This window comes from Chionomys nivalis, chromosome 8, assembly GCF_950005125.1.
Source record: "Chionomys nivalis chromosome 8, mChiNiv1.1, whole genome shotgun sequence".
NCBI lineage: Eukaryota > Metazoa > Chordata > Mammalia > Rodentia > Cricetidae > Chionomys > Chionomys nivalis.
Window position 1 is genome coordinate 55363876 of NC_080093.1, and position 70522 is coordinate 55434397.

A 70522-nucleotide genomic window follows, 5' to 3' on the forward strand; every position below is an offset into this window, starting at 1 on the left:
GCTACCCAAAGGAGATCAAAGGCTAAGGCAGTTGGGGATGGCTGGATCTATAGGGCAAGAGGAGATAGGAGGTCCTGGGTGGGACCTGGTCTACATGGTCCCTGGTTGCTAGTACTCAGGGTGGGTGTTATCTTGGAGCTGGGACAGCATAGAGGTGCTATGGCTCAGCACTGTGGGGTCTGAGAGTCCTGTGCAACCAGAATGGAGTGACTCTTTAACTTTTCAGTCCCTATGCTAGCTGAGCTAGAGAAGATAGTGCAGGACTTGGGATTAAGATCCATCCACATATAGCCTGAAAACAGCCCTGACATAGCTCAGGCCTTCTGCCTGAGAGAAATATGCCTGCAGGAACTAAGGGCAACACTCTGCAAAGGAGAGGGAAGGTACATCACCAGGCCTCTGAACCCTTGTTACCAGTCCAGCAGAGACCAGAATATACAACATGTAATAGAGGGCAAACCAATTAAATGGAGCATGACCCAGGACTGTAAAACAGTGTGGTTATTCAATGAGAGAACCTTAGAAATCTGAGAATGGGGTCTCAGAATGTGTGTTCTCTGGAGTCCTGACCTGTCCAGTTCAGTGACTGGATCATGAGGTCTGAGGATTGGATTCCCAAAGTGATTCCCAGGTTTCTTTTTGAAATGCAGTCCCATCAGTGCTCTGTGCAATGTATCACTGGTATGTACAGAATTTGTCATTGAGCTGTCCTGAGTGGGGAGAGCCAAGTGGAATGCAGTGAGCAAAAAGGGTACCCTATTGTAGCAGAAACAAAGGGTCACAGGTGGGGACTGTGCAGCAGAAGTATGTTCCTCCAGTTTCTGAGGCCAGAAGTCTAAAACGAGGGCCACAATCCCTTCTGAAGCTCCAGAGAGGGCCCTTTCTACCTTTTCCAGCTCTTGGCATTATTTGGTTTCTGGCCACATCTCCCCAGTCTATTTTTTATTTAGACTCTTGTGGTCACCACCCTCTTTATGTGTTTCTGTCTCTTATGCTCACTGGACAAGGACTTTTCTGCTCCTTTATGATCTCATCCTAACAAGGGTACACCTCTTTCCAAGTAAGGCCTATCTGCAGGCACACAGGTTGGACTTGAGCATATCTTTAGTGGGCATATGGGTAGGGAGGCGACAGAGACAAACTTATGTCCAGTTACTGACACCAGAACTTGTTCTGAATAAAAGATAAAAGTTGTTGACCAGTTTCCTGTCCTTCCTTCTCTGTAATGCCCCTAGACTGCTCTAGAATGTGTTTGTTAGGGAAGACTCCTCTATAAATGGACTTTAATCCTTGCTTTTGATGTACATCTTGAAAGTTAGAAACAGTCTCCTACTGATGGAAAGGCTGCCACAGAAATAAAAGAATTTTTTCCTTTGGAGACCAGCCTCTGATGTCTGCTTTGTCCCCATGTAAGCGTGCTTCCAGGAAGTGAGGACACTTCCCAAGAGGAAGCTACTGCAGAACTGCAGCCAGGTTCATCCCTATTTGTTCTCTGAAGGGGCTCAGGCCCATGGGACTAGTGGAGCTAGGTCTTCCCAAAACCTGTGACAGGCCCTGCAGTTCTTTGTGTTGCCCTGTCTGTCTGGCCAGATGTACCCGAATACTGCTTAGAACGCTGCTCTTTTGTTACTGCTGCTCACACTTTGTGCCTTTTCAGTCTCTAGTATCTGCCCTAGGCTTATATTCAAGGTCACAGTTGCTGTCTGTGTTTTTGTCAGACTGAACTGTCCACTGATAGCTGTAGCAGTGTGGGCTTGAGGTTTGTTTTGTTTTCTGAGCTATAATTTGTTACTATCTTGTTTTGTCACTCAGTGACTGCAGATTGGCCATCCCTTCAGTCTGAATTGTGTGCTTTTTGATGTTTCACAAGCTGTGTGAGCTTCCTGACTTTGACACAGGAAACCTCTGGCTGTTTTGTGCATTTCCTTCCTCCATGCTGGAATTAGCCACTTCTCCTTGAACCCAGGCTTCCACTAATAGAATCAGTTCTAGAAAAGTTCTTGAGTTGTTTTTTGTTTTGTATTTATCTTAATCATTGGGAGGGTTAATAAGCATTCTGCTTCACTGAAACTTGATGCCCAGCTTTGGTTCTTATCATTCCTATATGTTTGTGATGACAGAGCCATCCTATCATTACTTGGGGTGTCCTATATAGAGACTGACAGGGGCTGCCATCTGGTTTATGTAGCTACTTTCAGGGTATCTCAGGCCACAGAAGTGGGAGCAGCAGTTCACCCAGTGCATTTTTATTCCTGTTGCTCTCTGGCTTCTCAAAAGTGAGGTCAAGTCACATGCTACTTCTTGTTTCACATTAGCGCCAATTGCTGTCCTGCAGAGTTTGTTCTCTTGGGAAAGACTCACACCCTTGACTATTCAGGGTGCTAAGTACATGCACACAGACCATGCATGAAAAAGGACTGCACTCAAGGACCTGATGCTGAGGTGAAATAAGTCTGTGAGCAATAGAAGAGGAATGAGGAGTCTCACCAGTTAGCCTGTTCTCATTGTCCATTGGTCCTCCCCTGTCATAAGCCCAGGGGGCAGTGTATAGCCAGTAGGTACCAGATGCCTCTGCATATCAGGAGACATAGACTTTGTTCTCTGTGTCTGAGGTTCCAGATTGAGCTAAAGCTGAAGGCTGAGGATCAAAGGTTAGCTGTGTGTTTATGAATCCACTAATTTGAGAACTTAGAAATGTCCCATGCTATGCAGCCTGCTCCTGAGCCCATGTAGTCAGCAGGAGAAGCCTCAGGGATCTTTGGCTGTTGGTGTCAGTTCTGGCCTGTTGCTGTGAGGCCATTGTGGGGCCCAGGCTGTCTGTGCTGTCAACAGTTCTTCTTGAATGGAAAGCTCCCTTGATTTTGTTTTCTGAGTGGCATTCTATTTATTGGTGAAGAGACTCTTGTTTCACTGAATTGTGCCTGCCCACTGTCTCCATAATGTGTGCTTTGTAGCTAAATGTTCTTCTATTGGAAATGAATTGTTCCTACACCATCAATTTGTGTCCATGAAGAAGAGGAAGGATCTTGTCACATCACAAGATAATGCCATTGATTGGCCCTTATTGAACAAGGTGCTTTAGAGTGGGGCTATGGGTTCATTTTCATATGTATGGCTTCTCCCTATACCCACTTGAACCTACAAGGACATTCTTTGGGACCCAAGGCTGCAGGGCTCCTGTCCATCTTTTACCTACAAAGTTGGCTAGTCACTCCACATCTACTCTCACAAATTCAAGGAAGTTTTGATAAACTGGTCCACACTTAGTCATGGTGACAGGTCAAACTTGGATTGGGACTCTGGTATCCACTCTGGAGGAAGAAAGATACCAGGGTTAGTCTTACTTCTTTGTATGTATTGACCTGCTCCTCAGGGAGCTGATTTATAATAGCAGATGGCTGTAGACAGCTTCCCTATGCTGACCCCATGCAGTTGGTCTATAAGTTCCCAGTCCTTTCTTCCCTGTACCCAGCTAGGCTGAAAAAAATGTTGGAACAATCTGAACAGAACCCCAAGGGAACTGCTGTTTATATTTTTGGTTGTGAGCCATCTCTCCAGTGCTACCTGGGCTGTTTGTAGTCATGTACTTTCCTTGTGTAGTGGCTGTGTTTGTGCACAGGCACTTATCCATCCAATTGAGGTTGTTTGAGTCCTTTTAGGAACAGACTGCTGTCTTAGACCTGGGCCAGGCAACATACAGTCTACTATCCTCAGTGAAGGTGGCATTCTGTCCCCTTCTTTGTTATCACTGAAAGGCTGAGCAGCATGGCATTATGCTAACAACTTGTGAGATATGTGGTTGCAACCTACCCAGGTCAATCAGGACAAAGGCACAAAGGTAAAGGCCTGGCCCACAGGGTACTTAGGAAACCTTCTGTTTCTCAGTTTGTGCCCCTTCATCTAGCACAGGGTGCAGGGATCCATGTAGCATCAGTACTGAACCCTCTGCCAGCAGCCTTTCGTTGCTCACATGGCAAAAGAATTAGCTCCCCTGGCACCTTAGGCTGCTGAAAACTGATGCACTTTCTGATATGTATATTGTCTTCATTGTGAAAAGCTAACAGCCTTTCTGAAATGTAAATGTTTAGTGCCTACTGTATGTAGCTTTACTGTAAACAGAGACTGTGCTTATGTTTCCCGGCTGCCCAGACCCGAATAATCACACAGAAATTATATTAGTTGTAACACTGCTTGGCCAATAGCTTAGTTGTATTCCTAGCTAGCTCTTATATCTTGAATTAACCCATTTCTGTTAATCTATGTATCATCACAAGGCTGTGACCTACTGGTAAGGTTCTGGTGCATTCTGGCATCCTCCTTTGGCAGCTACATGGCGTCTCTCTGACTCCACCTACTCTCTCTGTATCTCTGTTCTGATTTTCCACCTGGCTTTACTCTGCTAAGCCATTGGCCCAAACAGCTTTATTCATCAACTAATAAAAGCAGCATATATACAGAAGGACACCCCATATCACTTTATCTTACCAATGCATGCATGGTTACTGTAATGTCTTTGCTAGGTTGTAAATGTAAATTAGAATGTTGACGGAAGCAGACTTTGGAGTGTGGGGTGAAACAAGCAATAATACTTTGCTGTTCCCATTCTTAGTAAGGACTCCTGTCTATGGGGAGTCTTCTAAGTTCTTGAAGTAGCACATATGGCTACCAAATTGTCATTTTGCTCCTGTAACTTTTGATTGGAAAGATCCAACTTAAATTTTTGTTCAGAAAGAAAATATATCAGGCGAGGAGACCTCAGTGGTAAGGAGGATGGCACAGCCCATCTGCCACAGGCCTTCTTGTTGGGTCTGTTTCCAAGTCAGACTCAAGGTAGCCTTTCCCTTTGAGGCAAGTCAAATGTATTGTTTCTTCCTTCGGCACTGCAGCTTTGTAACCCCACTATTTTTGGTTTTATTGGGAACAGGGTTTCTCTCTAGCCCTGGCTGTCCTGGAACGTACCCTGTAGGCCAGGCTGGCCATGATCTTAGAGATTCACCTGCTACCTCTCAACCGCTACAATTAAAGACATGCATCACCACACCCAGCTGACCCCCTCTTTTTAACCAAACTTCATCTTTTGTTTTCAGGAATGCCTGCAGTCTGTAGCCCTGGTATGGTTCCTGTGGCCATACCCCCACCAACTGTGGCTCCTCAGCCCCGCTGTAATGAGGAGGACCTCAAGGCTATCCAGGACATGTTTCCTAACATGGACAGGGAAGTAATCCGCTCTGTGCTTGAAGCCCAGAGAGGGAACAAGGATGCTGCCATCAATTCCTTGCTTCAAATGGGTGAAGAGTCCTAGACCCACCTGTGCCCCGTGGCTCACACCACTGACCCTTGGACTTGCCCATCCAAGGCTCCCCAGGGTCACCATCCCCAAAAGATTCCAATGAAAGACCATCCACGTACCCCTTCCTTGGACATCTGTGCTGCCCCTTCCTACCTATTTTGGGGATGCATGTGGATTTTTGGTTCTAGGCAGGCAGTCCTCTTCATTGTTGGTGGGGAACAGCTCCCTCCTTGTCTCTAGTTGGGTGATGGTGGCATGGCCCTGTTACTGCACAGACCAGTGGTCCTGTTGTTTGGGGACCTGCATTTCCCTTTCTCACCCTGTTCTGGAAAGCATTCTTAAAGCAGCTCCCCCTGCCAGGACATTAGAGTTTGTACAGCATCCTTCTGAGTTGATGGATGTCATGAAGTTATTCAGTCTTAACTGGGATGGTTGTTGATGGTGCACTAGGTTCATGTGCACTTATTTGCAGGTTATTTTTAGAACTTTCAAGCTAAAAGCTCCTTCCTTACTCTGGTGTTGTATGTGAACCTGGGCCCTCACCTAGTCCTGGGCCAATGAGATACACTTCCCAGCCATATCTAGCAGGTCTGACCTCTTGTCTAGATCACCTGTCACTGTCTGGCTAGGCTTCAGCCACAGAAATCCAACTTGAATATAGAAGGTGTCCAGACCTGGTGCTTAGCTAGACAGAACCCACCTAGGCCCTCACTGCTAGAGTCTGCTTTCCACCTCATTCTGTTTAGTACCAGCACTATGGAGTTACTCCAGGGGCTGATCTTGTTGATAGGCTTTTATCATACAGCCCAGAGTCAAGTGAAGGAGAGAGATGGGCAGGTGTGGCACTGTGTTTACTACTAAAAGGCATTCAGGCAGCATGACACTACTGACCTGCAGCAGACTTCGTTGACCCATACTGTAGCTCTGCTTGAGTGATAGAAATCCCATGCTTCAATTAAACCTTCATGGAGGTAGAGGTGCCTGTACCTGTCTAGTGGACATCGTGTATTGTATTTTGTTGCAAAGCGTTGGGCCCATGACCTGGCTATAGATCAATTTAGGGACAGAATGGGTGACGCCTGGTCCTAAGATTCAGAACCTTGAAAACTTTCTCAAAATCGATACACTGTACAGGTAACATTAAGAAGCTAGCAAGCATTATCATGTTTATGGTGTTACAGTTTTGCCTTACATTGCAGTTGCTTCTTGTTTTTCCAAGAGTTTGTACCCTGCCTTTGGATATGTGATCCACCAATATGGGCATGAAGTAACTTGTAGCAGTTGGGACTTTTTGTGAAAGACTTAAAATAAGAAAGTTAGTGCTTCGGTTTGGGTCTTTCCCCCTCTAAAAACACAGATTAAGTTTTAATGTCAGCTAAAATATACTACTTTCTGTCATCCATGGGGGTGCTTTTTGTCAAATGTATTGTTCATAAGTATTTATTTTTGTAAGCCTAAAGGCAATATGTGGTGATAGCGCCGGATGGTGGTAACAAGCACTTTTCTTTAGTTGTAGGTTTTTAAACCTTTCTTTTTATCTGCAAAATGGAGAAGAAAGACCAATGTTTGTTAAATAAATTGAACCACTCACTTTAACACAGCCAGGCACTGGAAGTCTCCATTCTAGACTGTTGTGTGACCTTGTGCTTGAGAAACAGATGCCCTCTTGTAGTCTGGATGAGTCAAGCAGGCAGGACCTCCTTAACTGGTCCACTTGGTGTTACCAGCAGACTTGAGACTCTGCAGAGCAGGAATCTCAGCGCCTGTCTCTAGGTCTCAGGTGTGGGTATGTGCATCAGCTTCTGTCTTAAGGAGATATGGGCTGAGCAAGGGCTACTTTGTTCATGTGAGGTTCTGGGGGGAGCATCAGCATTTGCCGCCAAGCCCTGAGCACTCAGAGGCAGCATTCACTAACTTGTGTTTGCTCAGACGGGGCAAAGTGATGGTTTTAAGACAGATTTAAGGCTTGAGCTGAACAAAGACTCTTCCCTTTGTCATGAACATTTTATTTTTTTAATAGATTGAAGAAAGATCACATTTTATAAAACCTGAATGAGACCTCACTCTAATAGGTTTTGTGCTGTCTTGTCTTGGACTTTCATGTGACAGAGCCCATCTAGTGCAAGGGAAGAAACAGTGCTGGCAGGACCTGTCTCGGAGCCTAGACATCAGAGCGTGGCTTGCTTGGCCTTTCATCCCATCCTGAGTCTTCTTGAAATAAAAAGTTGTTACAGCTGGAAGGAGTAACTCTGAGGCAGAGGCCATAACAGTGTAGACAGGCTTCTGGGTGGGGACCAGGCTCTCACTGGGTGACACTGCTGCTCTTGCCAAGTTTCAATATTCAAGGTGGTAGCAAAGTTTCACAAGGTGATCACTGGAGCCCCTGCCCTCAAATCAGCTCTTAAGGGTGAGTATGGGTCTGGGTGTGGCACAGGCTGTTTTCTTCTCTGGACATGCTGGTTGACTGAAGTTGTAACCTGCTGCACGTCTGTGGTCTGACATGGCCACTGGCTTTCATCTCACCATGTGAATGACGCCTACCCGGTTGAGAGAAGTGTTGTGTAACTGGGTTCTGCCCTTCCCCTCCCAGGTCACTCTTTACAGATACTGGTGTCATCTGAAACACTGTCTGGAGGTTGGTGGGAATGGTTCTCAGAACTCTGTGTCTGTGGTTATCTTGGGGATGGGGTTCAAGTCCAGATTTTTCTTTGATTATATGATATATTTTTACTTCCTTCTTATTTAATAAGTGGTCTATATAAAATAGAAAAATAAAGTCCTATAAGGAAATGTTTACCATTTTTGTTCCTGAGTGTTTTTTAACAAAAATCACTTTATACTAGTACAGGGAACCAGTAAACTCCCTTGTTCATGACCCACTACAGGGTTGTGCTGAGCAGCACTGAGGGTGATTGAGAAGACAAGCCTGAGGCTCAATGTGAACCAGGTGCTCAGTTTGAGTGTTTCCAGTAAGAAGCAGGGCTCTGCAGGGAGTGGCAGCAAGCGAGTACTTTGGTTGTTATTAGCTCCTCTGTGAAAGTATCATTTCCCGACTTAATATACTTCTAACCTTTCTTCTCCAGGCCATTTTGGCCCACCATTTCTCAGAGAGTCGATTGTATCTCCGCACATAGTTATCAATACTCATGTGATAGTCTTCTCAAGCTCTCTTTAATCTCTGAAGGCAAGTAGGGTACATACAGCTTCCTACCCCTCTTCTCACTGGGCCAGGTAAGGAGGTGCTGATGGAGTTGCATGGTCGTTATAGCTGTAGGTTATGTGCTGGGGCAGCAGCTGGTATAAACCTCTTCCCTGCACTCTTTGAAGTAGGTAAGTGAATAGGGAAAGCACCTCCACGGGGGAGGCCACCCAGGTGGTGAGTGTCTCTGCTGTATTAGCGAGGGTCTCCCACCTCACCCTGAAAGCAGCACTCTGCGAAGTGTGATCTTCAGGCTTTGATTCTGTACTCCAGACAGCTGACAGAAGTTGTGTGTCAGGACTGGATATGATGCTGATAGGGGACATTTATTCTTAAAAGCTTTTCTATGACAAATGACACGTTCCTAAGTGCTCATCAGGGTAGAGTGAAAATTGCATTAGATTTCAGCAGGCAATTAGGGTTTGGCCTCTGTTTGCTGCTTTTCCTCGAGATGAGCCACTGTGCTGGGCATGTGTGATGGACACAGGTCTGAAGTCCCAGGTAAAGGTGTTTGATAACAGGTCCTGCAGCCAGGACGGGGCCTTGGCTCAAGAATGGGACTGTTGTCAAGCTAGGATGTTAGAAAAGTAAGAGCCTCATCCTCAGGTCAAGCTAGGGAAAAGACAACCTGATAGGACAAAAAGTCAAGGAATGATTAACAGAATTCATGATTTAGCTTCTTCCTACTGTCTTAGGTTGTGGTCTACAGTCATTTAGTCCAGAATCTGTCTGGGGTATATAGAAATAAAAGTGTTTCTTCTGGAGAAGCAGAGGTTGGTGCAGGCCTACCAGCATTCAACACTGACCACACGTGAGTGCAGTGGGAAGTTAGAAGCACTAAGAAGCAAGCTGTCAGCTGGGATCAGCAGAAGCAACAATGCTTCCAAATCCCTGATGAAGTATGTATGCTGGATTTTTTTTTTTAAGGTTTTAAAAACAGGATTAAAAACATTGCAAGCAAAAATCAACAGACTACTAAAAGCACCAAACAATGCCAAAAAAAAAAATGAGTTGAATATTGAGAGTTAAAAACCAAGCCTCAGGGTGAATTTCTAATATAGGTTGGTCAAGACTGAATGATGAGCTGGAAAATGGAGCCACAGAGAGGAAGCGCTGTGTGAGTAGATTAGAAACTAGTGGAGGAGACCCTGCCCTTCATGGAGTCTCAGGGTTTAGAGAAGGAGGCAGCGTGTCAAAAGGACAGTGAGAACTGACAAGATGCAAGGATTGTTGAGAAGCCCGAAGCAGGGGAGGGGAGGACTTGTGTGAACAGCACAAAACATTTTATTTAACACAGTATTTAATGTCTGGCAAAAGTAATGTGAAAGATGGGATTCCCTAGAGGCAAAGCAGAAGAGATGACTAGCCCAAGTGTGAGCTAGCATGTTACATTTTAAGAGCGGCTCCTGAAATGGTAAGATCCTTACATTGCCGTTTCAGGGCTCTGCAATGATTCAGATGTGTGTGTCTACACCATCATGCCTCTTAGAGATAGAGGACTAAAGGGTCAGTCTTAGTCACATGCTCCCTCTGGGCTTTGTAGGATCAGAAAGATGAGTTATGTAAAACAGGTGAGGGTCACCTGCATCTGAGTTTTCTATCCTAGGGGTGGCCCTACTTTGAGCTTTATTCTCCAGGTTCCAACATTTTAACCATGGGCTCTCAGTTATAGTCTATATAGGGATCCTAGCATCTTGACTCTGGATTTTAAGCTTTTGTTAACTTCAGTCCCAATGTAGACTTGATTTACCTACTTTGGATTCTGCTTGCCTGTCAGCTGTAGTAGTTCTTATTAAACAGGCCAAATGGCCATGGGTGCACACCAGCTGCTGAGCATCCAGAGTCATGGAAAATGATCACAGTTCTGTCATGGGGTGGACAGAAACAGACCTAATACCTGATTCTACAAAGGCCTACCTAGCATGGGCACAGTGGTATGCCACATGATCCCAGTGTCAGCAATGGCCTGACAGTCTTGATCTCGTATTCTCGCCCATGCATACACTAGAACACTCACATACCAACCTGGAGGGTAGGCTGGAGACCCAACACCTTGTGGTATCTCTAAAGATGATTCTCAGGGGAGTCTTGCCTCTCCTTCAGATATGTGTCCATATCAGCCTGAGGCTTGCCAATGGATAAGACTTAGAGCTTTCCACTAAGGAGGTTGGCCTCAATCTCTGCTGTCTGGTTGGTGCTTGGTTCTGAGTACATGACCTTGTCAACTTGTTCTTGAAAATTATATGATCCAGGGCCAGTCACCACAGATTCTGCTCGCCACACCCCTGAGATGCCCCTGGACCCAGAACTTATCAGGGCCTCTGGAAGAGGTTTGCTGTTCATTTCTCTGCTAGCTAAGAGTCCTATTGTCCCTACTGTTTCAAGAACCCAATCTTACAATGTCTCTTCAAAGACCATCCCATGTAGGACAGCCCATCTACATGTTCTTTACTGCTTTCTTGAGCAAAACATCCTCCAAGACCTGATGGAGAAGAGGTCTCTCCCCTCACCATCCATAAAGCAGTACTGGGGTCTCTAGGAGCTAGCCGCATGCCAAGTCAGTGCTGAGTGCATTTGTTGTATTAGCAAACTCCCGTTTCCACCGTGCTATACCGCCACCAGCCCTCCAGGCCGAGGAACTTAAATGAGGCTCACTGAGGCCTATTACTTTGTCCTACTTTCTCTCAGTCCTAGATTAGACTCTTAGGTCTGGCCTCTTGACCTGAGACTCTGGGCCAGCACTTAGAACTGTCTTGTCCTGAATATAAGTAGTGACATATTTAACCCCATAGGGAGACCTGTGTGTTTTATACCATGATACTGCCTGTGTCCTCATATTCCATCCTGTCCTGACTCAGCACAGGTGACTATCTCAAGATGGAGCACCTGAGACCGTTGTTGTCATCTGACTGGGAGGGATCCAGATTCTTCCCAGAATTCCAGTGCCACCACCTGTTCTCTAGGACAATCCCCAGAAGCACACCCAGACAAGGGACTCAGGCTGGTGAGGCTTTTTTGTTGTTGTTTTATTTTGTTTTGGATTTTTGAGACAGTTTCTCTGCGTAACAATTTTCACTGTCTTGGAACTCACTTTGTAGACCGTGCTGGCCACGAACTCATGGAGATCCACCTGCCTTTGCTTTCCAAGTGCTAGGATTAAAGGTGTGTGCCACTATTGCCCAGCCATTAAGGATGCTCTCCCAGTAGAAGTTAGTGAGAGACAGTGATGGGGGCCATCTAGCCAAGTTGCCACTTCAGAGAAAGGCTCTGTTCGGCCAGGTCAGCAGGGACATAGTTTGTCCATTTGCAGATCATGGTAAGAGCCCATTCCAGCCAGTCCTTGGCTTAAGGACCCCTTGGGGATGAGTTCTAGGCACTTTCAGCTCAGCATGTGGGGGCAGAGTCCCCTAAGGAAGTTCCTCCCAGGTGTGAGCAAGGAAATAAAATTCAGGGACCAGGTAGTGTATTTCTAGTATGGGAACTTAGGACACATGGCTCTCTGTCAGGGTCCTTACCAGGCTGCCTTGCTGTTAGCTATCTTGGGGCACATGGCTTCAACTGGGGACTATTGCATGAAGTCACTGCATGAAGCCATTTGAAGTCACTTTACATGCTATGTATTTGGTGACATAGGTACATTTGTTGGTGTGGGTTTTCAAATATTCCTTGGCTTTGCTTTGGTATTGGTTTTGTTGAGTATTGATCATGTAAACTGTTCAATTCAAAGTCAAAGTGTAAAGATGGATCCACAGAGATTGAATTCTCGTCACCCACCCCCATAGGGCTTACCTGCTATACGTACCCATCTCAGTGTCCTTCCTTGATACAGTGTATACTGAGTATCAGCAATCTACACAGATTCAGCCTCTTTCCCTTCTCCTGCATATTTTGCTTAAATTCCCAGAAGACCCCAGCTGCCATCCAGACATCCTCTTTTCAGCTGCAAACCATACTGCTATAGTGTCTCTTCCTGGGAACTTTGCTGTTGTTCTCAATGTGGCTGTGACATGTTTATCTTAGGGACAGATCCCTAGGTGATGCAATAATAAGCCCAGGATAGACCTGGGATGTGCAGACTCTCCAGGTTCTGTGACTCCCCGGTAGGCCCTAGTAGCCTGGCTGTCATCTGAATTTCTCTGACCTGGAGCAAGACTGAGCAGGCTCTGTACATTCGAGGAACATTTGTTGCTTTCCTCTGAGTCTCTTCTCTGTCCTCAGCTTCTTTTTCTCTATTGTTTCCACATTTTTATTCACAGTTAGGAAAGCATTTTCTTTCTTTCTTTCTTTCTTTCTTTCTTTCTTTCTTTCTTTCTTTCTGTTTGTTTTTAGAACTTGAGTGGAGTTTATTAGAGGTAAGGGGAATTGGAAGGTGATGCACCCTTAATAAAAACCCAGGGTCAGAAATTGGGGTTCAACCTGAAGATCCGAAAAACAAAACAGCCAGCCATTGGCTCTTACCTCGACCTCAGTCTGAAATGGCGATCCTGCCTCCCGGAATCTCAGAATGAGACTGTGTCTGAGAGCTGTCTCCTCCCATCTTATAATTGTCTCTAGGGCTAGAATCAAAGGTGTGCACCACTGGGATTAAAGGCATGTATCACCTGATTTCTATGGCAACTAGGGTGGCTACTGGGATTAAAGGTGTCTGTCCTTGTGACTAAAGGGATTAAAGATGTGTGCTACCATAACCTGGTCTATAAAGCCGACCAATGGGACTGTTTTACTCTCAGATCATCAGTCAGTCTTTATTTATTGAAATGCTACTACAGGAAGGGAATAGAAAATGAGAGAGAGAGAAAGCCAGAGAGAGAAAAGAAAAGAGACAGGAAAAGTCCCGCCTGCCCCTTCAGAGGAACGGTGAGAAAGCCTTTTTTTCAGGTTTTAAGGAAACTTACCCATGTTTTCTCCTAATGCATATATAGTCTTTAAGTTCTTTTACCTCTGTCTTGAGTTTTCTGAGTTACTATTATTCTATTGCTCTGAAAAGACACTGACCAAGGTAGCTTATAAAAGGAAGCATTTAATTGGGAGCTGTTTCAGAAGTAGTTCATGACATTATGGTGGAGATGTGGTAGCAGTCAAGCCAGCCAGCAGGCTTGATGTGACAGCTGTAGCTGATTTGCAGGCAGGAGGCAGAGAGAAAGAGAGCCTGGGCCTGACATGGACTTTTGAAATCTCAAAGCCTACCCTCAGTATCATATCTCCTACAACAAAGTGGTAAACCCTTTGTAAACAACCAGGAACCAAACATTCAAATATATGAGCCTATGGGGGCCATCCTAATTCAGACTTCCACAGTTTCAGTCAATGCCTGTTCCTCAGAGGATGTGTGATTCAGCAGCAGAGTGCTTGTCTAGCATGCATGAGTCTGTCCATTCATTACCCACAGCAAAAATGACAGTGAACAGATAAATATGTAGACTAGATCCAGATGTCATTTCTTGGTCACTGTCCGGTTAGCTACAAATCTCCTTTGCCTTAGCCTCCATGCTATTGTACTCTAAATCTTTGCACATACAGGGACTGCATCTTTTCCCCTATCCATGTTTTGTCTACAGGAGACTGACCACTTTAATCTTCTTTCTTACAATCACTTTTCTTTTCACCCTTCTGGCTAGGTTATTATTGTTGGGACTCATGTACACACTTCATAGTAGGTAGGGTTAGACTTTAGGAAAAGCATGGTAACATTGTGCTAGAATTTATGCAGTCAACATGTTAGGAGGCAAGCCCTCCTCTGCTGCAGCCAGTCTTCTGTTTAATAAGCTCACGTATGCTCTGAGCACCATTGTTGCTGTCTAGGCTTAATCGTACTTTCATTTTGCTGTCTTGGAGAATTTTAAACCCATCTTCTCCTAAATGTTTACCCTTGGGGTAGATGAAAACACAGGGTTCTGTTGGCAGTATCTGCACCTGCTCTCTGCCCTCATCCCAAAGTCTCTCTGACTTTTCTGTTGATTCTTTAAAAGTTTTCACAACCCATGAGCTGAACCTAGAGGTGGTATCCATTCCTCACCAGTGGTCACCATTTTGGTTCTCTCTATAAAGGACATAATGATGATTTCATTCCAAGCACATCAAGGTGGGATGAGATCACCAGGAGAGAGCAAAAGACTTAATTGATAATTGTCTCATTGCTCTGACCAAATACTTGACAAGAAATAACTTAAGGCCATCATGGAGGGGAGGCATACGTGAGCATGAGGAAGCTGACCACATGAATCTAGTCACAAGCAGACAGCAGGTGTGGCTGGAAAGCCAGTGCCTTACTTTGAAAAATCTACCTCTTAAAGATTCCACAACCTTCCAAACAGTGCTAACAGCTGGGGATCGAGTATTTGAACACACAAGTCTATAGAGAACATTTTGAGTCTGTAGGGAATATTTCACATTTAAACTACAACAGGATCATAGAAGACTTAGGCAGGTATGGGGCAGGAGTAGTCACTTCCAAAGGGACATCAGAGAGCATGAAGTCACATTGCATCACAGCATGGCTAAAGGACTACCATGTCACTGTGTGCCTCAGACTCCAGGACAGCTGAAATACCAGAGAAAAAGAGTCCCACCTGGCTTCTAAGGTTCAGGGCAGGCTCAGCAAAGTGGCAATCCAGACTCTGCTGAACAGTGGAGGAGCTGGGAAGAAGGTTCCAGGAGGCAGGGCACAGCCAACCTGATATTGTGGAGATATAGAAAGCTGGATGTCACTGGATCCAGGACATCGGCAGCAAGTTGGTGGAAGAATAAACAGAATGCCAAAGCACAGCAGAGAGCTAGGATGGCTCTTCTGGGAACACCCTGTGAGTGCAGGCAGAGTAGGGTCCTGTGCTAGGGATGGGGTGCTGGGTCCATGTTTCTGTTCTCTGACAGCTATACCCCATTCTATACCCCATATTTGTCCTACACCTATTTAGGTAATGCCACTTCCCCCGTGACCCAAGTTCCTTGTCTCTTCATCTTAGTGACTGACAGAGAGATGGGAGTTGTCCTCTGACCTCCACATGTGCACAATGGCATGCTCATGCCCATACTTACATACACACCATTCACTCAGACACAATATTAACAAATGAAAGATAAAACTAACTAAATGGGGGATGAGAGATGGCTCAGTTAGTAGAATGCTTGCCACATAAGCATGAGGATTTGAGGTGAATCCTCAGAACCCACATAACAGCAGGACTTGGTAGTGTAGTGTGTAATTTTAATATCAGTACTGGGGAGGTAGACACAGGCAGGTTCCTGGGACTCACTGACCAGCCATCTCAGTCTGCTTGGTGAGATCCAGGCTACTGAGGGACTGTCTCAAAAAGGCAGTGCCCAGCTTCCTGACAGTCCTCTTGTGGGTGCGTGGCAATCTCTTCTCATGGCCTTTGAACTTGTTCACTTGTGCCTGTAGGGCCACTCAGAGCTCCTTCTTCAAGCTTCTCCTTCCTGCCTAGCTTTATATGGTGATTTGACTGAGAGTGGTTCCCAGAGGCCCATAAGTTTGAATGCTTGGTCCCCAGTTGGTAAACCATTTGAAAATGATTAGGAGGTGTGGTCCTGTTGGACTGGGCTTTGAGGTTTCAAAAGCCTGTGCCAGGCCCCAGGTTTCTTCTCTGCCTACTGCCATTGGATCAGGATGTAAAGCTCTCAGTTACTGCTCCAACATAGCAGTCTGCCTGTCTGCTTCCTGTCTTGATGATGATGGACCAACTCTGAAACTATAAGCAAGCCTCCAATTAAATGCTCTTTTGTAAGAGCTGCCTTGGTCATGGTGTCTCTTCACAGCAATAGCACAGTGACGAAGACACTTCCCTCTCCTTCCCAAGCATCCTCCCTGTCTCTGGTGGAGGAGACCTTACCCAGCCATGCTTGTGAGCTCACAAGTATGTAGTAGTGTGTTCCACCTACTATCTACTTTGTTCCCTCTGCAGGGCCTTGGACAGGTCCCCCAGATACGCAAGGCAGAGTTGCCAAGTGCCCTTTCCTGGAGTGATTAGCTCCTGCTTAGCAGGTTAGGCCCTTGAGACTCCCTTGGGTGCTTAGGAGATCACTTGTAAGATCAGGCAGAAGGTCAACATGACTCTTTTTATTTTTTCATTCTTGGTGCATGTGTATGTGCAGGGGGGTGTTGTGTACATGTGTGTGCCAATACATATGCATGTGGAGGTTAGTGGTCAACCCTAGGTGTTGTCCCTCAGGTGCTACCCACCTTGAATTTTGAGGCAGGGTCTCAGTGGCCTGGACCTCACCAAGTAGACTGGACTGGCTGGCCAGTGAGTTCCAGGAACCTGTCTCCACTTCGCCAGTACTTGTAGTTGGAGGCCGCTTGTTGGTTCCCAGCTGCTCAGCCCCGAAATAATCACACGGAAACTACATTATTTAAATCACTGCTTGGCCCATTAGCTCTAGCTTCTTATTGGCTAACTCTTACATATTAATTTAACCCATCTCCATTAATCTGTGTATCGTCACATGGTTGTGGCTTACCAGGTAAAGTTCTGGTGTCTGTCTCTAGAGGGGCTCCATGGCTTCTTTCTGACTCCATCTTCTTCCTCCCAGCATTCAGTTTAGTTTTCCCCATCTACCTCTGTTCTATCCTATCAGGCCAAGTCAGTTTTCTTTATTCATTAATGGTAATCACAGCATACAGAGGGGAATCCCACAGCAAGTACTGATACTAAAGACACACATTACCAAATCCTGCTGTTATGTGGGTTCTGGGGATTCAGCTCAAATCCTCATACTTATGTGGCAAGCATTCTACCAACTGAGTCATCTCCCCAGTCCATCATTTAATTAGTTTTAACTTGCTTTTGTTAATATTGTGAATAGTGTATATGCAAGTGTGGGCATGTGCATGTCGTTGTGTGTATGCCATCATGTGCATGTGGAGGTCAGAAGGCAACTTTGAGAGTCAGTTCTCTCCTGCTACCTTTATGTAAGTTCCAGGGATTGAATTTAGGTAGCCAGGCCTGTGTAACAAGTGCCTTTACCTGTTGAGCTATGCCCCAGCTCCTCACTTTGAATGATCCCCAGTGTGGGGAGACTCTCACTCAAGTCTCGGGATAACACGACCCCCCCAGTAACTCACGAGAGACCGTCACGAGAGACACGAGGCTTTAATCGATGAGATGAGACGAGAACCAGTGCACTGGGGCCGAGACTCAGAAACCACGCAGGGGAAGAGTTCGACCCCGAGTGACCGGGAGAACCGATTTTTAAGGGAAGAAACCACAGCCCAGTGATCCGGAATTGGCAGGAAGTGTGTCACAGAAAATTCTGAAAATACCAGTGAAGATCACTAGGGGGCAACTCCCTGCCTCTCAGGACCACTCCCAAGGTCATAATCAGCTAGTTCCTAAAACACAGTACAGTTTCACAGGGGGGAAACTCCGTTTCTCAAGATCACAATCTAACTTTATCTTCAGCTAAATCCTAGACTTTTCCTTCTTGGATTTTTGGCTATTTTCTTCCTGCTGGGGGTGGGGGGAGGGAACCTGGATTTATCCAGGGCTTTCTTTGGGGATACCCAGAGTTATCCAGGTCTTTCAACTTACGTTTTTAAATTTCTTATTATTTTATGTATATGGGTGTTTTGCCTATATGTGTGTACGCCTGTGTACTATGTGCATGCCTAATGCCCATGGAGGTCAGAGGAGGGTGTCAGATCCACAGGAACAAGTTAGAAATGGTTGTGAACCGCTGTGTAGTTGCTAGGAACTGAACCTGGGTCCTCTGGAATAATAGCAAATGCTCTTGACTACCGAGCCTTCTCTCTGGTCCCTCATTTATACTTCGCAGACAACTCATGAGCATCCTTTTGAACTGTAGACTTGTAGTGTGTTATCTATGGGAACAGGACCCTGCAGCTAAGATCTATTTAAAAGCTGCGGAGTGCAACTAAGACCCTAAGCAGTACTGGAAAAGGTGCTGGAACAGGCCTTCCTCTGTAATCAGATTGATGACGACCTTAATTGTCATCATAGAACCTTCAGCCAGCAGCTGATAGAAGCACATGCAGAGATCCACAACTAAGCGCTGGGTTGAGCTCCTAGAGTCCAGTCATAGAGAGAGGAGTGATAATATTAGCAAAGGGGTTAAGACCTTGATGGTGATACCCACAGAAACAACTGACCTGAGCTAGTTGGAGCTCACTGACTCTGGACTGACAGTGGGGGAACCTGCATAGGACCAAACTGGGCCCTCTGAATGTTGGTGACAGTTGTGTGGCTGGAGCAATCTGTGGGACCACTGGCAGTGGGACCGGGATTTATGCCTAGTGCTTGAACTGGCTTTTTGGAGCCCATTCTCTTTGGAGGGATTCTTTGCTCAGCCTAGATATTGGAGGGAGGGTGCTTGGTCTTAACCTCAAACTGACTAGACTTTGTTGACTAGACTTTGTTGACTTCCCATGGGAAGCCTTTCCCTCTCTGAGGAGTGGATGGGGGATGGGGTGGGGGAAAAGTGGGGGAAGTGAGAGGAGGGGAGGGAGTGTTTTTGTTTTTTTTTTTTAAAGTTGCTTGGTGGAAATGTGGAAGCAGAAAGGATTTCCCTACATGTGACAGTTTTCCCCAGGCTGAGCTTTCTTCCTTGTGATTATAACCCCAGCAAGAACATTCCAGTACTCATCTCTAGGCAGCCTTTTCTCTCTCTCTCTCTCTCTCTCTCTCTCTCTCTCTCTCTCTCTCTCTCCCCTCTCTCTCTGTCTCTTTATATTGTGGGGGGGGGTCTCACTATATAGCCCAGGTTAGCCTCCTCATACATTACAGGTATGTGCCACCTCACCCAGTTCCCTTTCAGTTCTTTCCTTTGGGGAAGCTTCAGCTATATTGCCAATAATCTGAAATCGTTTCTTTGAAAGCACCCTGTCTTACTTGCAAATCTGAGTGCCTGGTGCTTGATCTCTTTTTGTTTACTGAACTCTGCCTCACTTGGGGACCCAGAGGCTTGGTGATTTAAGAGCTAAGTGTACATTCCTACAAGGAAGGGTGTTGGGCCTCCTGATGTGGACCCCTGGGCTGCCCTGTCATTGTTGGTATATTGCTAATGTCTTTTTCTTTCACAGGGATGTCTACTTTCAGCTTAATCCACTTAGTTTAGTGGTTTAGTCAGTCTGTGGGGAAGAGATGTCCACTCTCCCATCTAGGAGACAGAAACCCTTTTAGAATATATTTGAAGTGCACCCAGAGCTGTGGTTTCCTCATTGTGATTCTCCATGGGTCCAGGTCAACCCTAGTATTTTCAGAGTGGACTCTTAAGTTTGCTACCCTGGCTGTAGCAGGTCTTGCTTCCTGATAAAGCTCTTTGTCTCTTTGTGCCTGTTTCCTGACAGGTAAAGAGGACCACACTGTATATATGGCCGTAGTCAGGAGCCTCCCCAGACATAGAAGACCTCCACATTTTAGAGTGTCTCTGTTGAGTGATGCTCTTGACTTCAGTGATGATGCTTGAAATGACTGAGGTTGAAGAAACAATACTTTGATGTGATTTCATGAGGACAGGGACTGGAATTTTCTGTCCTAGAAGCCACACGATGAGATCAAAGGTGAACTTGGAGAAAGAAGCTGGCCCCAGTAGCCTTCTGCTGTCCCACAACACACCTGTTACTTTGTCAGTCTCTGGACCATGTTTCTCCAGGGGGCTGCCTGCCCGGCGGACTTCAGCAAGTGCATGTGAAAGGCAGGTTCACTAGCCAGACCCTGGACGCAAACACCAGGCACAGGAGCCCTGCCATACTGAGTCTGTTGGCATCCACTTCTGGAGAGCAGGGTAGCCAAGCTATGGCAGGACCTCTCTACTTACTTCTCCAGAGGCTTTTGGGACCATAGCTAGCCACTATGTTCTTATCTTCCTAGGTCATAGCCCCACCATTGACCACATTCTGTACATTTGAAGGTCATTTTTATCTTTCCTGCACAGTCAAGCCAGGATATTCTCTGTCTCACACCACATGTAGGATTCCTCTTGACATGCTTCCTTCCTGCCTACGTCTAGAACCCAAGCCATAGAGTTCCACATTTCCCTGGCCCCTGTGGCTCCCTGCCATGCTTATAGAATGTTCCCCATTTTGGACAGAGGGAGGGAAAGAAAGGCACCAAGGATAGCCACTTGTATGGTAAACCAATAATCCACAGGTATCTTGAATATAGTGCACGTGAGGAGGCAGAACAGGACCTGGGGTCCCAGCACCACTGCAGCCACAGCCCCTTGGGGTCTGAGCAATGCAGAGCAACCTTCTTTTCTGTCCATTGCAGCCACCACACACTGATGGGTGCTAGGATGGCCTCCTTAGTCAGCAGGCTCTTCTGTCTGTCTAGGATGCCCTGATGCTGCCCCTGGGTTCTGTGGCAGCTACACTGGTTTGTGGTTCCCTGGCTGGCCTTGCTCTCAGTGTCCAGTGCCTCTTCCCTATTCCTCTTAGCCAGTCTCTCCTCCATCATGTTCCTGTTGATAGCTCTAGCTTCATCCCTGGCAACTCCAAACCATAAGCAGGGAGCCATGTAGAGTGGGCAGGAAAAGACACCAGGAGGAGACACATAGTACCAGGGTTTATTACAGCTTCGGACTGGGTGAGCACAGGCCCCTTTCCAACCCCAGATCCCAGGGTCCCTCCAGCAGGCAGCTATCTTGCCTGACACAGCTCTCTGTTAGCTTGTCTTTCTTGGATAGTCCTATCCGCCTGTGTGCACTTGAGATGACTGGCAAAGGGCTTCTTTATGTGATGAAGGGCATACAACCTTGCTGTGGGGAGTCGTATAGCCACAGGCTTTTTGTTTTTCTCCAAGACATCTATATGTCACCACAGAGGATGAGCCAAGACAGCCAAGAGGGTCTCCAAGGGCCAAATTCTCCCCTGGCACCCTCCTCAAGTGGATCTTAATTGTCCCATCACCCTCCATGATGCTGGTTTCACAAGTGGCAGGCAGAGGGTGGAACAGAGACAGTGGGAGCCACAGAGGGTCCTTGTGGGCCACATGGAGCATGTGTGCCTAATGTTCTCATTGTCAGTTGTGCAGGTTCTGCTCCAGGTGGAGGGACATGAGGGGTTGGGGGATGCAATTGCCTTCCAGCACTGAGCTTTAGGGAGTGTTCATGGATGCCATGGGCAGGGAACTGCAAGCCAGGGCACAGCTGCACTCATCGACGTGGGTATAGGTGTGCTGGATGACTGTACCGTTGGGACACTGCATGGCCACAGCTACGTCATGGACCTTGCTCTCCTGACAGCAGGTGCACTGATGCTCCATGGCCTGGACCTCCAAGGAGTACCTGTGGACATGGGAGGTCAGCGTTTCCCATCCATGGTCCTCTTGGCAGTATAGTGATTCGTGGTCCTCTGTGGGTTCTTGAAAGCTGCCTGACTATCCACCATGACTACTTTCTTGAACACACAGCCTTGCTCTTCCTGGGCTTTTTTAAAAACCACCTTCATCTTTCATCACCTCCCATGATTCTCCTTTCTTTCCATCCTGCTGACCCTGTTGAGACTCTTCCTCTGGACAGTCATCTTAAGTCCCGGAGCCATCCTGGTACCCTTCCTCCTGCCTTCTCTAACCACAGATTCTTTAACCTTCCTGGCCACTCCTGCTCACAGCTGACTGCAGCCTGGGGCCATCTGGGGACTACAGAGGGATCTGATGCTATCTGTTTCCCTAGACACTTTCAGATTCCTGGACATAAGTCCAAGGCGGAAACCCAATTCTGTACAGCTAAGCAAGGTTTGCCCCTGATGTGACTGGGAGGTGGGCCATTTATTTTATGCAGACAGGTATGTGTGACCTCTGGACACCAAGAAGGAGACAGTCTCTGTAAGGCCCAAGGTGACAAGTTAACACCTGGTTCTTCTACACTCTTGGGGAGGTAAGGCCCCCACTCACTTGGACGTTCCAGAGCAGGAACCCTCGCAGAAGGTGACATTGACTGCCATCTCTGTTTCACAGCCCTTATGCCGCAGGATGGTTGTGCTTACACGCACTTGACATGTACTTGAGTCTGCAAAGAAGACAGGCCATTGCAGGGACCATAGACCCTAACTCAGAGACCCTGGACCTGGTAAGGCTGGCCCTCTGTGATGGTTAATATTGACTGTCAACTCAACAGGATCTAGAGTCTCTTAAAAGACAAAGTTCTGAGAGCTTGTTTAGATTAAACTAACTTCTGAGGAAAGACCCACCCTGAATGTGGGCAGGACCTCCCATGGGCTAGGGTGTCAGACTGACTGAAAAGGAGAAAGTGTGCTGAGCCCTAGCTTTTATCCCTGTCTGCTTCTTGGCTGCAGACATATATGACCATCTGCTTCTGTTGCTGCCATGTCTCCCCACCATGGTGGGACTGTACACTCTAACCATGAGGCAAAGAAAGCCTGCCTTTCTTAAACTGGTTTTGTCTGGTATTTTGTCACACTCTCACAGCAGTGAGAGAAGTAACTGATACACCTTTCCTGGGTGACCAGCCTAGGACTTTGGTGGGATCTGCCACTCATGGGAGAAACTTGGATTGCTTTTGGTGGGAACTGGATGGAGCTGGAGGACTAGATGTGAGTTATCTTCAACTTACCTTCTTTTTCACAGGAGTAACAGCAACCTATTTTCCTTAGGGTTCCCTGCAGGGCCAAGAACAGAGCAGAATGAGATTGGGACAGAGCCAGCATATGGGGTAGAAGCCATGGAGATACAGACTTCTTGGGTCAGAACCTTCCAGGGGCATGACAAGGGTGGACCACCCAAAGGCAGTGCCTCCCCAGTACATACCCTACAGTTGGACACATCAGGGCAGGACATGGGGAGTGGAGTCAGTACATGGATTCCATTCTCAGCCTTACAGAGGTACACTGTGCAGTTGTCAACATGGCTGTTCACCCAGGTTTCATTGGACTGAAATCAAAACACACAATAGAGGTCCAGACAGGAACCCAGTTGTGGATGAGACCTGCTCAGGGGAGGATCTCTTACACCCTCTCCAATTACCTGCACTGTCTGGCCCTCTGGTGTGAAACAAGCATCCTGTACACACTCCCCACAGCACTGCCCTGGCACCAGTGTGTACTTGAAGCCCTGTGGGGACAGGAGAGGTAGTCAGGTCTCTCATTCATCCCAGCCACCCTTCTGAGTATACTTTAGGGGCCCTCCTTGGCAGGAACTCCTAAGAGGTTATGTCTTTGTTCTGTGTTATACCTGCTTCCCAGGTCTTACAGCTTAGCTCACCCTGCTTCTTAGCCTCTCTGTCTACTGTAGTGGTTCTTAACCTTCCTAAGACTGTGACCCTTTAATACAGTTTTTCATGTTATGGTGGCCCCCAACCACACAATTATTTTGTTGTTACTTCAAAACTGTAATTGTGCAACTGTAATGAATTGTAATGTAAATATCTGACATGCAGAGCATCTGATATGTGACCCCTTGTGAAAGGGTCATTCAACCCCAATGGAGCCATGACCCACAGGTTGAAAACTGCTGGTCTACTGGTACCATACTGGATCTCTTTCTAGTCAGCTCATCAATCTGCAGGACCTGTCCTCCAGTCATCATCATCCTCCTACTCTTCCCTTTAGAAAAAAACAAGACCTCAAAATTATAGTGAATTGGAGGACTCTCAATGATGGACTGCCATGGATAGTCTCTCAAGATGTCTGCTGGGCCACAGACTCACCTGGGGGCAGAAGGTGGTACAAAGGATCTCTCTACACTCTACTTTTGGTTCTTGATTGCCCACAGAGAAGCAGGTGCATGTTTGGCAGGGAACATCCCCTGGGAAGTTTGCACCAACCTAGAGCGGATGAGGAGAGCAGCTCTAAGAGAAGGTGGGGGCAGGGGTGAGCACATATCAGGTCGACTCAGCTGGGTCCAGACATGTCCCATGAGCCCAGTTCTTTTCCCCACAGTGTAATTGTTCCCATAGTTGAACACAGGTATTCAGTGGGTGGGGACAGCAGTAAGCTGGGAGACTCAGAAGCTGACCACTCAGATGTAGCAGATGTGGTGACCCCTCGTTCCACAGCTCCTGCATGCACACAGATGTGCACACTTGTGCACATGCACACATACACACACACACACACACATGCAATGGCCTTATGTCCTATGTCTTAAGGGCCCAGACCCTCTCTCCAGATCTACCTTTATGGCAAGGATGCCAAAGCAAGGATTAGGAACTGGGGGACATGGGCTTCCCACCCACCTCGGCCTACCCCTGCTATTCACCCTGCCTGGGCTGAGCCCTTACCCCATAGAGGGTATCATTGTGTGTGCACATCATGGGTCCTGAAATGAAAGGGGGTTGATTACACATCTGGACAGTGGGGCAGAAACCCTGGCTCCTCCCCATCCCTGAACTCCCCTGCAGCCAGTCTCAGTGCACCCTTCCCTGCGCTTCGTCCCATTCCTACTCACTGCAGATGGAGCTGGGGCAGCAGCTTCCCTCCTCGTAGATGCGGATCAGCTCGTGCCCTGGCTCACACTTGGACAGACTCTTGGGGCAGGTGGTTGTATTGCAGACTGTAGAGAAATGGCCATGTCAGAATGCTGCCCATTTTGTCATCCCCACCACCACCACCATCTTCTCCCTTTCGGGAAATACTAGCTTCTAGTGTCATTTTTCTTTGGGACCTAGTAGGCTTCATGGCTTTTCTGGGTTTCATAAGGTTCCCTCACTCTTTCATCTCCTTGGTCCTTACCAGGTCTCTGCTCTGTTAGGTCAAACCAGAGGTCACCAGTGGTACTTTTAGGTCAAAAGCTGAAGCATCTTGAGCCATCCCCCACCTGATTGGTCCAGCAGCTAAGCTAGAGTATATTTCTCCTATGTCCCAATAGGTGCTCACCACAGACTGTCTCGGAGCAGCATGGATTGTCAGCCTTGGGCCTGGTCATAGTCACAAAGCCAGCTTTTGTGCACTGTGGGAGCTCCTGGCTCTCACACTGCACTGGCTCACACTGTACCGACACAGAGCTGGGGTCGCACACGCAGGACTGGCAGTTGCTGATCCAGTGTTCTCCTGGCTGAAACAGGCCAAGTCAAGATCTCTGAAGGCTCTGAGGTTCTAAAGTCCCTGGCCTCTCTGCCTGAACTCAACTCCAAGTCCTTGTTTGCCCTCAGCAGGTCAGCCCTCTGCTGTCCAGGGTGAGAGCAGGAAGGAAGCCCAGGAGCCCCACATCAGCCTCCTGGGCTATGAGGAGTCAGCCACCCTCCCTCCTTCCTCCCTCCTCTTCTTGAGCTCAAGTGGGGGCAGAGGAGCAGCACCACTCACAAACTTGGGTAGTCCATCTGGTCCCACGCAGGCTAGAAAAAAAACAAGAAAACTGTTACTGGACATGCTGGGTTCGAGGCCAGGCAGAAGGGGATCATAGGCTGAGAGAACTGTGCTTAGTCCTGGCCACCTGTACCCCAAGCCAAGACCTATGTCTTCTCCCAGGATGGAGCAGAAGGCCCTAGAGAATTCTGAGGGTGTCAGGTCCCTGAAGCGGTGGTGAAGTTGGATGTTGAGGGTCTAGCACTTGGCAAAGGAAGGCAGCTTCTCTGGCCAGCTTCAAGCAGCAGAGTTTAGACAGAATGGTGGCAGGCTTACAAAAGGCCTTTAGACGTCTGTTCCAGGCTCCTCTCACATACTAGTCAGGTAGAAGAGGGTCTGCAGATGTCTGGGATCTTGGCCTGGCCTGGAAGGTGAGGACCCTATGGGGGACGGGTGGGACAAGGCTTGTCCCATGGTAGGTGAATGGCACTTACGACACTCCTGCACACAGATGTCCATGCGGGAGTTGAAGAGGAGCTGATTCTCAGGGCAGAAGCAGCCCTCTGCCTGCATCTCAGTTGAAACACTCAGGGTCCTAGTGTGAGGAGGGGCAAGCAGCAGAGTGAGGATCAGAAATGAGGTGATACCTCCAAGATCCAGTTGTGGGGGTCCCAGAGCTTAGACCCTTCAGACATGGAAGGCCAGCTGCTAAACTATTACTTAGATTGTACTCACCTAGAGCTGCAGGATGCTGGATGCAGGGGTCCACACGGCCTGTATTCCTTAGTGGGTGGACAGGAGAGGTCTGTGGGTGCAGAGAGCATCATCAGACAGGTTTGGAAGAACCAAAGAGACTGGAGGCCTGACAAATTGGATACCCCCTACTTACCACATAGCCCTTCAGTGGCATTGCGCCAATTGACGCACACACCCCGGGCCCGGCAGAGTGTTGCGTAGGCCTCCAGGCTTTGACAGAGCATGTCAGTGACATTGGCGTTGCAGTGGTCATTGACACAGGAACTGAAGAAGGTATCTGGAGGGATGAGCCTGTGGCACTCAGCGAAGACCCTATGACAGTGAGTGGTCAGGGCTGGGAGCTCAGAGCCCAGCAGGGAGGTTAGCCAAGGGGACTACTGCCCAGGCCCACCACCCCAAAGGCTGACTCACTGGCTCAGCATCAGCTCACAGAGGGGTGCAATGGGACATGGGGTAGAGGTGGATGTGCTGGATACTGGGGGATGGGAAGTGGTGCTCGGGGGAGGGCTAGGCTGAGCAAAGCAGCTGTTGTTGCTGTTCCTGGGAACCAGCCAGTCTTTGGCCATGTCCTGGCAGTTGGAAGCTATGGTACCATCTGGCCGGCGGCAATCATCTGTCTGGCTGTTGGTGCAGGTACCTGGTGAATAGGGTAGAGGTTACAATCAGTTTCTCGCTGTTTTCCATAGACTCATTCCTTACCCCGACTTAGGGATGCAGAATGAGCCTGGCCATGCCTACTCACCACACTGGCCCTCAGTATTGTTGCTGAAGTATCTGTAGGGTAACCATATCTGGAAGATGTGTCCATCAAAGGTGATGCTGGTGCCAATGGTGGAAATGTTGACACTCATTGTGGTGGTGCCGCTCAAGGACACTGTCACACCATTCTTAGTGTAGCCTGAGTTTATCAACATTTGGTCCCACATGACCTAGGGATGTCCAGAGGGAAACAGTAACTAGGGAGCCAACTAGGCAGCAGTGGATGCTACTTTGCCAAACACTAAGGACATTCCTATTCCTAATCTAGAGCCAGGCATTTATTCTTTGCCTAGGAAAGCTCCTACAGGTCATATCTGCAGAGGGGAGAATACTCTTGGTCCTGAGGGCTTTTCATCTTTGCCTGTGTTGCCCCATGCTTGCAGTGTGGCCTTGGGGCTCTGCCTGCCAGAAGACTCACCAGGCTCTCCTCCTTCCCACTGCCAGTGGTGGTGATGGTGAGGACAATCTCCATAGAGTTGTAGTTCACACTGAGGGCACGGGGACAGAAGGTGGCATTGGTGGTAACCCCACAGTAGTAGCTGTGAGCAAGGATGCTCAGGTTGCCATGGTGAGGGTGGATCTCTCTCATGAGCACCGAGGTACAGTTGTCCAGGAAAGTATAGGAGGTGCCATCAAATGTCAGGTAGTGTGACCGCCCCCATCCACTGCAGAAGCCTATGGGAGACTACAGTTGAAGGCTCCCTTCCCAGCCCTGTTACCCAGCACCACCTCTGGATGGTTCCTTCAGGGGAACACAGTTGCTTCATCTACAAAGTAGCTATCTCCCAAACCATATCTACCTTGGGAATTGTGAATATGATGTTGGTCTTAAAATGGAATAATCCCAAATTACCTGGGTGTTCCTTGAACCTGATGATAGTGTACTTAGAAATGGCAGGAGACAGACATGGAGCAGAAGGCCATAAGAAGGTGGAGGCAGAATAGAGTGATGAAGCCACAAGCCAAGGACTCTTTAGCCCTTAACTGGCAAAGTCAAGAAGGATTCTCCATAGAGATGCCTTGCCTGTCTTGATCTGACTCTAGCTCAGGGCTGTGAGACCCTGAGTTTGCTGTTCTAAGTTCCAAGTTTGAGTCATTTAACACTCAGTAATAGAAGTTGTCATCAGGACCACAAGAAAAAGCCCATTGTGGCTTTTTGCACCCTACCCCTTCCTAGTCACACAGCCCCTTCCTCTGCCCCATCCATGTTGCCAACCTCCCTGTGCACACAATGCTGTTTGAGACTGACACACTAAGATCAGATGCCTCAATCCTGTCCCATCTTGCTGGACTGTCCCGCGCCTGCCCTCTGCTCACATTCGCACTCATAGTGGAAGTGGCAAGGCTCCTGGTCCCACACTTTGATGGGCGAGTGCTTGTTGACACAGGTGACATTGTCCACAGGCTCTGGCTCTTCGAGGATGATTTGGTTATTTCCCTGGCACCTAGCCACTGTGCAGTTCTCCAGGGTCCAGGACTCATTCACCTGAGGCAGAAGATATGCAGGGTGTTCACCGTGAGGTCATGGGGAGACCCAAGCTCTGTCCTTTCTGGACCCCCATGTCCCTACAGATATGAATCACATAAGGCAACCAGCTTCTGCTGATGAAGACCCCAGATCCAGTGCACCTCTCTCAACAGGAGCCACTGGAAGATGGGTCACTGAGATAGGCTACATGGTTGAGGTGGTGCTTTAGGTGAGCATTAGCCATGACTCAACCCAAATACAGTTGTCCCTGAGAACCCATATCCACACCACATCAGAGGGAGGCGGAGGGAGAAGGGAGGCTCACCTGCCGGGGAGGGCTGGCATTATCACAGCCAGGAAGTGGGGTAGACAAAGGCACATGGGTAGAGGGCACTGGAGGTGAAGAGGAGGGACAGGCACCCTGGAAGCGGTCAAGCTCACAGTTTTGGTTGCAGGTGGCGTAGAATTGGCAGCCAGCTCCATCAGTCTTATTGTAGATGACATCTCCTATGGAAGGGAAAAAAGACACAGAAAGACATAGCCACACCCTATCTGAAGAGGCGGGGTAGCATCAGGGGGAGACATAGAGGCAGCCTGCCTGAGGGAGAAGGTTGTCCAGAGAGGGCATAGACTGAACTTTACATGCACGAAAGGGCTCATAGCTCCCAAGGCTGACAGACCCAGGGGACAAGGGACATGAGGTAGGGAAAACATGGATTTTTCTACTCACCAGGTAAGAAGAGCTGTCCAAATGCCCGGCAGAAACAGGGTGACGGGGAAACTGATTGACTGGAAAAGACAGTAGACCTAACGGTACTGAGGCCCAAGGGAGAAACAGTAGACATGCTGAAGGTCACCTGACTGCTGGGGGAAAGTTCAGGGGTGTGGGTGGTCTCTGTGGTGGAGGAGGGGACCGCAGTAGGGCCCGTGGCTCCAAGTGAAGTTGCGGTGGTCAGAACTGGAGAGGTGGGAGTGGACACTAGGGAAGAGGAGTGGGGCACAGTGGAGCTCGTGGCCACAGGGGAAGAGATCATGGTGTTCGAGACTGGGGAAGTGTGAGTGGACAACAGGGTAGAGGTGGAAGGAACAGTGGAAGGGGTGGCCATGGGTGGGGTGGTGCAGTGGGTGGTGTTGTCACAGCAGAGGAGGCGCACATGGTAGTTGTCACAATATTGCAAAGGCCCCGATTGGTTGATATTCTTGCATATCAGCCCAAATCGCACATCACACTGGACCACCTGCTCTAGAGTTTCCAGGGGCCTGTCTGGCTCCTTCTCAGAGCGGCACTGGATGTCCTTGGGCTGCTCACAGAACACAAAGCCAACCTCACGTAGCACTGCATAGACCTCAAAGTCCCCACCTCTGGGGCCAGGGTTAGGGAAGTCTGCATCAAACCAGTCTGTCCATGTGCATCGAGGTGCACAGCCCGAGTCAGTAAGTGTGGTCCATGTGGATACTTGGGTACTTGGCACTGGGGAGCTGAAGGGATGCTTGGTCTGAAAGGTGGACTCAGTGCTTGAGGCCACTGTGGTTGTGAAAGGGACCAGAGGAGTGTGGGTAGACCAGGGCAGTGCTGACGTTCTGGTGCTGGAAGAGGTACTAGGACAGTGACTATAGTCATCACAGCAAAGCACACGGATGCGGTAGTTGAGGCATACACTAAAGGGCCCCGGCTGGTCCAGGTTCCTGCACACCAGACCAAGGTTCAAACTGCAGTTGATCACCTGACTCGACTCCTGCTCAGGCACATGGGGCTGGTCAACAACATCACATTCTAAGTCCAGGGGCTTTTCACATATAGCAATTCCAGCTGCTCTAATGTTGGCATAGGTCTCAAATTCTCCTCCAGAACTCCCAGGGATGGGTGAACTATGGTCCAGCCAATCTGACCAGGTGCATTGAGGTTTGCAGCCCGTGGAACTGGAGAGTGGAGTAGAGATGACTGTAGTCCTAGTGCTCGGCAGAGAGGAGGACTGATTCTCTTCGGAAGTAGTAGTGGGTGTGGAAGTAGCTGAAGCGTGGCTGAGGGTACTAGGAGAAACCCAAGAAGTGTTTATGGCAGTACTAGAGAGTCTGGCAGTGGTGGCAGTGTGTGGTGTCGGGGGTGAGGCCGCAGTGGTGGTTGGTCCCTGGCAGTGGCTCACACTGCAGCACAGCACCCGGATCATGTAATTGTAGCACATCACAAAATCACCTTTCTGGTCCCTGTTGCGACATACCAGACCGAAGTTGACATCACACGTCACTTCCTGACCCAACATGTCCAAACTCATGTCAGGGTAGTTCTGGGCCACACACTGGATGCCCTGAGGCTGTTCACAGATATCTGCCCCAGTGGCCCTGATTCTCTCATATGTCTCAATGTCTTCTCCCTCGCCGTCAGACGTGGGGTAGTCTGTGTCAAGCCACCGTGTCCACTGACATTGGGGTTGGCAGGTGGTAGAGGTCACAGGCGTGTTGACTGTGTGTGTGACTGTGCTGGCTGCTGAAGTGGACGTGGTCGGTGTCCTGAGTGGTTCTGTGGTGCTGGCTGAAGGAGCTCCAGTGAGCTCTGGGGTAGTCTTGGAATGTGTAATTGCTCTGCTCATGGAGGCTGCCGTGGCTGAGCTCATGCTGGTGCTTCCAGGAGGGGAATAGGATGGTCCAGGGGTGGTCAGAGAGGTAGAGAAGGTTGTCCCTCTGGCCAGGGAAGTCCTTGAGGTTGTTGCTGAGAATGCGTTGGTGGCATGGGGACTGCTAGGAGGTAGGGAGTGTCCTTGAGAGGTGGACCTTGTTGTCACCACTGACAGGGTACCCGAGGATTCTGGGCTCCTGAGATGCTGAGTAGTCTTTGAGGTGGCTGTCAGAGAAGTGCTGGGTGGGGATGACACACTTGCAGTCAGGATCCCAGAGGTGGGCATCTCTGAGCCCTGGATGCTGGTGGTGGAGCCTGAAGGAGACCAGGTCTCAACTGGACTGGTGTTGGGATAAGGCTTGGAGGACAGGGTCTGGGTAGCAGTGGTGGCAGTTTGTGGTGTGGGGGGTGAGCCCGCAGTGGTGGTCGGTCCCTGGCAATGGCTCACACTGCAGCACAGCACCCGGATCATGTAGTTGTAGCACATCCCAAAATCACCTTTCTGGTCCCTGTTGCGGCACACCAGACCGAAGTTGACATCACACGTCACTTCCTGACCCAACATGTCCAAACTCATGTCAGGGTAGTTCTGGGCCACACACTGGATGCCCTGAGGCTGTTCACAGATATCTGCCCCAGTGGCCCTGATTCTCTCATATGTCTCAATGTCTTCTCCCTCGCCGTCAGACGTGGGGTAGTCTGTGTCAAGCCACCGTGTCCACTGACATTGGGGTTGGCAGGTGGTAGAGGTCACAGGTGTGTTGACTGTGTGTGTGACTGTGCTGGCTGCTGAAGTGGACGTGGTCGGTGTCCTGAGTGGTTCTGTGGTGCTGGCTGAAGGAGCTCCAGTGAGCTCTGGGGTAGTCTTGGAATGTGTAATTGCTCTGCTCATGGAGGCTGCCGTGGCTGAGCTCATGCTGGTGCTTCCAGGAGGGGAATAGGATGGTCCAGGGGTGGTCAGAGAGGTAGAGAAGGTTGTCCCTCTGGCCAGGGAAGTCCTTGAGGTTGTTGCTGAGAATGCGTTGGTGGCATGGGGACTGCTAGGAGGTAGGGAGTGTCCTTGAGAGGTGGACCTTGTTGTCACCACTGACAGGGTACCCGAGGATTCTGGGCTCCTGGGATACTGAGTAGTCTTTGAGGTGGCTGTCAGAGAAGTGCTGGGTGGGGATGACACACTTGCAGTCAGGATCCCAGAGGTGGGCATCTCTGAGCCCTGGATGCTGGTGGTGGAGCCTGAAGGAGACCAGGTCTCAACTGGACTGGTGTTGGGATAAGGCTTGGAGGACAGGGTCTGGGTAGCAGTGGTGGCAGTTTGTGGTGTGGGGGGTGAGCCCGCAGTGGTGGTCGGTCCCTGGCAATGGCTCACACTGCAGCACAGCACCCGGATCATGTAGTTGTAGCACATCCCAAAATCACCTTTCTGGTCCCTGTTGCGGCACACCAGACCGAAGTTGACATCACACGTCACTTCCTGACCCAACATGTCCAAACTCATGTCAGGGTAGTTCTGGGCCACACACTGGATGCCCTGAGGCTGTTCACAGATATCTGCCCCAGTGGCCCTGATTCTCTCATATGTTTCAATGTCTTCTCCCTCGCCGTCAGACGTGGGGTAGTCTGTGTCAAGCCACCGTGTCCACTGACATTGGGGTTGGCAGGTGGTAGAGGTCACAGGGCTACTGACTGAGTGTGTGGAAGGTATGGATCCTGTATGGATAATAGTGGTCGTCAGCCTGTCTGAAGTCTTGGAAGATGTGGTAGCTTTGATGGAGTGTCTTTGTCTTGTTGATGAACTGGTTGCCATGGTGGGGACCCCATTACTTGCTTTAGTCTTGTTTGTGGTAGATGTTGGTGGAACAGCAGTTGTGCTAGGGCAATGGCTATAGTCATCACAGCAAAGCACACGTATATTATAGTTGAAGCACATTTTGAAATCATCTGTCTGGTCCTCATTTTTGCAGACTAACCCTGTCTCCAGGCTGCAGCTTACTACTTGGCCAACCTTATCAATGCTGACTGCAGGGTAGTTCTCTGCCCGGCACTCAATCTTTTCTGGTGCCTGGCACATCTTCTTACCAGAAGCTCTGATGTTTTCATAGGTCTCCATGTCTCCTCTTACTACCCCTGAGGTTGGTGAGTCTACATCAAACCATTCTGTCCACGTACACTTGGGCTGGCAGTAGGTTGTGCCCTGGCTGGTGCGGGCAGTAGTCATGGTTTCTGGTAGCGTCTGCATCCTTGGTGTACTGGTAGACAGCTCTTCTATGACTGTAGTTAGGTTTGTGGGTGGAAGTTTTGAAAAGGCAGTGCCAGCTGTACCAGTAAATATTCTGGTCCAGATTCCAGTCGAGGAAGTTTGCTTTGTTGTCAAAGCAGGTGTCGATGGCTGTAATGTTTTAGGCATGATGGTTAGTGTTGTATGGATAGAGGAGACTGTTCCTGGGCTGCTACTTTCTGTGACACTAGAAACATGTGGGGTGCTTCTGGTAGAGGAGGTAACAGTAGTGGCCGTGTAGCTAGAGCCAGGTGGAGTTTTTGAGAAGCTTGTTGCTACCGTGGTAAAAGCCGAGTAAGTTCTGGTCACAGTTAGACTAGTGTTGGCCTGAGACTTGGAGGACAGGGTCTGGGTAGCAGTGGTGGCAGTTTGTGGTATGGGGGGTGAGCCCGCAGTAGTGGTTGGTCCCTGGCAATGGCTCACACTGCAGCACAGCACCCGGATCATGTAATTGTAGCACATCCCAAAATCACCTTTCTGGTCCCTGTTGCGGCACACCAGACCGAAGTTGACATCACACGTCACTTCCTGACCCAACATGTCCAAACTCATGTCAGGGTAGTTCTGGGCCACACACTGGATGCCCTGAGGCTGTTCACAGATATCTGCCCCAGTGGCCCTGATTCTCTCATATGTCTCAATGTCTTCTCCCTCGCCGTCAGACGTGGGGTAGTCTGTGTCAAGCCACCGTGTCCACTGACATTGGGGTTGGCAGGTGGTAGAGGTCACAGGTGTGTTGACTGTGTGTGTGACTGTGCTGGCTGCTGAAGTGGACGTGGTCGGTGTCCTGAGTGGTTCTGTGGTGCTGGCTGAAGGAGCTCCAGTGAGCTCTGGGGTAGTCTTGGAATGTGTAATTGCTCTGCTCATGGAGGCTGCCGTGGCTGAGCTCATGCTGGTGCTTCCAGGAGGGGAATAGGATGGTCCAGGGGTGGTCAGAGAGGTAGAGAAGGTTGTCCCTCTGGCCAGGGAAGTCCTTGAGGTTGTTGCTGAGAATGTGTTGGTGGCATGGGGACTGCTAGGAGGTAGGGAGTGTCCTTGAGAGGTGGACCTTGTTGTCACCACTGAAGGAGTCCCAGAGGATTTTGGGCTCCTGGGATGCTGAGTAGTCTTTGAGGTGGCTGTCAGAGAAGTGCTAGGTGGGGATGACACACTTGCAGTCAGGATCCCAGAGGTGGGCATCTCTGAGCCCTGGATGCTGGTGGTGGAGCCTGAAGGAGACCAGGTCTCAACTGGACTGGTGTTGAGATAAGGCTTGGAGGACAGGGTCTGGGTAGCAGTGGTGGCAGTTTGTGGTGTAGGGGGTGAGCCCGCAGTGGTGGTCGGTCCCTGGCAATGGCTCACACTGCAGCACAGCACCCGGATCATGTAGTTGTAGCACATCCCAAAATCACCTTTCTGGTCCCTGTTGCGGCACACCAGACCAAAGTTGACATCACATGTCACTTCCTGACCCAACATGTCCAAACTCATGTCAGGGTAGTTCTGGGCCACACACTGGATGCCCTGAGGCTGTTCACAGATATCTGCCCCAGTGGCCCTGATTCTCTCATATGTCTCAATGTCTTCTCCCTCGCCGTCAGACGTGGGGTAGTCTGTGTCAAGCCACCGTGTCCACTGACATTGGGGTTGGCAGGTGGTAGAGGTCACAGGCATGCTGACCGTGTGTGTGACCGTGCTGGCTGCTGAAGTGGACGTGGTCGGTGTCCTTAGTGGTTCTGTGGTGCTGGCTGAAGGAGCTCCAGTGAGCTCTGGGGTAGTCTTGGAATGTGTAATTGCTCTGCTAGTGGAGGCTGCCGTGGCTGAGCTCATGCTGGTGCTTCCAGGAGGGGAATAGGATGGTCCAGGGGTGGTCAGAGAGGTAGACGAGGAGGACTTTCTGACCTCCTCTGTACTCACTGCTTCAGGAGAGGATGCTGTGGTGATATGGGTTCTAGTCTGACTTTTGGACGTGTGACTGGTGATCAGTGTTGGAGGGTTCTTTGTTGTCATCAAGGTAGAGTTGGGTTCAGTGGACCTGGTAGGTGTTGTTGGGGTGCTAGGGGGCAAGCTGCCCCAGAGTGTGGTTATGGTTCTAGAGAACCCTGTGGAGGTGCCAGTGGATGTTGTCAGCTTGGCAGTGCTGGGAGTGCTGGAGGAAGCTGTCCATGAAGTTGTGTTTGGTTTACCTGAGTGTTGCTCTTTTGACGTTTGGAGGAAGGTAGTTGGAGAGGCTGAACTTGTTGACAAACTAGAGACAGACAATCTCTCAGTAGTCCCAGTTGTGCCAATGGAGACAACCCTGTCTGTCCTAGGGAAAGAGATTCTCCTTAGTGTTGTGAGTGAAGTTGAGGCCATGGGCTCCTCCGATGGCCTCGTGTTTGTGGACATGGAGACGGTACTGGGAAATCCAGGTGCTGGTGTGGAAGTGGACGACAGCGGTGCTGCTGTATGAGGGGATTCCGTCACTGGACTGAAGGTGGACAGTGATCCCGTTGTGCTCAAACAGCTTATGTCTTCCTCACAGCAGAGCACACGGATATGGTAGTTGAAACAGGTTTGGTTGTTGGCCTGCTTGCTATTCCTGCAGATGAGTCCAAAGTCCACATTACACACCACCTCCTGGCCCAGCTGCTGGAAGGACATGTTGGGGAAGAGGATGGCTTCACATTCAATGTCCACAGGTTTCTTGCATATCTGGATACCTGTCTTGTTTCTAATATGATAGTAGGTCTCAATATCTCCCCCAAACTGGCCAGGTTGAGGTTTGTCACTGTCCAGCCAATCTGTCCAGGTGCATTGAAACTTACAGCCTGTGGAAGTGGTCCTTGTAGTTGTAAGGGCAGGGGAGAGACCAGTGGATAGCCATGAAGAGGTTCGAGTCTCCCTGGGTGTGGTTGTGGCTGTGGAAGAAGCCATGGTGAGGATTGTGGTTTTTCCAGGGGATGAAATAGATTCTGTGGTGCTGGTGATGGTGGATATGCTGGTCACAGGCCAGGAAGGATGTGTGATTGACCTGGAACTGGCAGTGGTGGCAGTTAGTGGTGTCGGGGGTGAGGCCGCAGTGGTGGTTGGTCCCTGGCAGTGGCTCACACTGCAGCACAGCACCCGGATCATGTAATTGTAGCACATCCCCAAATCACCTTTCTGGTCCCTGTTGCGACATACCAGACCGAAGTTGACATCACATGTCACTTCCTGACCCAACATGTCCAAACTCATGTCAGGGTAGTTCTGGGCCACACACTGGATGCCCTGAGGCTGTTCACAGATATCTGCCCCAGTGGCCCTGATTCTCTCATATGTCTCAATGTCTTCTCCCTCACCGTCAGATGTGGGGTAGTCTGTGTCAAGCCACCGTGTCCACTGACATTGGGGTTGGCAGGTGGTAGAGGTCACAGGCATGCTGACCGTGTGTGTGACCATGCTGGCTGCTGAAGTGGACGTGGTCGGTGTCCTGGGTGGTTCTGTGGTGCTGGCTGAAGGAGCTCCAGTGAGCTCTGGGGTAGTCTTGGAATGTGTAATTGTTCTGCTCATGGAGGCTGCCGTGGCTGAGCTCATGCTGGTGCTTCCAGGAGGGGAATAGGATGGTCCAGGGGTGGTCAGAGAGGTAGAGAAGGTTGTCCCTCTGGCCAGGGAAGTCCTTGAGGTTGTTGCTGAGAATGTGTTGGTGGCATGGGGACTGCTAGGAGGTAGGGAGTGCCCTTGAGAGGTGGACCTTGTTGTCACCACTGACAGGGTACCCGAGGATTCTGGGCTCCTGAGATGCTGAGTAGTCTTTGAGGTGGCTGTCAGAGAAGTGCTGGGTGGGGATGACACACTTGCAGTCAGGATCCCAGAGGTGGGCATCTCTGAGCCCTGGATGCTGGTGGTGGAGCCTGAAGGAGACCAGGTCTCAACTGGACTGGTGTTGGGATAAGGCTTGGAGGACAGGGTCTGGGTAGCAGTGGTGGCAGTTTGTGGTGTGGGGGGTGAGCCCGCAGTGGTGGTCGGTCCCTGGCAATGGCTCACACTGCAGCACAGCACCCGGATCATGTAGTTGTAGCACATCCCAAAATCACCTTTCTGGTCCCTGTTGCGGCACACCAGACCGAAGTTGACATCACACGTCACTTCCTGACCCAACATGTCCAAACTCATGTCAGGGTAGTTCTGGGCCACACACTGGATGCCCTGAGGCTGTTCACAGATATCTGCCCCAGTGGCCCTGATTCTCTCATATGTCTCAATGTCTTCTCCCTCGCCATCAGATGTGGGGTAGTCTGTGTCAAGCCACCCTGTCCACTGACATTGGGGTTGGCAGGTGGTTGAGGTCACGGGGCTGCTGATTATCTGTGTGACCGTGCTGGTTCTTGAAGTGGACCCTGTCTGTGAGGTGAATACTGATGTTGGGCTGGATGTGACAAGGCTGCTGGCTGAGTTTGTGGACCCAATACGATGTGAAGTGGCCTTTCTTTTTGAGGTGAACGTCACTGTTTGTCTAGAACTGTGAATTGTATCCAGAGATGTCTCTTTCCCTTCTGTGGTCCACAAGGGTGTGGACTTGGACACTGAGGATGCTGTCTGAGTACTCTGAGTGGGCCTCTGAGTACTGTGAGTGGGCCAAGAGGACTCTCTGCTGATCTCTGGTCGGAAGTGAGTGGTGCTTACGCCTGAGGTCAGGGTGGAACTACAGGGCACGTAATCACAGCACAGAACCCTCAGCTCGTAATTGTAGCAGAGTGGCGGACTCTGCTCACTGTTAAGACATTTCAGCCCCCAGGATGGGTCACAGTTCACCTTCTGTCCCAGCTTCTGTAAGTCCATGCTGGGGAACTTCTCAGCACGGCACTCGATGGCAGCAGGGCTTTGACACACCTGGTACCCTTTCTGCCTCAGGTTCTCTAACGTTTCAAAGTCCCCACCTGTCATGCCAGGCTCTGGATGGCTTTCATCATACCAAATGGACCAGCGGCAGACCTCACGAACACACACCGTGGACACAGTGGATGCAGTGGGAGCTGAGCCTGCGTGAAAGTGATAGAAGCCCTTCTTAGCCCCTCTCATCTCAGGGCAAGGGAACAGACGACTTGACCTTAGCACAAGTTAGGGCTAATGCTGGCTTGGTCCAGGACTCAGCTAACAGTCTTGAGAGAGCTCACTAACTACGGTGGGCTACACCAAGGACAAATGGAGCCTGGGGATTTCTGTTTCCCTGATGGCAGCTCCAGCAGTTGTGCCAAGGCTTCCTGGGAAATCATAGAGGGGTGAGGACCATGGACACCAGGCAGAGCCTAGGCAACTGAACAATGGATCAGAACCCAAGATATCTTTGTAACTGGAGTTCCCTGCATTGGCCACTTGTCATCTTCCCTTGTGCCAATGTGGCCAAGCCTCTCTCTTGGTTAACATAATAGTTTCATGTTCAGGGGCTTTCAGTGAACCTGGTATGGTCTCACCTGTTGTGGTATGGGGTGTCAAGGTAGTGGTGAATGTAAACGGTGTTGTAGATGAGACTGCAGGGCACTCTTCTGTTGTGCGTATGATTGTCCCGTTGTCTTTGCAGATGGCTACTAAGCATGCACCAAGGCCATCCGTGGTGTTGTAGACAACATCATCGTAGTGGTAGGTACGGCCCTCATAGGTGCATATGCAGGCTGGGGGTTAGATGTATTGGCTCAGCTTTCTCAGCCTTCAGCCTTCTTCCAACCCCAAACCCACAGGCTTTGCTTACCTGTAAGGTTGTGAACACACTTGAGGCCATCAGGGGTGCAGAGACTGGGGGGAAGACAGGGGCTCTGAGGACCCATGAGCATCCTCTAGCTGATGCATGCTTTAGCCCTCCCCTGCCCTTTCCCAACACTCTGGGTCCCTGTCCTCTTCCCTCCCTGGCTCCCCTCTCACCAACTCTGGCAGTTCTCTGCTGTAGGGACCTGTGTGCCAATATCATGGTAGTTTCCATCATCATCATAGCATCCACACTGGGCCACACACTTCATCTGGTCCTCATTGAAGAAAGGCTGACTGGGTGGGCATTGTGGGTAGCAGCCTAGAGCCGTCAGGGATAGCATTGACTTTTTGTCGTCTTGGGCATGTATCCAACTGCCCAGTTCCCAATCAGTGGCAGAGAACCCCTAGTACACTGGGTCTACCCTAGTACCATGCATGGGGTTATGGGTCTGAAGGCCTCCACCAGCACATTCCGCCCTTACCTTCCAGGCTTGGCAGGTCAACAAGGCAGCGTCCAGCAGGGTTTCGACAGGTCTTCAGACAGGGGGCTCCACAGGGCTGGTAATGCCACTCACACTCCCCATGGGGGTTGTAGTAGTCACAGAAAAGAGCTGAGGACAGAAGGCAGAGTCTACTGACCTCATGACTATACCCAGACGTACAGGCCTTGGGCTAGGCAGATGGCCTCCTTGGGTCCATTCCCTAACCCAGATCCTGGGGTCCCCAACCTCAGCTACTTCATATCATGTGTGAAAGAACCACGTGTGTATATAGCTCTGTGCAAACATGTACAAATACATACATGCACACATACACACATCATAGTGGCCAGCATCTAAGCCAGGAGGGAAGTACAAATGCTGTCGCCCACCTCACTCACAGACCCACCCTTCAGTACCACGGACAGTGCCCTACTCACGGCAGATGTCTGGTGTCCTCCAGGACAAGCACACGCCCACATCACGGCAGGCCTGGGCATAGGCAGCCACAGCAGTGCAGAAACACTCGCAGTCACCCCCTGAGTCACAGGCACACACATCATGCACACAAGCTTCGTAGTACTTGGTAGAGTCAACCTGGAATGGAGGAGCCAAGGTGCCACTCAGGGAGGACAGCGATGTCTGCCCAGGGGACAGATGAATGTGGGGGAGGATACAGAGCTAGTTGTAGTCCAGCCCCCACACTATGGGAATGTTGATTTGGTACTGTGGCTGCTATCAGATTGTCCCAAGTGGGAACTGTCCAACACCACCTTTCTAACTCACTGTGTACCCACACACTTGTACACCCACATACCCATAACCTGCCACTCATGTGCCCATACACGTGTGCAGCTGTTCACCTGCCTGAATATATACCTGCATACCTGTCCACATGTATACCTATCTATTTGGCCATCTGTGTACTTGCACAGCTGGAAAACCATGTACCTGCCCACCTGTGCACGTACCTGATTGTACACCAGTGTACCTGCCTACCTGTGAACCTTCACATTTGTCTGCATGTGTACCTGCCTACCTAACTACTTGTATATCTGCCTGTCTGTTGACCTGTGCACTTCCCCTCCTGTCCATATGTGCACCCATCCACTTGCACAGCTCCTCACCTACATATCACTGTATACCTGCCTACCTACACCTGCACAGATATTTACCTGCACACTCACCCATACCACTGCGTGCCTACACATCTGCCCCACTTTCACACTTGCACATGCCCACCTGTACACCCTCTCTAGTACTCTTTGGGTCCTTTGACTTGGGTCCCGTCACCCGGTCTACAGGCTTCATACCTGCAGAGTCTTGCACTGCGGTCCTACTTCTGTCCTTCTACTCAGTGTACTGGCCCCATCCTATAGCTTCCTGTAGCATGCCTTCCTATAGCTGACTTGTCCCCTGGACTGCTGTTCCCATGACTCCTAGTGGCTTTCTACTTGGCTTTTTGGTGTAAGCCTCTCCATGACTACCCTGCCACCTCACTCCAGTGAAGGATCACTAGGAGACAGCAAATTTTGTCTCTTATCCATTTGAGTTAGCTGGTACCTGGAACCCACCTGAACTTCCATACCCCTGAGAACATGCCCCAAGGAAATAGTAATGGTGACTCTTTCAGCTGCCATTGCTTAACGGAATTCCAGACTGGCGCAGCTGTGGGACATGTGGTTAGCCCACCCCAGCATGGGAGAGTTGTCTGATTCTGTGGAGCAGAGGGCCCACCACTCACACTGTGCCAGCTGGCAGTCCAGTGAGACTCAATTCCTCCCAGGAAGAAGCAGGCAACTGCAAGCCCTAGGAACCAAGGCCAGGTCCTACCTGGGAGTGGCAGGCTGCGAAGGTCGCGCTGTTGATGATGCTGCACTTTTTCTGGGCCCAGGACTTGCGGTAAGGGTTGGCAGTGCAGGGGTCCTTGGGAACTGGGGCATCTGGGCAGGATGGGGAGAACTTCCAGCTGTTTCCAAACTCCAGAACATCACTCACCACAGACTGGCTGCGCGTGGTAAAGTCATTGATGGCATTGCCGTCAAAGTTCCCACACAGGCCACAGACCCTGCCCTGCAGACACACGAGCAGAGAGAATCCTGAGCAGGTTAGGGGAGCTGGCACAGAGCCTGGCTTGGGAGTAGAACACAGGGAGAACCCATTTTCCCTGGATTGTGCCCTGTGAACTTGCAAATGGATGTGGGAAGTGGGTCCTGGGGCAGGTGGGTGAACTGAACTTATTCTCTTTAGAAGATTCTGTGTCTGCACAGACCTGTGTGGGCTGGTTTATCAGTCGTGATTCCAGTACACCCACTATGCATTGCAATTTCAACTTGTCCTTCTTGGAACCTGGTTTGTGTGTGGTCTTGGTAGTGAGGACTTTTCAATGTCAGCTACCAGCCCTAGACCTATCTTAGCTGGGTCTAGAAGCAGGGTGAATGGTGGCCACACTTGCCTTGTAATGCTGCTGCAGTCGGACAAACACACTGGTCTTCCTGTCCCAGGACACGATTATCCCACTGCGGATCTCAATGACCAGGAAAATGCCCATGTATCTGATCTTGTATGGAGGGTCCCCACTTGGCCCTCTCTCTACCACCTTGAAGTTCCCCTCATGAAGAATCAGCTCGTAGCTCTGTAGATGGAGAAACATAAGGCAACAGTGTCAGGGAACTGGGAGACCGGGAGCTTGCCTGCTGCCCTTGGAGGACTCCTCAACAGATGAAGACTCACTGGAGGAGTAGGGAAACAGGCCGCACACCTACAGATCTCCAAAGGCTCACATGTGCAACGCTGCCTTATACCATCCCCCACCCACCTCAGAGGGGATGAGCCAACTGAGGAAATTGAGACCCATCTGTAAGGCATTTCCTCAATTAGTGATCCATGAGGGAGGGCCCAGTCAATGGTAGATGGTGCCATCCCTGGGCTGGTGGTCCTGGATTCTATAAAAAGCAGGCTGAGCAAGCCAGGGGAAGCAAGCCAGTAAGCAGCATCCTCCATGGCCTCTGTATCAGCTTCTGCCTCCAGGTTCCTGCCCTGCTTGAGTTCTTGTCCTGACTTCCTCCAATGATGAACCATGATCTGGAAGTGTAAGGCGAATAAACCTTTTCCTTCCCAACTTGCTTTCGGTCATGGTGTTTTATTGCAGCAACAGAAAGACACACCGCAAGCCAGCAGCTCTGCTTTCTACTTTGAATTCTGACTTCCTTTTGCCAGAAGTGGGGTACTGAGTATAATATCCCTCCCAAATATACACATTATTCCAAAGACTTTAAAATAACACTTTGCTAGAAAAAGAGCCTTTGGAGGATTCTGAAATTACCTGGGTGTCCCCTAAGCCCAGTGACTGTCCTAACAATGACCAGAGACATATAGACACAGAGCAGAAGGTCACGAGTAGACAGAGCTAGCCTGGAGTGATGCCACAAACCAAGGCCTGCTGGAACCTCCTGATCTACAGGGAACGCAATCCTGCTCACCTTAATCTAATTCTAGCTCCAGGTTGGAAGACGGTAGTTTGCTATTGTAAGTCCTGGGTTTGGGTCACTTGCTATCCTGTCCTTGAGAATAACTGATGGCTGGAGAACCAGAGGTAACACTGCAGAAGGAGGGACACAGTCCCCGGTGGCTTTAGGTATACTCTCACCTCCACAAAGATCTTGATGGCCTTGGAACATGTGGTTCCCGTGGTCCCACAAGGGACATTCTCAGTGATAATACGAAAGGTCCCATCAGTACTGGTGTTGCCTCTGCAGTAGTCCTGAGAAGGAAAAAGATGAGACTCTGGTCACAGCTAAAAATAACTGGTGGGAAGGATAGAGAATGGTGACTCATTGGCAGGGGCTAGGGACCACACACCTGAGCCAAGGTATACTCGCAGCTGCCTTCAAAGATGTAGCGTTCACCATCAAAGGTAACAAAATGGCCATCCCCATAGGCCACACATGCACCCATACAAGGTTGGTCAGTGCACTCCCACCGGCGGTTCCTGCAGGTACTGTGAAAGGAGAGGTCATTGCTGACAAGGGTATTGTCCCCTGAGACCGGCTGTCCCAGTCCTGTGCCAGCGTGCCACTTCACTTGGGGAATCAAGCTCAGACTATATCAAGCTTTGGTCTTGTGTGGGTGTGTAATCCAGTCACCCCCGCTGGAGAAATAGCCCTTCCTTCCCAGAATGGGGTCCTCTGAGTACCTTGGCTCTCAAGACACATGCCGAGGCCCCTGAAATGCCAAGGCCGTCTCAGACCAGTGTCACTGCAGATAACCTCTGAGGGTCCCAGAACCTACCAGTTATTGCAGTCTACCCGGATGCTCTCCCCAGGTCTATAGGTGGCCTCATTGTGTATGCAGGGGCAGTCCTCCTCAGCAATGCAGCCCCCATTCCCATCTGCGACCAGCCCTGAGGGACACACACAGCCCGAGATGCAGTGTGTGCTGAACTGTGGACACAGGTAGCCTGGTCAGGGACTGAAACAACATCCTGTCCCCTCAACCCTATTCAGGTGCCCAGGACAGCAATCAAGGAGACCCTGTCCTTTGAATGCCCAAGAGGAGGCCAACACCCAAAGCCACTGGCCTTCCAGTGATATCCCCCCCACACTCTTCCTGTAGCTTAGAATGGTGAATGAAGGTTGGTGTTGCATCAAGAGGACTCACACATTCCACATCCAGTGTGTGGCAGCTTCTAAGGCATTCGGACCCTTGGTCACCAACTGAGGCATTGTTACAGTCCAGATATACCATAGGTGCCTGGCACTCTGGGGAGGACAAGCATGTGAGAGAGGCCTGGAACAGGACATTCCTGGTCTCTACGGTCTCCTGACCCTGTCTTGCTGCTTGGACTGTAGAAAGTTTGGGTGCTCTGTACCAAGTTCCCAGTCTGTGTGGACCTGCCCCAGCGGGTATATCCCACATCCCCAAGAGCCCTACAGCCACACTGCCACAGAGCCCACAAGCCCTCTTCCCCTAGAGCATCTGGGCACAGCAACCATGGTGAAGTACAGGCTGGTCAGGGTGGAATGATACCTGTGTTCTTCTGCATCAAGGCTCCAAGACAGGTCAGCTTCCCCTTTTCACATGAACTACAAGAGACAGTAGGACCTCTGCTCCAGGCCCAGTATCTCCCACATTCTACCCCAGTACTCTCCATACCCCACCAAGGTCTGGGCCTCCTTGCCTCCTCCCAACTCCAAGAGGATGCCTGCTGTTAGGGGTCCTTGGGAAGACCCTGGACCCCATGTTCCCATACACTAAAGGTTTAGTCACCAGCTTATGCTAATACTAGAAGGCCACACAAACTTCCGGGTATAGAAGGACCACTAGCGACCCCCCCCCAACACAGATCTGCAAGGAAAGGGGATGGGTAAGGACGGTGTTTCTTACCACACCACCCCATTGTCCATAACGAACTCTCTGGCGGCCACCACAGTTCCATGGAAGAAGCAGGGGCACTCCTCATCACGCACACAGTGACCCTTGTCATTCAGGAAGGTGCCTTCAGGGCAGGTGCAGCCATCCACGGGCACAAAGGAGACGCCACAGGTGACATCAGCTTCACTCAGAGAGCGGCAGGTAGGCTCGCAAGTGCTCACTGCATAGGAGTAGCTCTTGGTTTTGGGACAGTTGTTCATGTACTTGACTATAGGAAGAAGAAACAGTACAGAGAGATCAATGGCTGTGTGAACTGACACGGCCCTTGTTCCTCCCTGCTGTAGACTAGTGACACCATCGTTGACACCATAGGATGAAAGGTTCTTGCAGACATGGGACAGAAGATGATAGCTGCTGCTGTCCAGGGTCCCAAGTGCCCCTATGCCAGAGTGACAGGGTCCAGATGGCTACCGTGGGGAGGCCTAACCTGTGCCAAGGAGCCTTGGTGGCCCACAGAACACTCACAGCAGACATTGTCCCTCCAGCCACTGAGCAGCACGCCTTTGGCAGCACAGGCATGCGCATAGGAGGACAGGGCGGCACACATGCAGTCCTCGCTGTTCTCACAGTTGCACGTGTCAAACATGCAGTTCTGGGAGATAAGACGTCAGGAAGTCAGGTACCTCTGTCTTCTGGGCTCCTTATTGCTCATTGAACTTTCCCATCAGCATCCGTCAAACCCTGCTCAAGGCCTGGACCTGAGGCTTCCCAGCAGGAGCCATCCCGTCAGAAACTTTGACGAGCGGGGTCTTCGAGATGTGGCCTGGGATTCATGTTAGGGCAGAAGCCACAGGGTAAAATGGCAGCCAGAATGGAGAACAGACCTAGGTTCAGGAAGGCCTGAAGCCTAAGGCAGGGGCTCTGGGGAAGAATCTCCACAAGACAAGGGTGGTGTTCTAACCCAGCTGCACATAGGGAGCTTGGGTGGGTTGGGCTCAGCAGGGTGTGTCCAGTGAGGCGTCCTGGAAGTGGGTTACCCGGAGACACACCCTCGGGGATGGAATGAAGTACTAAAGTTTAGGGCTTTGGAGTGCTGTTTAAAGCGTGTCCCCCAAAAGGTGCTCTGCAGTGCTATATCACGTCTGGATGGGGTCAACATAGAAAGAAGCCTTTAAGGGGGAGCCTAGGGGGACAAGGCCGTGAGATAGCTCAGTTCCAGCACCTGCTGTCCCTACAAGAGGGAGGTTGGGCACACACTAGGACCACTAAGGACCATTCTGAGCTCCCAGAACCCTCTTTGTCAGCTTCTCCGTTGGTGAACCCTTTAACTGAGAAGTAAACACCAGCGTGGGTAGTGGTGGGTGGGCCTGGGAGTCCAGCCTCCAAGGGCTCCTGTACCTGCCCCACCCAGGTCCAGCAGACCATGGTCTCACCGAGTAGAAGGGCACCGGGCTGACAGTAGCATGGCAGGCCGAGAAGACTCCTGAGCTTTCGGTGAGCATGGAACACCACTTCTGGGCATAGTTCTCTAGGGAAGGGAGAAACGTTGGCTGCCCCTCACCTGCTTCCTCTTCAACCCTAATGCCTCGTGCCTTTCTGCCTATGTGGGAATTCTCTGAGCCCTTCCCCCAGGGGTTCATGTGGCCACAGAGGTCAGGAAGGGCTGCTGGAATGGCCAAAGACTAGAGAGGGTGCTTACCCGTCTCCACGCTGTATGAACAGGGGTCCTCAAAGGTGTTCTTGGAATTGGGGCAGGAGGCTTGAGTCTTCCAGGTGTTGGAGAAGGCAGCTCCTGTGCCCTCCACTACCCCACTGAGGGCTGTGAAGTCATCAGCCTGGTTCTGGTTGAAGTTACCACACAGGCCTAGTGACCGGAGTCAGGAGGTCAGCAGGTTGTTCAACCTGGCCACTTTCCCCAGAGCTGTCGCCCCTCTAAACACGATCAAAGGAGGACTGGGAAGAAAGACCCTCCCTAGTGCTTCATTCTACAACTGCTCACAGATCCATCAGGGGAGCACAGCGGATCTGTCCTCCCAGGTCACTCCATGGGTTACTGGGCAGATGTCAAGTGTGCTGGGTGGTGCAGGGGTCTCCACTGAGCTCTGGAGCCAGTGCTTCCCAATCCCCTTCCACAGGGGATCCTACTTCACAGCCTAGAGTTAGGGTGGACCTGACCCCCACCAGTCTCCCCGCCACGGTCCCACCTTCAAACCCGCTGGTGCCTCACCACACATCTGGCCATGGTAGGAGGGGTCCAGCCTGACAAACACCTGCATGATGGGCACCAGCTGCACCTGCAGCTGCAGTCCCATGCCAGTCTGCACCACGATGAAGAAGGATGATGGACTGAAGATGGTGACGTTGGCTGTAAGGTGAGAGGGGTTAGACACACTGGGAGTTGGCCCACTAAACACGGCAGTGCTGCTGACACAGGAGGGGGGCACCAAAAAAAAATCCCATGCCCAAAGCTCCCAAATGTGCATGGGTTATAAATGGCTGCCAGCTGCCCTTGAGAGAGCATGGTTGACGTTGCCTGACGTAGGATTCACATTGAACCAGGGGTAGCAACTTGTCACCCCAGGGGAAACACTAGAGCTGCCTGAGGCCACGAAGAGCTCCCCGGGAGCTAGACTCTACTCAGGGCTGAAATATGATTGCCCACTGAAGGTGCCAGCCTTGGCTTGCTGTCCCAGGGAGCCACACACCTGCTGACATGGGAAGCTGAGTAAAGATGGAGTTCAGGAACACAGCACCGTTGGCCTGGATCCGGATGACCTGGTCGCATGTGGTGCACACAGTCAGTACCCACAGGGCCCAGCCAGCCACTTACAGGAAGAATTCTGACAGAATTCCCCTCCCCAACCCAGTGACAGAGCCAGGATGGAAGCTCAGGCCCGTCCTAGCAGTGGGTTCTCTCCACAAGGGTGGTGGCCGCTCCTACCTGAGGAATTAGAGAGGGAGCAGCAACCTCTCTTTACTCTGCCGGTCACTACTCCACACTCCCTAATCTGTCACTTGCAGCCCATAATGTGGTGGTCATCAGAGTCCCAGTGCTCACCATGTCCCCACTATTGAGGTTGAGTGTAACCGCTTTGAGGCAGTTCTCAGTGTCCGTCAGTCCACACTTTCGCAGATCGACCAGCACAGTGAAGCCACTATCTGCACATTTCTGTCAAGAAACCCAAGGTCAGTTGGATGTGGAGTTCTCTTATGCATAACCTCTCAAGACCTGGAGGGGTTCTGGGGGTATCCTCGGGTCCCTGGTTCACCATAAGGAGCTTGTCATGGGCCTGGGACTTCCCAGTCAGCATAGAAGTTTTCCATGACCTTCGCCCCTGCTGTGGACCCTCACAGGACCCTGTGGACCAGGATGGCTGCCATACCTTGGACAGGACGTAGCTGCAGTCCCCATGCACATTGTAGAGTTTCTCGTCATAGGTGAAGACATGGGACCCACCTTGCACAGAGCAGGTGCCGGGGCACGGCAGATCCTGGCACTGCCACAATCCCCCAGAGCAGGTGCTGTGGGGGAGTCCATTAGCAGAAGGGTTTACAGAGGTAAGAGGCAAGCTTCACCCTGCACATCTCCACAAAGGTGGTTAAGCTTACCAGGAGCTGCAACTGGTGTTGAAGGACTCTCCAGGGGCATAAATGTGCCCACCACGGGTGCAATGGCACTGCTCCAGGGGCAGGCAGCCCAAGTGTCTGATGTCATCCAGCACAGTGCCTGGAGGAAGGGACAGTGGTTACAGATGCTCCCGGTACAGGTAACATGAGACAGCTTGCCTCCAAGACAATCCCAGTCCTAGGCAGCGGGAAGGGCCCCTCATCTAGAATGCTGCCCCAGCCTGGCCTATTTGGCATAAGCTCCTCTGGGCCTTAGTTTCTCCACCTGACCTCAAGGACTAAAAACACCTGTTTTCTGTGCATAGATCATCAGATCTCATCCTTGTTAATAATCAGTGTCCATCCTGCCTGTAACCTTGGAATGCAACCCCTAGCCAGGCCTATTGCCCTTAAGAGTGGAGAGGATCAGCTGAGGTGGAGACCATGATCCTAAAGGTAGCCGTGGAGGGGCACAGGGCCTGCCTGGGGGACAGAAGCAGCCATCCATGCAGTGATCCTCGCAGAGTTGAGAGCGTTGGGGGTTGGAGCAGGTATCCACGCAGGGCGAACTGCACTCCTGGTGTTCCATGTTGAAGGGGCATGTCCAGTCTGTAACAGAGATAGCTCTTGACCTAGGAGAAGTGGGTCCTGACTGCTTCAGTCAGTGGGAGCCATGCCCACTCCCTGCTCCCATGTCCACTGAGGTCCCAGAGTGCCATTTGCTAAGTAAAGCAGCAGGCTAGAGAGCAGGGACCCAACACTTCTCATACTTCCTTCTCTACCTATGGCCACCTGAGGCCACTGCTCTCCAGGAGATCCTTCCCCAAGGTTCTAGAGCTATATCTTGTTGCTGTGCTCAGGGACACAACTGAGTCCCCACTCTGAGATCAACATCAGAACCCTCAAGTACAGAATCTTCCCCTCAGCCTCCCCACTACCTCCTCTTTCCCCGACATTCATTCTCTCTGTGGCCCTTAAGTGATTCTCTTATCTTGACTTCCTTGCCAGGGTCTAAGCTCAAGACTGGTCCTTAGTAAGACCCTGGGCTATACTCTAGTGAGGATACTCACTGCAGAGATCAGGACTCCTCCAGTTCTGAGGATGGCCTCCTGCATGGGCACACTGGCGGGAATATTCAGCAAAAGTGGCACATGGGCATGTGGGGCAGCGGCACAGATCCTGGACACAGGCATCCAAGTACATGCTGACATCTACCAGGGCAATGCACTCGGCAAAGGCAGGGCCAAGCAGGATGCGGCGGCAGATGTCCTCCTGGGGGCGTACAGAGAGGCTAAGCATCTTCTGACCCTCAAGCACTTGTAATAGGAACCCTGCCCTTCCTAGGCCATACAGGAAGCCCCTTCTTCACCTGGAGGTTCCTTCCACCTATACATCCGTTTGTCTGTCTGTCCATCCATCATCTATCCATCCATTCATTATCCACCCACCATCCATCTACCATCCGTCTATCATTCATTAATCGCTCATCTACCCATCCATCCATCGATCACCTACTTTATCCATCCATCCATCCATCCATCCATCTATTATCCATCCACCTTCCTTATACATTATGCTATCCAAATACCGTGCTGTGTCTGGGTATAGAGCTCTACTTGGCTCTGAGGGAGTGACCCAGGGTTCTCTGTTCCCCCCACCTCCTATTTCAAGGCTCCAAGACATGCTGACTTGTGACTTGTGCACCCAGGAGAATGCAGAATGCACTCCTGTGTTGTGACTCAGAAGACAGGGAAAGAAAGATAATGCCAACCCTCAGGTGGCCCTCATGGATTCCATGCTGCTACTCAACCCCTTCCTACCCCAGTACCCCCGACAGGCTAGGATTTGACAACATTCTCGTTCACTTCTCAGTTTAGGTAGGAATCAGGCATTCTACTAGTTTTAGGGTTTCTGGAGTCAGATCCTAAGGATGAGTCCTCCCTGCTCATAGGAGGGGCTCCTCGAGTGTCCGCCTTGGCCCTCTGTGTGGTGGGTACACATCTCCTCCAAACACATCACCTACACACAGAGAACTTGTGTGCCCTGGTGAGTGGGTTGTGAATTCCATCAAAAATGTGAGCCATTTGATCCCATGGGAGAAAGCCAACTTGGCCTGCCTCCCTCAGGCCCCAGCAGCAATCTCTGAGGGCTCAGAGGCCATTCTCGGCCTGTTCAGGAGCAGGAAATTTCTCACTGTCTTGTCACCCGAAGATGTTCCTCAGCCTTTGGCCAGAAAGTCCTCTGGTATTCTATCAGTTGATGCAGGCCTCACACTGTCCCCAGCCTTGGGAGCTGCGGTCTGATCAAGGTGCTCACCCTATCTGTGCAATTGCTGACCGCTGAGGGCAGGGTGTCCTGGCACTGCTCAGTAGGACCATCCAGCTTCTGCAGGTTTCCAAACTGTACAGGGGTCAGCCTGGTGTCTGCAGGAGGGAAAACTCGCAATCAGGAGATAGACTTCCTGACGTGGCTATCAGAGGACTCTATCTGGATCACACACACACACATGCACACACACACACACACACACACACTTCCCTCCTCAATGTCTCGGCAACACCCCCGTCCCATGTCCCTCCTGGACTTCCTTGATTCTCTGTCCCCTGGGACCACCTAGCCTGAAGACTCAATGACACTCACTGTGGGCGTAGAACTCGTTGACACCTGGGAGCCCATTGAAGTCGCCGCACAACCCACACGTCTGGTTAGTATATTTAGAGTCCAGCTCCAGCTGAGAGGGGGAGACAGAGCAACTCCAGCCTCAGGGCTTCTGCTTTGGCTCCAAGGCCTACCTGGTAGCTTCCCACCCCACTTGCCCAGGGGACCATAGAAGATATTCCCCCGATAGTCTGTAGGGTCCCTATCATAGGTCCCTAGAGAAACTGGGGGTGAACTGTGAGGTTATGGGGGAGGCTGCATGGGCTGTGGGAGACTGTAGGAAGTCAGGAGTGACTCTGAGAGTTTATGAAATCTGTGGGGAGCTTGTGGGGCCTATGGTCACTGTGAGGGTTGTAGGGGAGAATGAGGGGCTGTGGGAGACGGGATTCTGGGGATCTGTGGAACTGAGAGGGGATTATGTGAGGCTATAAGGGCCTGTGTAAGGCTTATGTAGGGTTATGGGGGGCTGTAGGGAACTGTGGGTGAGTGTCCTTACCAGAGCACTGTCTTCATTCCACAGGAAGGTGAGGACTAGCCGGATGCTGAGCTTCACATACCCACTGGTCTTCTCCATCAGAAGACCTGCACGGCTGTAGGGCAGCTCCACCCTAGGCAGAAAGTTCTGGTCTTCCTTCAGCGGGGTATGAGCAGGGGCTGTCCTTCCCACTTGCTCTGCTCCTGACCCCTCCCCCAGAGGACCGAGTAGGGACAGAGCAAGGTCTAAAGGCCTGGCTTGAACATGCTTCTTCCCAAGACCCAACTCACCGCTGTCCATCCACCAGGACAGAGCCATTGGCCAGCTCAATCACCAGCCCCTGGGCCCTGAGGACCACATGAGTGACCACAGGCCTGGAGCCCTCAAGACCACGACGCAGTTGGATGTTGAAGTCCTCATAGGTGGCCCCACAGTGTGAAGAGAAGACATAGTTACAGAGGCCAGGGAAGTGGAACATGTCACCGTCGAAGGTCTTGTAGTGGAAGTCACCCCATGTGCTGCACACCCTCCCGTTGTGCGCCAGGTTTGCGGCTACAGGGAAACCAGACGGAGTCACGACTGAGAGCCAGCGTTCCATACCCAGCTACGGAAGGGGCAACCTCCTGGGGCCATGGCAGTATCTTTGGAGCAGAGAACCCAACAACCAATAGCTCCATGGGCTACTTCTCTGCGATTCCACCCCCTCAGTTGCTTGGATAAGACCTAAAGACCCAGACCCACCCCTCATCCATTTCATTTGCTACAGTCCAGACACTCAGTCAACGGATGTTCCCAGGGCAAGTTCCAGACCCCCAGACTGGCAAGCCCCGCCCCCGCCACTCTCCTTGGCCTGACAGCAGTAGGTGCTGCCCACTTACGGCTCATGGTCGGGAAGACGGTCATGGGTGGGATGAAGGTGACATGCCGGGTGGACGAGGATGTGGGAGCTGCAGTAGGAAGGCTGGGTCACACCGGGGCTGTGGCTGGGGATCTCCTCCCTGGCCACCCACTCTCTTCAGTGCCCACCTCAAGGGAATCAGGAAGCCTAGGACTAACGGGTGACTATCCAGTTTCTCCATGGTCACCCCCCGACCCTCCCCCTGAAACCTCCTCCTGTCTACCCAGGAGCTCTTCCTCTCCTGGGTGCTCCTGTCTGTGTGTCCAGCGCTGCCTTCGGACAGAATGGACTAGTCAAGAGTCTCACTGTGTTAACTGGTGTGGGGAGACCATCTGCCTGTCCCACCTGAGCCCCACCCCACTCCCTGCTGCCCCTGCCATCAGACTATGACTCCCCAATCCAGAGCCTGAGCCACGTACCACTGTACACTTTCTGACCATCTCCGGTGAGTTCGGGGTGTTCTGAGCTCAGTTCTTCTACCTGGCTCTGGCTCTCTGCAGGATAGGAGAACACAAGTCAAGAAGAAGCCATCAGATCGTGGCCACTGCTCTGGCTTAGTGTGAGGCTTGTGGACTGGCTCTGCTCCCAGGGTCAAGACCTTCCTGTAATCTCCAAAACCCTGAACAGACTTAGGCCTGGAGATTCCAACCCCATCAGCTGTAGTAGCCTTCAGTCACTAACCATCACCAAAGAGCCAGGTGTCCTAGGGAATTCTGACCCTTCCAGCCCAGTCAGTCCTTCCCCTGCAGTGGCCCTCGCCATCTGCACCTATGGAGTGACACCTGGTCTTGCCAGTAGTGGGGTAGATGTGCCCAGTGGCTTGAAGAAGTCAATTAGGAAACGATATTAATATTGGAACTGTGGCCATCTGTCGGGAGGTGAGAGTCAGCCCCATCACTTGAGTCCCTTGGAAGATGAAAACTGGCTTTGTTAGAGAGAATACAGTCAGAGGTTTCTAAGAGGGACACAGCAGAAAGAAACCTATGATCAGAGGCAGCCCCAGCCTGGAGCTGTGGGTCGGGGCAAGTGGCATGAGGGTGCATTTCTTGGTGCAGGATGTCCACTCTCAGCGGCCTGGATGGTCCATTGCCTCTGGGCAAGGCCACCTCCACAGCCTCACTGCTAGAGGTCCAAGAGATAGCTTCAACCTCAACAACTCAAGCCTCCAAAGCCCAATGGCTCCTTAAGGCCAGCACTTTGCAGGAGACCATGGCCCCCAGGCTTTGACCCAGATGGCCACTCTCTCCTGTGCCATGGGCAGTGCGGCTTCCTGTTTGATTTTCCCAGCGTGTCCAGCTGACATTTGGAAACCGCAGGGACCATCCTGTGCATTAATCCTTCCTCAAGGGCCCCGCTTGACTGCATTCCCCAGAGGGCATGGCCTCTCCCTCTGTCCGTCACTGATCCCAGATCCACAGCCTCTCCCAAATGTTCCTGGCCCAGCCTTTCCGCTGCCATCTGCTGGAAGGCCCCACGGGTGAGGATGCCACCCTCACCCCAAGCACTGCTGCTCTATGCCAGTCTCCCTCAGGCTGAGATCTCTCCGTCTCCACTTAGCTAGAGAGTGGTCAGCCACCTCCCACAACATCTTGGTCTGGGTTACCACCTCCCATCCGAGGGCTCAGCCTCCCGCCCTTATCCCAGGCACAGCTGTCACAGAAACACACTCCCCCAACCCAGGGCTTAAAGTTGCCCTTCCCAAGTAAAGTGAGTGGGAAGGAGGGCTGACTTCACCAGGTAGGCGCAGCACTCTGACGGACAGGATCTGGCTTAGGGAGAGCCACACTGTGGAAGAAGGGAGAAGGCCCAGGAGAGAAGTTCCCAGCCAGCAGACAGCCTTAGAAGCAAGAGAGACAGCCATGGCCTCTCTGGCTCTCCAAGAATGGGCTTTGGGGACCCCACCCTCCCTTACTGTCTGTCTCCTTTTCACAGATACAGGAAGCCTGGAGTTGAGCTTCCCTATTCTAGGGAGCAGAGCTTGGAAAGGTCATGACACCTGGGGGTTCAGGCTAGCTCTGCTTGCTTACAGCTGAGCCCTGTGGGAGCCATCTTTCCAATACTGCCGACAGCGTTAATACTGCAGTTTTCTCAAGAGCAAACTGACAGGGAAAGCAGATTTGCTGATAAGGGTCACACAGCCTACCTGACTCAGTTCTGGGTTCAGACCACAGCTCTGGGTATCGGATCCATCTGATTTGGCTCCAGCCCTAATACCCGGAGGCAGAATCCACTTCACCAAGGAGACCCCAGTCTTGGTGAAGATCACCTCGGTACTTATGACCCCAGCAGTTGGTGGGAGAGCAGGGCCTGTCCTTGCTAGGGGTCTCTGTCCCTTCTAATTCTGAGACAGACCTCTCTGACTCAGAAAGACCTCAGTCCTGTTTTATCTCCAAAGCCAAGACTGCCATGGGGTTTTCACCCACGAGGGTGCATACCTTGAGGCTTAGAGCACCTAACTTCATTGAAACACCTCCATCAAAGCCAGGCCCTTAGGCTGCTGACCGGAGCTAGAGGGTGGGACATAGGATCCAGAGCCCAGAGAACTGCAAGACCTGGGACCACGGTGCTGGGGACAGTGGGAGATGCCTGTCGTCTCAGGAGGGAAAATCCCCAGGTGGAAGTCATCTCTCCGAGACGATGGTTTTTAGAGGGTAAGGGGCTTCAACCTTACCTGCTGGCCATACCGTGAACAAGGCCACAGAGGCCCAGACCAGAGCCCAGTTCCAGCTCCTGCTGCCCATCCTTGGGACAGCGCAGAGGGCAGGCAGGAGGGACTGAGACAAGGCACTTACTCCCTGGGGGCCTGGACTTATGTAGCAGAAGACCTTGGCCCAGTGCCCAGTTCCTAGGCCAGGTAAGGCACCGTCTACTCCCTGCACAGCCACGTGTGTTTGCTCTTGGGGAGGGGCTATGGCAGGAAGAGGCCGTGCAGGAGGAAGGATTTGCAGCCTTCTGCCACCAGACAGAGGGCCCCCACCCCTGCGGCTTCTGAGAATTGGGAGGGAGTAGATAGGGCAAGGAAGGGCCAGCACTTGGCCAGGGGGTGGAGCTGGCTACTCTGGATTTGAAGCCCTGGGCCTATGGAGTTGGTATTTGGTCAGGAGTCCTATGCCAACTCCTCTAGGAGCCTGGACACTACAAGGATCAGGGTCAGAAGGTCAGCAGCCTTGCCTTGTGTTTGCTCAGGAAGCTGACCCTAGGTGCTCAGGACTGAGTCCCTAAAGAATGGGGAAGGTTTGAGGGTGGGCTTACTCTTCAAGGGTATCCCTCAGCCTATAAAATGGGATTCTGCTTGCATTCCAGGTGGCCATGGATCTGGTAGAGTCTCTGATTTTGGCCAACATAGGCCACAGACTTCCCCTAGTGAACTCTACCTCTTCCCAGGGCTGGCTTATTAACCCTGGGTCTTGACAAAAGACCTACCTGGGGCCACAGCCGGTAGAACTGGTGAACCTCGGGGGCACAGTGGGGTGAGGGAATGACTGGGACTTTCCTGACACTACCGCCCACCCTGAAAGGGAGTCCCAGAGGCTCAGTTCTCTCAGTTGTGTTGGTTGGGTTTCCTGAGGGTTTTGGGGAGCCCTTTCCTTGACCGTGAACAAACCCACCAATGCCATTTCTAGGCCGTGCAAAGAGCAGGATGTTCATATCTTAGCGCCGCTTTTCTGTTAGATGCGCAGACTGGGTTTACATCCCTTCTCTTACAGCCGTGCAGCCACCAGCAATGCGCACGAGATCACAGCAGCCTGAGAAAGTTCCTAGGGGTGGACCAGGCTGGGGGAGTGTCGGGTGTTTGAGTGACTTCAGTATCCTGGAAGTCCCTCCTTGACTGTCCCCCCACTTATCTTTCTGAGGATAAATTCCTAGAGATGGAATGTTGGGAAAGGGAAACGTCCACAGGAAAAGCCTTTGAACCATCTCACCACCGAGAGGTCAGCTTCCATCAAGCAACAGAACATAGGTAGTGCTGGTGAGGATGCAGTGAGGCGGGAATCCCGCTCAGTCTGTGGGCAGCCAAGTGGGGCTTAGGTTGAAAACAGAAATGTTATATAGCCTAGCAGTTCTACCGTGAGGTACACCCCCAGAAAAAGAGAAAACAGTGACTAACTAATACTATCACCCCTCATCTAGTGATCCCATCCACAGCTGCTAAAACAGGGGTGCCCCAATGGCTTGGACAATGGCTGAGCAAGCGATGGCAAATCTCTGAAGTAGAATCGTATACAGACTCAAGCAAAGAGGGGCATTCTGACACCCACCGCAACCTGGGTGGACCTTGAGGATTGCGGACCCTAAAGAGAGAATCCTGCAGGGTTCCCCTTCTGGAAGGACCCCAGAGTTGTCAAAGTTGCAGAGACAGAAAGAAAGTTGGGATGCCGGAGACTGAAGAGTGTGTCTTTAATGGGGACAGGGTGTCTGCTGGGAAGATAGAACGTTCTAGAGGTGGATGTGGGCAGCTGTGCATGCCGCTAAGCTGCGTCCTTGGCTGTAATCAGCATGGATGAAAGTATACGATGTGGACTTCATCAATAATGATGTCGAGTCTGCTCTCATTAGATCCTGACGTGGCGGATGCCCCCAGGCCCCTGGGTGTGCTCAGGCTAGCTGCCAGGCCAGCCCCTGTTTTTCATCTTTGTCTGCAGTTTCTTTAATGCATGTGTATAGCACGTGGGGCCCATGGCTCCTGTTTAGAGACCCGGTGCTGGGTCTGGTACTGCATTTCGGACGTTTACTCTGAATGCTGCCCATCAGGATCTTCAGATCTGCAATGTCCTCTTTCATGTCAAGTTCCTCTTTCCATTGCCAAATGGTGCTGCCGAAGGATACCCAGGGATGGTCTGGAGAGTGGAACGTCCCCTTCCTAGGTGGCCTGTGTCGCCAGCCATGGCTTGCCTAGGCCTCTGCTGCAAACTCTTCTAGGCCTCCTACCTGCTCACAGGCTGGACAACAGCTAGGGCTCAATTTCACTTTATTCACTGTTGAGCTGGTTTCAAGGGGAGAATCCCGTAGACTCCCACCTTTGGAGTGTCCCTGGCTACCTTACCGGTTTTCTCTCCCATGCCCAGGACCTGGCACCCTGTGTCCACTGATCTGGGCCCAGTGGGCCTCATCCACCCCCGGCTCAGGTGGCATTGCCAACTCCCGTCTATCCTCACTCAGAAAAAAAGAGAAAACAAAACACTGTAGCCTTTGTGTCCGCGGCAGCACACAGTAGGCGCCCAATAGATACACACATCGCACTGGAGGAGCTGCAGCTCCCACCTAAGTCCTTCCCTTGTTCTGGCACTGGGCACACCTCTGGGGACGGAGGGTGACAGCTTGTTGGGGTCGTGGTTGTTGAGACATCCCGGATGTGGTGGCCACCCAGCCTGTTTGCACAGCCTTCCGAGTTTACCTCTTCACAGTTGAAGGAGTTGGAAACTCTGGACAGGGAGGAGAGGGATGGGAGGGATATGGTTGTTCCTGCTTGGCAGGGGTGAGAGGGGAGCAAGCGGATGGCCAGCCGCCTCCTGGAGTGCAGAGCGTGTGTGTGGGGGGGTGCCTCAGCTATGCCAGGAACCAGCTCTGTGGTTTTGACCACAGAGCCTGGGGCGGGACCCTGTCCTTCATCTTGGTCTCTGAGTCCAGGGCCAGCCAGGACAAAGGGAACTGCACTGGGTCACACAGAGCTCAGGGATGAACATGGTCCCTATGGACAAAGGTTTCCCAGGGCCACAGAGAGCCTGTGTTGACCCATCCTAGAAACAGCGCTTCTTGGTTTGGGCACTGTTGGGCCCATGCACCCAATACATTCAGAGGTTTCTAGCAAGACCAGTCTTCAAGAAGAAACAGATGGAGAATACATGGCTTTCATGGCCTCCAAACTCTAGCCTGTCACCACAGACATGGCACTTCATGGTGACACTGGAGAAGCTGTGGAGGTTACACAGGTCACCCTGACTCTGAGTCGTCATCACATGAGGAAGGCTCAGTATGCACTTCCAACCCTGGATCCAGGCTTCACGAGCATGCCTGGCTCCCCCTGCCTCCACCAAGGACCTCACACAGTTGCTTTCTGGTCTCTCTCCCTCTGTACCCTTCTACCTGATGATCTGGCTGTGAGCTGGTGCTGACCCTGACAGGGATATGACAAGCTCCATGGGGTCCCTTTAAGTCCTGTACAAAGGCTGGCGGCTTGAGACAGGAACCAAGAGAAGGTCACCCGCTGTAGAAGGGCAGGTGGGTGATGGGCAGCCTCCTGGAGACCAGAGGATGGTGACACCAGAGATCAAGCAGCAGGGCAAAGGCCCCAGTAGGGACTGGCCGGTGCAGGGAGCCTTTAAAGTGTGTCTAGGACTGGTGTATAGAGTGAGGGAGCGAGACAAATGGGCAGGTCAGGTAAGCGGGGGCTTCAGGTTCTTCTCTAGTTGAAGAAATTAAGGATATTAACAGGAATGTTTAAGCAGAACTATATGCCATATGAGTTAGGTAAAATAGATCTAACATAAAATCCCCTGTTTCTCACACCTAAGCATACAGCCAGGAGCATGAAGTGTATTTACAGAGCCATGAAGACATCCAAACCATCTTTCTCCAGAACTTCCCATTTCCCCAAACTAAAGCACATCTCACTTCCTCCGGCTGTGACAACCCATCTGTGGTAGTCTGAATGTCATTGACCCCATAATTTCATAGCGAGTGACACTGTTAGGAGGTGTGCCTTTGTTGGAGTACGTGTGTCACTGTGGGGGTGGGCTTAGAGGTTTCCTATGCTCAGGATACCACCAAGTGTGTTAGTTGACTTCCTGTTGCTTGCATGATGTAGCAATCTCAGCCTCAGCACCGTGACTGCCTGCATGCTGCCGTGCTCCCTGTCATGATGGTAACAGGCTGAACCTCTGTAAGAGAGCCACCCCAATTAAATGCTTTCTTTATAAAGACACCACCTCTTCACAGCAATGGAAAGTTGGTAGCAGGACTGTTGCTGGGATAGGCCTGACTATGTTTTTGTTTGGAATAATATGGACTTTGGGACTGTGGATTAGAAAAGCAGTTGAAAGCTTTAAGTGCTGTTTAATGGGTCATACCAACTGTGGTGTTGAGTGTGATTTGATAAATTGTGGTATGCTCACTCCACAATTTATTGGGTTTCCTAGGAGAAGAATTTTAGTATGCTGCCTAGAGATCATTCTTGTGATATTTTGGTGAGGAAAGTGGCTGCCTTTTGCCTTTGTTTGAAGAGTCTGCCTGAGGCGAAAATGAAAATTTTTGGATGAATTCCACTGGCAGAGAAAAACACAAAATAACCTAAATATAGACACTGTTGTGTGATTGCTAGTGATAACTCTCATGAAGATTTATGATGAAAAGGGGCAAGCTGAGCAGGGTAAATTACAAAATGAAAATTTTCAGAAAAAAAAAGAGCATCAGGAAGTGGAATGGAGCTAAAATTTCTGTTCAAGGAGATGAATGGATTAAGAAATGGAATATAAGGAGTGGTGACCTCAGGGAAAGGAACTAAAGAAAAGCTTAGAGCTAGGTGTGATGAGGACACTTTTAAACCCAGCACTAGGAAGGCAGAGGCTGGCAGATGTCTGAGTTTCAGGAAAGCCTGGTTTACAGAACAGCCAAGCTTAGGCAGGGAAGGACAAAAAGTTGGTGAAGTTGTAACTGAACGAGAAGTCCATGTTTCAGCCCCAGTAAGCTTCAGAATTTGGCAGTTTCAGCTGCATGGTTCTGGAATTTTCCTCTGTGACTAAAGAAAGCCATTGAGGCCAGGCCTGTGTCAGGGATGTCCCTGAATAGAGGCTTAACAGAAAGGCCATTGTGTGAACCTGTGAAGTTGAAGCCTGGATTGCCTTGGAGAACCCAGGATGTTAGAGATGCCAGAGTCATGGGATGCCTGTCAAGGGGAGTTGCTAACTGGGAGTGGAAACAATCCAAGAGAAAGAAAGGTGTTGCAGTCAACAAAGCTGAACAGAGTTGGAGATCTGAGGAGCATTTTAACATCAGCCATGGAGATGCAGAATTTGGAGTTTGCCCAGATGGTTTTCAGTCTTGCTTTGGTCCAGTATTTCCTCACTATGCTCCCTGCCCTACATTTTGGAATGGAAACGTATATCCTGTACCATTATATGTTGGAAGTATGTAATCTGTTTTTTTTTATTTTGATTTTTACAGGTGATTACAATTAAGAGATTGCATGAATCTCAGAAGAGACTTTGAACTTTTTTTTTTTTCTTTTTTTTGGATTTTTCGAGACAGGGTTTCTCCGTAGCTTTTGGTTCCTGTCCTGGAACTAGCTCTTGTAGACCAGGCTGGCCTCGAACTCACAGAGATACGCCTGCCTCTGCCTCCCGAGTGCTGGGATTAAAGGTGTGCACCACCACCGCCCGGCTGAACTTTAGACTTTAAAGCATTATTGAAGCTGTGATAGACTCTGGGGACTTTTAAAGTTGAACTAAATGCATTTTGCATTACGATATTGTTACAAGCTTATGAGGGTCAGGAACGCGATAGTTTGAATGTAATTGGCATCCATAATTTTATAGGGCTATTAGGAGGTGTGGCCTTGTTGGAGGAAGTGTGTCACTGTAGGGGTGGATTTTGAGGTTTCCTATGCTCAGGATACTGCCCAATGTGTTAGTTGACTTCCTATTGCCTGCAAGATCCAACACATCTGACTGCCTCCACGTTCCCAAGGATGATGATAATGTGCCCAACTTGTGAAACTGTAAGCAAGCCACCCCAATTAAATGTTTTCTTTCTAAGAGTTTCCATACCATGGTGTCTCTTCACAGCAATAGAAAGCCTAAGACACCATCCTTCATCTCCTGATGCTCTGGAGGCCTCAGAGGAAGAGAGTGCAGCATGTGTCCTCTTGTGACTGGTTCAATTATCTGAGTTTGATGTCCTCTGAGTTCACTCATGCAGTGGCATTGCTAGAATTTGTTCCCTCTTTAAGGCTGAGTAATAGTCCATTGTGTTAGTCCACACTTGCCTGTCCGTTCATCTGTGGTGGACATGCTTGGTCTGCTCTCACCTTTGGCTATTGAGTAACAACACTGCCATGGAGGCTTATGTTCAAGTATCTGAATCAGTACTTTCTAGTCCTTTGGATAAAGACTAGAAGGGGGAGTTGCTGGGCTGTAGGATGATTTTGCATAGTCTCTCTGTTGAACTTTTTGAGAACCCCACTGACTGTTTTTGTCTGCAGTTGTTCCACTTTAGATTCCTACCAGGCATGTGTGAGACTCCGGCTTATCTGTAACTTTCCCAACCCTGTACCCCCAATATTCCCCCTGATAACAGCCACCTTGTTGGTGTGAGGTAGTGTCTCACTGTGGCTCCGTTTACATTTCCTCATCTGTGGGTGACAGTAAGAACCTTCCATATACTCACTAGACCATCATACCCCTTCTTTAAAAATGTGTATCTGTGTCTTTTGTCTATTATTAACTTGGGCTTCCTGGTTTTGTTTCTCCCAACTGTCTATTGTTGTTGATTTTGTTACTTGATATTTTGCATATTCTAGATATTAATCCTTTATCTAACATGTGATTAGTCATCTTCCTCTTCTGTGCTTATCTTTTCATACTTGGCGGAGGATTTATTTTTATTTTATGTGTATGAAAGTTGGCCTGGATATATATCTCTGCATCATGAGCATGCAGCACTCTTGCAAGCTGGAAAAGTCACCAGATCCCTGGATTTGGAGTTGCATATACTGGTGAGCTGCCATGTGCATGCTGGGAACAAGGCCTGGGTCCTCTGCCAGAACAGGTAGTGCTCTTAACTACCAACTTCACACTGGGGCTCTGCTTCAGCTGGTAGAATGCTTGCCCAGCATGCAGAAGGCCCTGGAATCCATCCCCAACAGCGCATGAAGTAGATATGGCTGTGCACACCTGTAATCTCAGCCCTTGGGAATTGGAGACAGGAGGATCAGAAGTTCAAGGCCAGCCTCAAACATAGAGAATTTGAGGCCAGCTTGGCTACATGAGGCAGCATCTCTGAAAAAAAGCATTAGGAATTAATTTTGATGAAATTTGACTTTTCTGTTTTCTTTCATTCCCTGGGCTTTGCTCCTGAAATCTTTATGCCTCTGTGATATGTGGCATTGCCTACATAAAATTGGTACAAATCAAATAATTACTGATGATAACCCATAAGGAAATTTATTTTAAAGTAATTCTTGGGTAAACATATTTTATCATGTATTAAAGATGAAAGCAAATTTACATGCTAATGAGATTAATTGCTTGGGCTTTTACTAAATATTTAATTTTATTTTAATTGTGTATGTGTGCGTATGCCTGTGTGCATGCATGCATGTGAGTGTGTGTGCCCATGTGCTCGTGTATATATGTGTATGTAGGTGTGTTGTAGTCAGAGACCAAAATAAGTGGTCCAGTTCTCTGAAGCTGAAGTTACAAGGTGGTTATGAGCCTTCTGGTGTAGGTGGTAGGAAATGAATGTTGGTCTTCTAGAAGAGCAGTTAAGTGTTCCCAACTACTAAGCTGTCCCTCCAGCCCCAGGTATGCTTGTCTTTGCATGAAGAATTGCATCTTGACTAAACATTTGATACTGCAAGACATAGAACATCTTTGATGGTTTTTAGAGTTTGTCGATGCTTTATTTTAAAATAGCCAAAGCTTAGAACATTGCTTTACATAAATATGTTGTGCAAGATGGGTATAGTGGTGCATTTTTTTAAATGACAGGGATAAATGGATCTGTGAGTTCTAGGCCAGCCTGGTCTATATAGAGAGTTCCAGGTGAGTCAGGGCTACTTAGAAAGATCCTGTCTCAAAAACAAGAAAGCTGTGGGGTAAATCATTGCCAAACTCAATGGTTTAAAAGTTTTTTCTGTTTTCTCCTAAGCACTTTGTAATATTGGCTTATTGGCTCTGATGTTGATACATTGGTTTACATTGGAGGTCATTGTGCCACTGATGAGAAGTAAGGGTCAACTTCACTCTCTGGCGTCTGTCTATTTCTATCCATCCAGTTTTTCCTGCACCATCTGTCGAAAAGACCCAGAGTTCTTAGCACACAGGTCAACCATCAACAGGCAATAAGCCTGCCTCCGGATGCTCAGTTCTAGCCCTTGACAATGTGTCTGTCCCCACGATGGCAAGATGCCATCTTAGTTGTTAATATTATTCATTTTTAACTATATATATGTAATATATATATATATATATATATCATACATACCGTTTTCACATATATAGAACCATCTTGGGGTCTCCTGATATTGAATATGAATTTAGGGTGGCTTTTCAACTTATCAAAAAGATACCATTGTGTGATGTGCATGTATGTGTATATATGTTTGCAAGTGTGGGGGTACACATGCATGAAAGGGTGTGTACATGCATGTGGAGGCCAGAGGTCGGTGCCAAGGATCTTCCTTGATGGTTCTCCACTTATATCTTGAGTGATGGTCTCTCATTGAGCCCAGAACTTCCCACAGGTAGTCTAGCTGGCCAGCTTGCTCCAGAATCACTCCTGCCCAATACTTGTGTGGGTACTGGAGATCCAAACACGCTCCTAGCACATGCAGAACAAGTCTTTTAACCCTTGAGCCATTCTCCAGTCCCCAACATTGGAACCTGGCTAGGGATCATGTGGAATCTCAGCTTCTGAGTGACGTTCCATCAATACTGTCTTGAAATCTGCAAGTGTGAACAGTTTCCACTCTGTGTAAAGTTACTCTCGCTGTGCTCTCAATATTACCTCCCTGACTAAAGTCATCCCTAAATATTTTGTTCTTATTGATGCTGTGAAAATAAAAAAATTCAACTTTTTTAAGGTGTTTCTTTTATGTGTATGGGTGTTTGTATGCATGCAGAGCCATGGATGCCAGAGTGGGTATGTTAGCCCCTGGATCTGGAGTTATGGAAAATTGCGAGCCATTGCATCTGTGCTTGAAATTGAACCTGGGTCCTTCGCAAGAACAACTTGTGTTCTTAACCACCAAGCAACCTCAAAATTGTTTTTTTTTTCAATTTCCTTCTCTACTTGTTCTTTGATAGCACCCAACTTCTGCTTTTATCAGCTTGAATGGCTCTGTGGTGATGTTTCTATCCACCGAGGAATCTCACTTCTTCTTTTCTAAGTCGGTAACTTTTAATTATTTTTCTTGTCTTTCTCTGTCGAGAAATTCAAACACAAAGCCCTGAACAAAGGTGAATTCTCACTGAGGTTTTTGTTGCCCTGAATATGAGGTTAACTAGGGATTTCACACATGATCTCTATTATGTCTGAGCCTTTCCCTCCAGTTCCTACTCCATTGAGAATGTTGTTAAAGTCATAAAGCAGTTTTGAAATTTTGTAATTTTTTTCTGTATCAGTTGAGATAACAGCAGTGACTGTTCTTCATCCCGTGGGTGTGCCTTATCTCCCTGGTGGATTTCACATATCCACAACCATCTTTGCATCCCATGAATGCAGCCCTTGGTCATGCTGCATAATTCTTTTCGTTTAAATGTTATTCTTTAAGAATCTCATACATGTAGACAATTTAATTCAGTAATATCAGCATCTCATCTCCCCCTCCAACTCCTTATGGGAATCCCCCACCTCCTTCCAACCTTGTCACAAGCCTGCTCTCATGTCTTCCCCATCATAATGGAGTACATCTTCAAACAATGAGCCAAAATAAACCCTTTGTTTCTTATGTGGTTTCTTGTCAGGTATTTGACCTCAGTAATTACTACCCAAATGTCCATTGGTGTGACGCCACTACTGTGTAGTTGTTAAGGACTACTGGATTCACTTAGCTAGTTATTATGATGGGGCAACTTTCTACATCAAAATTCATAATGGGATACGCGGGGTCTCGGCAGTTCAGAGTGAGTCTTCCTCTTGCAGAGGACTGTAGTTCAGTTCCCAGCAACCACACAGGTCAGCTCACAACTACCTCTAACTCCTGTTTCAGGGGATTTAGCGCCATCTTCTGGCCTCTGGTAAGAACTACATCTTAGTCATAAATATCTCTCATACACACACACACACACACACACACACACACACACTCTTTTATAAAGATTTGGGAGCCTGAAATGGCCCTATCCTATAGCCATACTGATAAATATCTTGCATATCACCATAGAAACTTCATCTGGCGGTGGATGAAGCTAAAGACAGAGACCCACACTGGAACACTGGACTGAGCTCCTAAGGTCCAAATGAGGAGCAGAAGGAGGGAGAACATGAGCAAGGAAGTCAGGACCACGAGGGGTGCACCCACCCACTGAGATGGTGGGGCTGATCTAATGGGAGCTCACCAAGGTCAGCTGGATGATGGAGCATATGATCAAACTGGACTCCCTGAACGTGGCTGACAAGGAGGGCTGACTGAGAAGCCAAGGACAATGGCACTGGGTTTTGATCCTACTGCATGTAATGACTTTGTGGGAGCCTAGTCTGTTTGGATGCTCACCTTCCTAGTACTGGATGGAGGGGGGAGGACCTTGGACTTCCCACAGGGCAGGGAATCCCGACTGCTCTTTGGACTGGAGAAGGAGGGGAAGGGGGATGGGGGGAGGGGGAGGGAAATGGGAGGAGGGGAGGAGGTGGAAATTTTTAATTAAATAATAATAAAAAAAGAGAGAAAGAGAAAAAAGTTGATTGGGCTGTGAGATAGGGAGGATCTGAGAGGAGTTGGGGAGTGAATCATGAAAAATATGTACTGCTTGCAAAAATAAAATATCTAAATAACACACACACACACAAAGATTTATCAGTGGAGTGGACTGGAGAGATAACTCAGGGCTTAAGAGTACTTGGTGCTCTTGTAGAGGACCTGAGTTCTGGTCTCAGCATCCACATGACAGCTCACAAGTCTTTGTAACTTTGATTTCAAAGGATCTAATGCCTCTTCTGGTCTCTGGAGGTCTTCTTCTTTTTTTTTCCAAGACAGTGTTTCTCTGTGTACCTTTGGTGTCTGTCCTGGAACTAGCTCTTGTTGACCAAGCTGAGCTCAAACTCACATACATTGTTCAGAATATTCTCTTTATCATTTTTATCTCTGTGAAGTTGATAACAAACCCTTTTTCCTAAGTTTGTAGCTTGTCTACTCTCCCATCTCTGTAGTTAATCTAACCCAAGACTTGCTGTTCTTCCTGAAGAGCCAGCTTTGCTCCTGAGGGTTCCACAGTGATTTCTGTGCTCTGCCCCATTGGTCACTGCTCTAACTTCCAATGCCACTTCCCCTTTGCTAGTTTTCAGCTGCATTTCCTCTTCTTTTCTTGGCTCCTTAAAATCCAGGGTTGGGTTCTGAGGCAGGACCATTCTTTTTAGTGCAGGCACTCTGTTGAGAAATAATATTTTAAGATATGTTACATTCATTTATGCTTTGGAACATCTGTTTAATTCTTTTCTGTTGCATTTGTAAACTCTGTGAAACCATGTTACTTTGCCTGCCTAAGACACCTGTTTGGCCTAAAAAAGAGCTGAATGACCAATAGCGAGGCAGGAGAGGGATTGGTGGTGCTGCCAGGCAGAGAGAATAAATAGGAGAAGAAATCTAGAGAAGAAGAACAGCAAGGAGCGAGCATTAAGAATAGGAGGAAAGGAAAACGCCAGGGGCTGGCCACCCAGTGACATGGTTAGTCGCAGAGTGAGAAGGAAAGAAAGATATATAGAATAAAGAAAGGTGAAAAGTCCAGGGGCAAAATGTAGATAAAGAGAATCGGGGTAATCTAAGTTAGAAAAGCTGGCTAGAAAAAGCCAGGCTAAGGCCCAGAAGTTATAAGTAAGAATAAGTCTCTGTGTATTTATGTGGGAGCTGGGTGGTGGGCCCCCAAAGGGGGAAAAAACGCAAAAAAACAAAACAAAACAAAAAACTCAAACAAACAAAAAGAAAAAAACAATGACAGCACTCAATGTTCTGTTTCCTTTTTGTTTTTTAAAGGATGACTTACAGGAACTGGTTCTCCTTTTCCACCATGTGGGTCCCAGGGATTGAAGTGAGGTTTTCAGGCTTGGTGGCAAGCACATTTACCCGCTGTGACTTGCTGACTCTCCTCTTTCCTCTTGCTTCTGTCTAATGTCAAGTTTGGGTGTGTTGTGTTGTGTTGTGTTTTTATTTTCATTTAGCTTTCAGTATTATCTAGTTTCCCTTGTGATTGATCTTTGTCCTACTAGATCTGTAAAAATGTTTTTAATTGCTACATATCTGTGAATTTGGATTTTTATTTAGTTATTGGTTTCTAATTTTATTCCTTTATGATTGGAATACATACTTAATATGATTTCAATCTCTTTTGAAGATTCATTTTTATTGTTATTTAAAAATGATGTATATGCATATATGTATACATGAATACAGGTGGTTGTAGAGGCCAAAAGAGGGCATCAGATTCCCTAGACTGAAGTTGCAGGCAGTGGTGAGCCACCCAACGTAGGTGCTGGGAATAAAACTCACGTCCTCTGCAAGAGCACTGTGGCTCTTCACCACTAAGCAATCTCTCCAGCCCCCAATTTCAACTTCTTCATGTTTATTAATTTTTTCCCAAACATCCAAAGTAATATCCAAATTGGGGTATCTCCAGTGTGATATGTAATCTTGTCAACTTGATGGGATTTAGATTGCCACAGAAACAAATCCCTGGGCATGACTGCAACAGAGTTTTTAGATGAGATTAACTAAAATGGGAAAACCCACTTGGGCAGGTTCATTCCATGGGCTGGGGTCCTGGACTGAATAAAATAGCAAGCTGAGCCCCAACATTCATCTCACTGTTTCCTGAATGTGGATACCAGTGACCAGCTGCCTCCTGCTGCCATGACCCTCCTCCTGCTGTCATGACCCTCCTCCTCCTGCTGCCATGACCTTCCTCCTCCTGCTACCAAGACCCTCCTCCTCCTCCTGCCATGACCCTCCTTCTGCTGCCATAACCCTCCTCCTGCTGCCATGACCCTCCTCCTCCTGCTGCCATGACCCTCCAACTGTCAGCTAAAAGAAACCCTTCCTTAGCTTAGTTGTGTCTTGCCAGGTATTTGACCTGGCAATGAGAAAGGTAATGATGCATCCAATATAGGCTGTGAAGAATGTTCCGTGATAAAATGTGGCACCTGCAGTATCCTGTGTGTGCACATTGGGTCCAGGCTTACGGTCTTGTTTGAGTCTTTCTGGATCTTCTCTGTCCTTGATCAACCTATTATTTGAAGGTGTGATATTGATTTCTTCTGACATCATCCCCATCTCTCCATCAATTTTGCCAGTTTGCTGCACGTGTTCTTTGGTGCATACATGTTCACAGCTGATCTGTCTTCCACTGAGTCGTTGCTTTTGTCAGCACACGATTTCTTTATTTGTCTCACATAAACTTTTGTTCCTAATTAGCTTCGGTTGTGAACTTGACACAGCCTAGTCACCCAAGAAGGAAGTCTCAAATGAGAGATGCCCGAATCAGATTGATGTGATCGGCATGTCTGTTGGGGATTGTCTTGATTATTAATTGATTGATGTAGGAGAGCCCAGCACACTGTGGGTTCACCATTCCCTGGGAAAGATGTTTGAGGTCCTGCCTTGGTTCCTCTCAATGGTGGACTGTAACCTGAAAGTTTAAGCCAAGTAAACTCTTCCTTCCCCAAGTTGCATTTGGCCAGAGTGTTTTATCGCAACCCAAAGGAAACCGGAACATTTTGTGTAAACCATCTTGTATGGCTATGTGACCCCTCAACCCTCCTCTGGTCATGATTTGTAAGAACTGTCTCTTCCATTGTACCGCTTACAGCATGCTTGTGTCTTTAGGACTAAAAGGAAGGTCCTATAGATTTTCTTCATGTCTGCTATGATCAGCAGTTTTTAACCAATTCTGCCTGTCTCTGCCCACCTAGGAGGAGTTTAAATGCATTCACATTTAAGGTAATTACCAATGAGGTTATCTTTCTGGCCTCCCCAGATTCTGGTGATAATCCTTTGCTGGTTTTCCTTAGAATCCCTTGAACATGATAAACCATTCCTCTCTAGCTGCTTTCAAGATTCTTTCTCTGGGGACTGGAAATATGGCTCAGCAGGTAAGAGCACTTGCTGTCACTGCAGAGGTCCCAGGTTCCTTTCCCAGTACCCACGTGATTGCTTGGCAACTGAGAGTAACTCCAGCTCCTCCTCTGGCCTCTGTGAGCCCCTTCGTATGGTGTGTATGTGTGCATGTTGCATGTGCACGCATTCTCTTTCCCTCCCTCCCTCCTTCCCTCCCTCCCTCCCTCCCTTCCTCCCTCCCTCCCTCTCTCCCTCACTCCCCTCTCGTCCTTTCTCCCTCTCTCAGGGAGAGAGAATGAGAAGTAGAGAGAAAGAGAGAATAAAAGTTAAGTCTTTTTAAAAATTAAAGAGATTGGAATCGCCTCTTCCATGTTGGTCGTCTTCTAGCTTCTCTGCTCCTGATTCTGTTTGCCAGATTTGGGGTTTAGGTGGACTTTGAAGCGGCTCTCTCTGACGTCCTTCTCACCTCCTTTTGTATACGTTTCCTGTAGATGTGTGCTTGCTTCCTTAGTCGTGTATAACACCCTAAAGATGTAATCATCTCAAATCAATGCCAAATTAACTTGAACTGCAGGAAACTCTATCCATTGTCTCCTATGTGGCTGGTGTCATAATTTTATCATTATAACCTTGCGAGCTCAATGATTTATAACTATTTTATGCCTTTGTCTTCTAAAGCCTGCTAAAAACATAAATGGAGTGATGGAGTTACAAACCAAAATTATAACAATACCGGCTTTTGTGCTTGTCCACATATTTAGTTTCATAGAAGATATTCATTTCTTGGTCCAGCTCTG

The 70522-nt window shown here is 49.6% G+C and overlaps 2 protein-coding genes across 2 annotated transcripts in view; one reads left to right on the top strand and one right to left on the bottom strand.

The window, feature by feature from the left end:
• Positions 1-8084, top strand: part of Tollip (toll interacting protein) — a 20835-nt gene extending 12751 nt beyond the window's left edge. The window contains exon 6 of the mRNA XM_057779597.1: positions 5088-8084. Coding sequence (XP_057635580.1) covers positions 5088-5302 — 215 coding nt within the window. The 3' untranslated portion in view covers positions 5303-8084. The remainder of the gene's footprint in view (positions 1-5087) is intronic.
• A 13472-nt stretch (positions 8085-21556) lies between these two features.
• Muc5b (mucin 5B, oligomeric mucus/gel-forming) lies at positions 21557-55488 on the bottom strand. The gene is made up of 52 exons (XM_057778707.1): positions 55419-55488; positions 53167-53241; positions 52728-52796; positions 52140-52401; positions 51871-51982; positions 51357-51447; positions 51033-51139; positions 49787-49988; positions 49200-49325; positions 48720-48837; positions 48494-48632; positions 48169-48279; positions 47816-47885; positions 47338-47475; positions 46810-46974; positions 46544-46638; positions 45636-45762; positions 45123-45378; positions 44766-44821; positions 44397-44497; positions 44028-44179; positions 43599-43737; positions 43387-43500; positions 42193-42372; positions 41571-41810; positions 40178-40334; positions 39741-39869; positions 39433-39577; positions 39263-39306; positions 38988-39185; positions 36566-38555; positions 36360-36452; positions 36075-36265; positions 29415-35654; positions 29010-29191; positions 28534-28702; positions 27635-27891; positions 27200-27386; positions 26869-27094; positions 26591-26769; positions 26437-26506; positions 26196-26296; positions 25720-25751; positions 25294-25471; positions 24866-24970; positions 24699-24736; positions 24126-24242; positions 23444-23530; positions 23228-23350; positions 23034-23079; positions 22355-22469; positions 21557-21746 (listed from the first exon to the last, which is right to left on the bottom strand). The coding sequence occupies exons 1-52, from the start codon at positions 55486-55488 to the stop codon at positions 21557-21559; spliced, it is 14904 nt and encodes a 4967-aa protein (XP_057634690.1).
• Between the last annotated feature and the right edge of the window lie 15034 nt (positions 55489-70522).

What these genes read in the sequence shown, in the direction of transcription:
- Muc5b (XM_057778707.1), bottom strand. Translation starts at nt 55,488, where the DNA reads ATGGGCAGCAGGAGCTGGAACTGGGCTCTGGTCTGGGCCTCTGTGGCC. An exon ending in GCAGAGAACTGCCAGAGTTG is followed by an intron (nt 39,307 to 39,432) that starts GTGAGAGGGGAG and finishes TCTTCCCCCCAG; the next exon opens with TCTCTGCACCCCTGATGGCC. An exon ending in ATGCCAGCCCTCCCCGGCAG is followed by an intron (nt 28,703 to 29,009) that starts GTGAGCCTCCCT and finishes CTTCTGCCTCAG; the next exon opens with GTGAATGAGTCCTGGACCCT.